The 70225-nt window shown below is 40.5% G+C and overlaps 6 protein-coding genes across 9 annotated transcripts; 4 read left to right on the forward strand and 2 right to left on the reverse strand.

Moving 5' to 3' along the window:
* The first annotated feature begins 9304 nt into the window (after positions 1 to 9304).
* On the forward strand, positions 9305 to 14381 carry LOC121997465 (mitochondrial dicarboxylate/tricarboxylate transporter DTC-like). Its single transcript, XM_042551878.1, has 6 exons — positions 9305 to 9534; positions 9669 to 9752; positions 12148 to 12209; positions 12810 to 13171; positions 13704 to 13918; positions 13995 to 14381. The coding sequence occupies exons 1-6, from the start codon at positions 9415 to 9417 to the stop codon at positions 14049 to 14051; spliced, it is 900 nt and encodes a 299-aa protein (XP_042407812.1). The 5' UTR covers positions 9305 to 9414; the 3' UTR covers positions 14052 to 14381.
* Positions 14382 to 14681: 300 nt separating this feature from the next.
* Positions 14682 to 17948, forward strand: LOC121997467 (dol-P-Man:Man(6)GlcNAc(2)-PP-Dol alpha-1,2-mannosyltransferase-like). Of its 3 annotated transcripts, XM_042551881.1 has the most exons (6): positions 14686 to 15106; positions 16625 to 16736; positions 16820 to 16958; positions 17437 to 17526; positions 17617 to 17793; positions 17903 to 17948. In XM_042551881.1, the coding sequence occupies exons 1-4, from the start codon at positions 14709 to 14711 to the stop codon at positions 17439 to 17441; spliced, it is 654 nt and encodes a 217-aa protein (XP_042407815.1). In that variant the 5' UTR covers positions 14686 to 14708; the 3' UTR covers positions 17442 to 17526; positions 17617 to 17793; positions 17903 to 17948. The 3 variants fall into 3 exon arrangements, with proteins under 3 accessions (XP_042407817.1, XP_042407815.1, XP_042407814.1); XM_042551883.1 differs by having other exon boundaries at positions 14682 to 15106; positions 16820 to 16877; positions 17617 to 17948; XM_042551880.1 differs by having other exon boundaries at positions 17617 to 17948.
* Positions 17949 to 24033: 6085 nt separating this feature from the next.
* LOC121997466 (stearoyl-[acyl-carrier-protein] 9-desaturase, chloroplastic-like) lies at positions 24034 to 26004 on the forward strand. Its single transcript, XM_042551879.1, has 3 exons — positions 24034 to 24148; positions 24743 to 25250; positions 25347 to 26004. The coding sequence occupies exons 1-3, from the start codon at positions 24045 to 24047 to the stop codon at positions 25923 to 25925; spliced, it is 1191 nt and encodes a 396-aa protein (XP_042407813.1). The 5' UTR covers positions 24034 to 24044; the 3' UTR covers positions 25926 to 26004.
* A 2603-nt stretch (positions 26005 to 28607) lies between these two features.
* LOC121997468 (ankyrin repeat and SAM domain-containing protein 6-like) lies at positions 28608 to 33061 on the forward strand. Its single transcript, XM_042551884.1, has 6 exons — positions 28608 to 28813; positions 30841 to 30905; positions 31002 to 31324; positions 31457 to 31531; positions 31612 to 31674; positions 32585 to 33061. Exons 1-6 carry the CDS (start codon positions 28707 to 28709, stop codon positions 32627 to 32629), a joined length of 678 nt encoding a protein of 225 aa, XP_042407818.1. The 5' UTR covers positions 28608 to 28706; the 3' UTR covers positions 32630 to 33061.
* A 650-nt stretch (positions 33062 to 33711) lies between these two features.
* Positions 33712 to 36127, reverse strand: LOC121994312 (cytochrome b561 and DOMON domain-containing protein At4g12980-like). Its single transcript, XM_042548390.1, has 3 exons — positions 35445 to 36127; positions 34947 to 35201; positions 33712 to 34094 (listed from the first exon to the last, which is right to left on the reverse strand). The coding sequence occupies exons 1-3, from the start codon at positions 36060 to 36062 to the stop codon at positions 33816 to 33818; spliced, it is 1152 nt and encodes a 383-aa protein (XP_042404324.1). The 5' UTR covers positions 36063 to 36127; the 3' UTR covers positions 33712 to 33815.
* A 2358-nt stretch (positions 36128 to 38485) lies between these two features.
* LOC121997469 (pentatricopeptide repeat-containing protein At1g77360, mitochondrial-like) lies at positions 38486 to 41510 on the reverse strand. Of its 2 annotated transcripts, XM_042551886.1 has the most exons (3): positions 39911 to 41510; positions 38971 to 39155; positions 38486 to 38875 (listed from the first exon to the last, which is right to left on the reverse strand). In XM_042551886.1, exon 1 carries the CDS (start codon positions 41469 to 41471, stop codon positions 39963 to 39965), a length of 1509 nt encoding a protein of 502 aa, XP_042407820.1. In that variant the 5' UTR covers positions 41472 to 41510; the 3' UTR covers positions 38486 to 38875; positions 38971 to 39155; positions 39911 to 39962. The 2 variants fall into 2 exon arrangements, with proteins under 2 accessions (XP_042407820.1, XP_042407819.1); XM_042551885.1 differs by having other exon boundaries at positions 38486 to 39155.
* Positions 41511 to 70225: the final 28715 nt, after the last annotated feature.

Raw genomic sequence — 70225 nt, forward strand, 5'->3', positions numbered from 1 at the left:
CCTCGACCGGCCGATACCGTCTATCCGTTGACCGTTTTGACTTTGACCACTTTTGATTCCTACCGTGATACCGGTGTGAGGGCCTTCATCATTACCGCATCAATTTATTTTTTTTTAAGTTTTGGACCATCACTAAGGAAGCTAAAAAGAATAATAGAGAATATATTTGGGCATAGGTATAACCTAAACTCTCTAAATAGATCAATATATTTTAATTAAAATTTATTCATCGACCTTTCTCATATTGCCATCATTTTACTTGATTAGAGTCCTCTTGGATGGGTCTAATAGCTAGCGCATAAGGTGTTACCACCATAAGGTCTGGGGTTTGAATCTCGGCAAAGTCGAAGTAATGCCTCCCTTATGTGCTAGTCACTATTCCAAAGGCTAGTAGTCGTCTGTGATTTACCTCCTCCGTGTTGACCCTGGGACGGGTTGGCGGGAGGCGCTAGGGTGAATGTATTCGCCTTTTGCCATCATTTTACTTGATTAGAGTTTCAGGGTTGATCCTGTCCGAAAGCTGAATCAACGGACGCTGGGCACGTGGCACTCTCCCCAGCGGCTGACGTAGATCTCCTGACTGTCCGCACGGACCTCCGGTAAACCTGCACAGAAGTCGGGCCGGGAAGAGGTTCCCGGCGACGACCCTCCGACGCTCAAGTCAGGTGATCCGGTAGTAAGAGTGGGCCCCCCCCTTTTCTTGCAAAGTCAACGCCAAGGGGAAGTCACCGGAACAGCCGCCCACCCAGAGGAGAGTGTGGTCCGACCGGACGGACGGCCGTAGACGGCCGGTCCGATTGGACTACCGGCCGGCCGATGGAATCGAGTACCTGGAGGGGTCCGGCCGGCTCGCACTTATAGTTGGGAGGCACCCTGTCAAATCGGGGTTCCGACGCTCAGTTAAAAAGGTCATGGACCGAGCTGACCTTTTGACCGACCGCAGTCATAAAGCACCCCTGTTTGTTAGTCTCCACAAAGCACAAGTAAACCACTGCGGATGTCCGGTCGGATGTTTAGGTATCTGTCCGCTCGGACTACAAGTTTGGAGCAAAGGAAAAGGCCAGAGGATTTCTTTCTTTGACAACCTGTAGGTTTCACGTGTGTGCCATGCTCCAAATCTTGTGACAGGGGATTCTGCTGTCCCATCGAGGGCATGCTTTGACTGTAGCGATATGGGTCAGGTAAACTTTCTGACAGCCGCGTACCTAGGAAAGGACAAGTAAGCTTTCTGACAGCCGCATACCTAGGATAGGACAGAGGACACTTATGCACCTTGGTACGCGTGCCCAAACCTTTCACAGCTCTATATAAAGAACCTCAGGTTTCATCGACAAAGGATTCGGGGTACGTACTCTGAGACTTTGGGAGCCACCTTGTTCATCGTAATTTACCTGACTTGAGCGTCGGAGGGTCGTCGCCGGGAACCCCCTTCCCGGCTCGACTTCTGTGCAGGTTAGCCGGAGCATCGCGCCACCAGTCGGAGATCTACATCATCAAGCCAGGGAGCGCCACGTGCCCAGCGTCTGTTGATTTCTGGTTCGAACAGGATCATCAGGTAAGAGAACAATGAAGAAGTGGCTCCCAGTATCAAAGAACACGTACCTTTGGTGAAGTGCAAAGCTCCTTATATAGAGCTGGGGAGGAGCTCAGGCACACATACCTAGGCAAACACGTGTCCTCAGCCCATACCCCAGTAAGGGCCTGTCAGCAAGCTTACATGACACCATACTGGTACAGTCCAAGCATGTCTTCGATGAGACAGCGGAACCCCTTGTCGTAAGACTTGGAGTATGACCGGATTATAGAGCATGCCCGCTGTCAGAAGATGTCCCTTGTCCTTTTCTCCTTACTCCCTGCTGGGCGTCCGGCCGGCCAGCACTCACCTTACGTCCGGCCGGTCATATATAGTGATCTACTTGGGAGATTTTCGGTAATGTGCTCTGTGGAGACTATTAGCAGTATTCTATCTTATGTCTTCGGCCGAGCGTGTCATCCGCTCGGCCCTACGATCCTGTTCAACGAGCGCCGGAACCCCGACTCCCGTCGGGGCGCCTTTTGCCATCAGATGGACACCGGTCGGCCGGCCGGGCGGTCGGCCCACCATTCTCCGGTCGGCATATCGATCCAACCTTTTCTAAGGTGTCCGATCGGTCCATCCTTCTCCGATCGGCCACCTGGCCTTTGACTTCCACGTGACGTTGACTCCCCAGGACGGGGGTCCCCTGTTCTTACCGCCGGATCAAGGGTTATAGTACCGTGGTAAAATATCCAGATTGTCGTCCAGGTATCTATGATTCGATTCCTAACTATAATATATTTATAAAAAAAATTCTTTTAAATAGGTCACGTAGTCACTATACATATTTCTCGATTTATTTTGATGATCGATGAAAACATTTTATGGAGCCGATGATGAAAAATTTGTTGGGTTTTTCGGGCCAGGAAAATCGCTTTTTCGCGTCGCGGAAACCCCGAAACTCCCTAGCCAACGGACCCGTGCGAAGAAAATTTTTGAAAAACATACGAGTACGAGTTTCTACCTAGATCTACATTAAGAGATTTATTACCCTTGATGTGCGCCCTTCGCATATCCCGCTCGTCCAAACGGTGTCAGATCTCGAAGTTGTCAACGTAGACAACTCTCTATACGTATCCACACGAACACGTAGATGGAAAAATCACACAAAAGGTGTGCTAGCACCTTTTGATGATTCGGCCAAGTTGAGGAGGAGAGGGAGAGGGAGAGCTAGAGGAAGGAGATGAAGTGAATGACCCTTGAATGAAAAATTCATTCCATACCATCACAATAGTGCCCCGCCACTTTCAAAAAGGTGTAACCCCCATTTCCACATTAAGTGCAATTAATGTGGAGCCATTAAAGTGAAGAATTGTAACCTCCATGAGGTGGCATCTCACTTAAGTAATCATGATGATGTGGAATCTCTTAGATCTATCTCTATAGATCTGTATCCCTAGAATGCGGTATACCTCACCTAAGTTCTTCATTGAGAAACAAGTCCCTAGCCAAGTCTTGACAGACTGTAGCAAAGGGATGTCTTTCTCAATGAGCAGTATGTCATCCACATACAATATGAGGAAGACAACTATGTCCCCTACAACCTTCTTGTAGACACAAGGTTCATCTTCGTTCTTGATGAAACCAAACTGTTTGATTGCATCATCGAATCGAAGATTCCAGCTCTGAGAAGCTTGCTTTAGTCGATAAATGGACCTATGCAGCTTGCATACTCTGCTAGTATGCTTTGAATCTACAAAACTCTCAAGTTGTGTCATGTACACATCCTCGAATAGGTTTCCATTCAGAAACGCAATTTTGACATCCATCTGCCAGATCTCGTTATCGTGGTAAGCTGCAATAGCAAGCATGATCCGAATGGACTTAAACATCGCTACTGGAGAAAATGTTTCATCATAGTCAATACCATGAATCTGCTTGAAACCTTTAGCTACCAAGCGACCCTTATAGATAAGTCCATCCATGTCAGTTTTTCTCTTAAAGACCCACTTGCACCCAATGAGTTTTACCCCTTCAGGTGGATCAACCAAAGTCCATACTTGGTTGGTGTACATGGATTCCATCTCGGATCTCATGGCTTCTTGCCATTTCTCGGAATCTAATCTCATCACAGCTTCCTGATAGGTGATAGGCTCATCATCCATGAGCACAACGTCATCATGGTCAGACAAGAGAAATGAGTATCTCTCAGGCTGACGACGTACCCTATCAGACCTGCAAAGAGGTATGTCTACTTGAACTGGTTGTTGTTCCTCAACTCTTTGTGGAACAACATCATCCACAACAGTATGTGGTTTCAGTTCAACTTCCATCGAGGCTTCAGTGCTATTGTTCGCATCTTGAACTTCTTCAAGATAGAACGTGTTCCCACTAGTCTTTCTAGAAACAAAGTTCCTTTCTAGAAAGACCCCAGTTTTTGCCACAACTACCTTGTGCTGACTGGGAATGTAGAAGTAATATCCCTTAGTTTCCTTGGGATATCCAATAAAATAGCACTTGTCAGATTTGGGTCATAACATGTCTGAGACTTGACGTCGAACGTAAGCCTCACAACCCCAAATCCTCATGAAAGACACCTAGGTATCTCTCCCAGTCCATATCCTATATGGTGTCTTTATCACGACCTTGAATGGAACTCGGTTGAGTATAAAAGCTGCCGTGTCTAAAGTATAGCCCCAAAGGTATGCCGAAAGATCTATGTGACTCATCATAGATCGTACCATATCTAATAGGGTACGATTCCTCCTTTCGGATACACCATTCCACTGTGGTGTTCCAGGAGGAGTGAGTTGGGATAGAATCCCACACTCAGCTAGGTAGTCACAAAACTCATGGCTAAGGTATTCTCCACCTCGATCTGATTGAAGTATCTTAATACTCTTGCCAAGCTGGTTCTGTACTTCATTCTTGAATTTTTTGAACTTTTCAAAGGATTCTGACTTATGTGTCATCAACTACACATAACCATATCTACTGAAGTCATCAGTAAATGTGATGAAGTACCTATAACCGCCTCTAGCAGCGACATTGAAAGGGCCACATACATCACTATGTATGAGTCCTAACAAATCAGTCGCTCTTTTGCTGTGCCCACTAAAGGGAGTCTTGGTCATCTTGCCTAGTAGGCATGACTCGCACGTCTCATAAGATTCAAAATCAAATGAGTCTAGCAAACCATCTTTATGGAGCTGGGATAAGCGCTTGTCATTTATATGACCTAAGCGACAGTGCCAGAGATAGGTTTGGTTCAGGTCATTTGACTTGAACCTCTTGGTATTTATGTTATAGATAGGGCTTTCAAGGTCTAGAATATAGAGTCCGTTTATCAGAGGTGCACTACAATAGAACATATCGTTTAAATAGACGGAACAACATTTGTTCTTTATTGTAAACGAGAAACCTTTCTTGTCCAAACAAGAAACTGATATAATGTTCTTAGTTAATGCAGGCACATAACAACAATCGACTAACTCTAGTACAAGCCGAGAGGGCAGAGATAGAAAGTAAGTCTCTACAGCAACAGCAGCAACCCGTGCTCCATTGCCTACTCGTAGGTCCACCTCACCCTTTGTCAATGCCCTGCTATTTCTCAGCGCCTGCACATCAGTACAAATGTGAGAAACACATCCAATATCTAATACTCATGATGTAGAAATAGATAGATTGACTTCTATAACATATATACCTGAAGTGGAAGTCTCACTTCGCTTCTTCTTAAGATCCTCCAAGTATACCTTGGAGTTCCTCTTCCAATGCCTTGCTTGTCCTTGATATAGGTGACAAAGATGTTCAACCATATCATAAGCACTCATCAACTCATGTTGCTTCTGAAGCTCGGAGTTCATGATCGCGAGCATAAAACAGGACACATCTAATGCGTCATCTTAATGTTTCTTATAAGCATCTTTATCAGCTCGTGTGGCAGTGGTAGGAGGTGCCTCCGGAATGCGCTGCTCCAGAACGTATAGTTTACGTTCCTGAGTGAGAACTATTCTCATATTCCTGTACCAGTCCAGGGAATTTGCTCCGTTGAGCTTGTCCTTCTTAAGGACAGAACGCAGATAGAAGATGTTCGTGTTTGACGTCATGGCAATTCTACAACAGAAAAATACAGAAAATAAATATCATATTCTTTTTAAATCATTTAATTAGGCCTTCAACTAAATGATGCTCCCACTGAATTCTATAATTCATGTGGGACAAGATCCACATCATACTAACCCTTGAGTTAGCTTTGGCTAATACGCCCAAGATTTAGTATGATCGGTAGGTAACGATTACCAATTGCATCTCTATGCAACTCTTGTTTATAGGATCATTATCCGCAGTTATATTAAAACTTGAGTTAACTTTGGCTAATACGCCCAAGAATTAATATAAATGTGATTTATGTCCTATATTTCCAACCGTTGGAAGAATACCTATAGTTGTACTCGATCTAATCGAGTTAACTAGTTACTCAATCTAATTGAGTTGTACTCACCCATGCGTTGATAGGCGGGACCAAGATTGTCCTTCCATACCCTACCAAGATAATATGTGTTGCTCTGCTTTGGCAGATTCAACAACACATGTGATCGAGGTAGTGATAGGTATCACGGCACGGTAAGCATTAGAGTTGACGTGATTTAGATCTAATCTAAACGTCGATGTTGTATCATATACTCGATATAGATCTAATCTAATCTTTAGGGTGCATCTTGTACACGATGTAGATCTAATCTAATCGTAAGGGTGCATCTTGTACACGATTTAGATCTAATCTTAATCGTTAGGCACTAATTAATTACTTAATTAAACATACATCACATACACAAGTAATTAACTAAATTTTGTGATTATGTCATGGCCCTACTACGATCTTCTCAAGCCAATGAGAAGATCGGATGGTCAACCTAAGGTCAACAACTTCTCAAGCTCCTTCCTTTGACCACCTCGTGTTGCTCGCGCCCTCCTCGTAACTCCGTCTCGAGTGGACCTTCCACCGCTTCAAAATTTACATTACAATTTTGAAACTCGAGTTACATTCGAGTTTAAATCTAATTTACAACCAGAATATAAATAGGGAGGCACGACGCGCAGGTCGCGTATCAAATACAGCACACACAAACACATGACGGCACGTAGGTCGTATTATAAATTACAACACAAATATAATCATATTGGGTCTTTTTAGGCCATGACTATCACAAAAATAATATATAATTCAAAATTATATATTTTCATAATTTTCTGTAATTTTTCATAATTTTTACAATTTTTATGAGTAAAATTTTCCGGCGGTCCCGTTTAGCGGTTTTCGGGCGCAATCGCGGAACGAATCCCCTTGCGGGGCCAGGGGCAGCACCCCTACTCGCGATCTAACCATCGCGAGGGTTCCTTTGCGATCCAACAGTGCCTTAGCCCGCTGTCCCAAAAATTTTGAGGCGAAATTATGCCGTTTTTGAAAATTCTTCTCGGTAGTCGAAGCCTACAGGTGTCGAAACACTTGTGCTTCGCTTCTACGAGAAAAATACTCATAAAAACCATTAAAAACTTAAAATTACAGAAATTCACAAAATGTTTATTTTTCATAAAAACCAAAATAAACTCGTATTCGTCTTCGCACGTGGCTCTGATACCACTGTAGGGTTTTTCGGACCGCGAAAATCCCGAAACTCCCTAGCCAACGGATCCGTGCAAAGAAAAATTTTCAGAAAAACTACGAGTACGAGTTTACCTAGATCTACACTTAGATCTACATGGAGAAAATCTTATTACCCTTGATGCGCGTCCTTTGCGTATCCCGCTCGTCCAAACGGTGCCGGATTTCGAAGTTGTCAACGTAGACAACTCTCTATACGTATCCACACGAACACGTAGATGGAAAAATCACACAAAAGGTGTGCTAGCACCTTTTGATGATTCAGCCAAGTTGAGGAGGAGAGGGAGAGGGAGAGCTAGAGGAAGGAGATGAAGTGAATGACCCTTGAATGAAAAATTCATTCCATACCATCACAATAGTGCTCGGCCACTTTCAAAAAGGTGTAACCCCCATTTCCACATTAAGTGCAATTAATGTGGAGCCATTAAAGTGAAGAATTGTAACCTCCATGAGGTGACATCTCACTTAAGTAACCATGATGATGTGTAGCATCGTCATTGATCCACATCTTGCCAACTCACTAATGATGTGGTAAAAAGTCAAGTCAAACTTAACTTTTCCTCTTCCTCTCAAGTCAAGTCAAACTTGACTTAATCTCTCTCATGGTTGGATTAGATCAACCATAACTTAAATTAGTCATGACTTAATCTCTCTCATGTTGATCTAATCCAACCATTTAATTCAAGCCAATTTAATATAATGAATCTAATTCATTTAATTAAATTGATTCAATGAGTCATAATCTAAATTAGACTCATTGAACACATGAATTAACTTGAGTCCAACTCAATTAGCCTAATTAGGATTACTCTTAATCCAATTTGATTCATCAAATGAATCTAATCCTCTTAGTTCATCATATGAACCTAATCTCCATCTAATTGTCCTTAATGTGTGACCCTATATGTTCTTATAACGTTGACAATGCCCTAAACTCATTTAGGAGCATAAGTAATGGGCGTTATCTAGCAACACATCATTACTACCCAAGTTACAAGAATGTTGAGATCCAACATCACCTTGTGACTACTAATTGTGACTCCTCACAATATATGACAAGTGCCCTTCTATCCTAGACATCTAGATTGATCAATGTGAGGCATAGACCGTGTCATCCTCTGATCAATCTAAATCTTGAACTCCAAGTAGACTCACTAAATCAAATGAGCTCAATATCTTATATTGACTCATTTGGGCATGACCATGCACTTCGTGGTCTCACTCTATCAAGAATATCGATGTCTCTCCTGTCATATAGGAGGGATAGATCTCATCTATATCACTCACATCCCTCCGCATAATTTGTTACATACCCAGTAATCGCCTTTATAATCCACCTAGTTACGGGTGACGTTTGACGAAACCAAAGTACATAACTCCTTATGTAGGGAACCATGGTGACTTCAGGTCTAAGGACTAGTAGTCATACTAATAGCCACATGAGAAAGTATATGACACTCATATAACGATCCATGATACTTTCTCATGGCGGGTCATTCAGTATACATTCTCTAATGTATACCCATGTGTCAACTTGATATCTCTATATCCATGACTTGTGAGATCAAGTCATCGAGTTGACCTACATGCTAGTCTTATTGCATTAACATTGTCCCTGAATGTTAATACTCGACTAGGAATGATTAAGAGTAGTGTTCCCTATATCATCTCACTATCGATTCAACCAATCGATTGATATAGGTAAGAACCTTCTATTCAAGGACGTTATTATACTTAGTTTATTTGGCACCAATACAAGTAAGTATAATAATCAAAAATCAAATGCCTTTATTTATATAGAACATGATACAACAAGTCCAAAATACAATCATCAAATAATTGACTTTAGGGTTCTAACTAACAAAATTAGTCAATGAAATTAATTAAAATTATCATTTTATTTTACCCGATTGTAAATATTTAGAATATTCATCGAATTTGATATAGCGTTTCTCGTTTGTAATGACATTATTTTACAGTCAATAATTGAATAGGATGAAATAATTTTTTCCTTATTTCCTTTAAAATAAACGAAGGGAATTAAACTTTTTATGCTATTTCTCACCTTTTCTCCTTTGCGTCGCGTCGCGCTTTCGTCCAAGTAAACACGGTCCCAATAAATATGATCCCTCGTTCTAGGTTTCCACGTTTTACCTGTCAAAGACTGTGTTGTGTTTAATTCTCCTCCCCTTCTGCCGCCCCGCCGTCTCTCCCGTCGATCTCTTGCGTGGCGATGGCAGAGGGAAATTCCAAACCTCAGCCCGCAGTCTGGACTACCGTGAGGCCCTTCGTCAATGGCGGCCTCTCCGGCATGCTAGCTACCTGCGTTATCCAGCCCATCGATATGGTCAAGGTAAGTCCCTCACCTGAACGCTTCTTCTTCTTCATCTAGGTATAGTTGATAAATGCTTATAAGCTGTTAGTGGATCTCAGATCTATTTTAGTCTTTAAGATCCGGGTTGGTAAGGAGATTCATATGCGTTTCAGGTGAGGATCCAACTGGGGCAGGGGTCAGCTTCCCAAGTGACGAAGAACATGCTTGCCAACGAAGGCTTTGGCTCATTTTACAAGGTCTGATTCTCTCTCTTATGCCTCCTTGTGTTCTTTCCTGGCAGGCTGTTTGTAACGGTCGTACGATGAAGCAACTAATATATAGCAGTTTTATGTTTACGTCTGAGGGTAAGACTATTTGGAGGAAATCATAAACACTATCTCGGAAAGATGTTGGTTCTTAATGCATCTGGCAACCTTGAAACTGTGATTGTCTAGTAATATTTTGTTCGTTTTCAGCAATTTCATGAGTAAATTGTTGAACTTGGTGAGCATATTGATATATAAGTAAATGTTTATCTCAAAATTGGGTAATGAACTAATAATCATTATGTGCATTGCTTCTATTGTTACAGTGAGCATTATATGACTAAATTATTCCTATTTTAGAATAGAACATAATCCTATGGTAGCAAACAGTCATTACGCTGACCCCAGGTGCCCCTTAGAGCCCGTCCCAAGTTATGTGAAGGGAGGTAAATCACAAGGTCAGTTTATAGCAAACCACCAAATGGCTAGGGGGTGGGAGGGATATAACATAATCCTAGCTCTTTGTCAGTGGACAATAAGCATTGGTAGTGATGAGTGACTAGTGAGTGGGGGCAGCAGTTATGATGTTGGGTGCTAAACATGATGACTGCAGACTTCATATGGTACCTTTGTAACAGCCTGCATGCTTCTCTTGTACCAGTGACTTGCATACAAAAAACATATATTGATATTGGTATATGCTTACTATGGTACACTAGTTGGACCCATATGTCTTTTTGTAAACAATTTCTTTCCCTGTTTCTAATCATCTCATCTTCTCCTACATGTTCTAATGAATAGTTGTCTTTTCTAATTTTTCTGACGGACAAAATTGAAGTGTTCTTGTTCATGTTATTTTAAATTAGAGAGAAAAGATAAAGTAATGGAAACATATCCAAACAAATATTCCATCAAGGTGTTTTTGCAAAATCACTTTGAAGTCTATTACTGTCCTCAAATTGCTAATTAATTCCTCTAGATCAGATAACAAGTTATTTTATAGCAATGAAATTTACTTAATGTTTGCAAAATCCATCAGTTTTATTGCTAAGTCTTCTATATTTATACAAATTTGTCATAAGTCTCTTTTTTATTTCCAAGAGTATGAAAATTTAGATTTGGTGTAGCATTTCTTACAAAAGTATATCTATTATCTGAATTCTGAAGCAATATTTAATGTATGTACATTTCACTGTTTGAAGAAGATTATGAATTTTTAGATTGAGGAATATTCTGTATGAGGTCATGAGATGTTAATTATAACACTAAGAGGGATTCAAATCAACAAATTACATAGTATCTTCATTCCTCTTCTTCTTATTCTCCACTTGTTTGCTACAAGCCACTCACAATCAAAATAGGAAGCCAATCAAGAAGCAAAATTCAAATCAATGTTAATTGACTTATTTTTACTTGAATAATTACATCTGCAGAGTGCAACAAGCAGCAATTTGTTGCTCTTTTGAGATTGGTTATTTAGACAAGCAATTCCTTGCTTTTGTGTTTGACGCGAAGTCAAATTTCCAACTGCCATTTTAATTGGTGCATGAACTACTCTTGATATCACCGCTTATGTTTTTGATTGTTTTTGGCATTGAGTCATTGGTTACAAAAATAATAAAAATCAAAAATCAAAAATCAAAGTCATCCTAACAAATGATGCAAGTCTTGCTATTATGCTACTTGTGATTTTTCGGTATATTTGGTAGAAGATATCTCATAATTCCATGTGCTACATTATTTTCATTTTGGAGGTTATGTTTGCCACATGGAGTCACAACCCTTTCAACATGCAACTCTCAATTCTTGAGGTTCTTTTAAGGTGGATATCATTTGGTGAATTCTCCTCCAACATATCTAGAGTTTGCATGGCACTTTGTGATATGTTTGAGCAAACATTCACACCATGTTCCTTTGGTCTTCCAGGGAAAGTTGTTATTCTGTGTTCTTTCTTTTTTAGTACTCCAGTGTTGACCTTATACTTGAATTATCAGTGGCATGCCACTTTTGGTTTGTGGAATGAAATGGACAATGAATCGAATGGCTATGCCTAAGAAGTGAAATAGAATAAGTATTCTTTAGTTTGATTTATATTATGGGACAAACAGAGAATTGAATTATCTCAGTTCAGAGTATCTTAAATTTTGATTTACTTAGATATTTTTTATGTAAAAAGTGACATTGCGGGATAACCAAGTACAACATATGGTCCGACTTTTTTCCCTTGTATACCCTGTATCATTACTATAGTAATCTGCTTGAATTGATTTCTTCGTAGCTTTAAACTAATCAGTTATCTTCTAAACTGCTTTACAACTTCAATTTTTGGATTGACCTTTCCATCTTTTAGATATAAGTGTTGGACTTGTGCATTGTTTTAAAACAGGGATTATCAGCTGGTTTACTTAGGCAGGCTACTTACACGACGGCAAGATTGGGTTCCTTTAGGTACATTTTTCCTTATTATTTAAGTTGATATGACATATGCATATTCAGAGTTTGCTCTTGGATTTGACCTTTTTTACTATGCCTGGAGCTTGAATAGACGAGCCCAAAATCTACAAATCTTATATGAGCACAATTACTTTAGAAGCAAATCAGATGATTGAGCTTCTCTATCGGTCATTGGTCAATTTGTTTCTCTCAGTCTAATTGTTAAGATAAATTACTGAAAATTTAAAACTACACCAAGTAACCTTTTATCTTAAGAAAACATTTTATTCAAATTAGAATTGGAACATTGTTATTCGGGGAAGTGAGACCTTTTACATATTGTAAGAAAACATTTGATTGCGAGTTGGCAACACCTCAATGGTTTTGCTCTGCATGAACAGTTACTGCGCTGTTGTTGTTTGTTTGTGAGTTTATCATCAAAACTTAGTGAATTCTCGTTGCCGAACCTACACATCTTAGCATATTCAGTTCTTCTTCTTGATCAAATTAGACTTGATAGAGGTAGGTGATCACTGATCATCAATGTGGTAATATTCTGTTGAGAATGCTATGTTCATTTTCTCAACAATTACTAACCCTTGATTCTTTATTTAGGGTATTGACAAACAAAGCTGTGGAGGCTAATGATGGCAAACCACTGCCATTGCTCCAGAAAGCAGCTATTGGTCTGACAGCTGGAGCCATTGGAGCATCTGTTGGAAGCCCAGCTGATTTGGCTCTTATCAGGATGCAAGCTGATGCAACTTTACCTGCAGCTCAGCGGCGAAATTATAAAAATGCCTTCCATGCTCTATACCGTATCGTTGCGGATGAAGGAGTCCTGGCTTTGTGGAAAGGTGCAGGCCCCACAGTTGTAAGAGCAATGTCACTTAACATGGGTATGCTTGCATCATATGACCAGAGCGTTGAACTGTTCAGGGATTCTCTTGGCTTAGGCGAAGTTAGCACTGTGGTTGGTAAGATGCTTGACTATATTGAAGCTTGTTTTTATCTTTCCACTACCTGGTTCTTGATCTTATTGATCAATTGAGTTATGATACGAGTATTTCAGCTCGAGTAAGTTTCAATCACTAAAGTGTTTTGATATTTGTTTTTCTACATCATTATTTATACGGCAAATAAAAATTATGTGTTTTACATGGGTACTAAACAGTGATTTTCCATCAGTCGTCTATATATGGTTATTGACTTTCTAGGGTTCTTAAGCGGTTGTATCAGTAGCACTTCGCATGCTGAACTTGTTTCTGAATTTGAAATTGTGGTTTAATCCTCATGGCCAAAGTGGCAGGCAGCTCATACATTCAAATATGAAAGTTAATTGCCTTGTCTCTTATGGGCTTCCTAAGAATTTTTGAAACCATTCATGTCATATGTATTTCTACATTCACAAATTTTAATAGTAGCTTTGTGAGCATCTTCTTTTGCTTGCGAAAGGAGTGTTAAAACACTTCATTTGGCAATTAATTTGTTGTTTTTGTGTGCATTCAGGTGCCAGTGCCGTCTCAGGGTTCTTTGCATCGGCTTGTAGTTTACCTTTTGACTATGTGAAGACACAAATACAGAAGATGCAGCCTGATGCCAATGGGAAGTATCCATACACTGGATCTTTGGACTGTGCCATGAAGACCTTAAAATCTGGAGGTCCTTTCAAATTCTACACTGGATTTCCCGTCTACTGTGTGCGAATCGCCCCGCACGTCATGGTAAACCTTCACCTCTTCCTCTCCATTTTCTTTTTGTGTTCTTCTCCGTTTCTTAAATGCGATGTTTCTTTTGCAGATGACGTGGATATTCCTGAATCAAATTCAGAAATTAGAGAAGTCAATCGGCTTATAGAACTCTAGTGTATCGGATCGGTACACATTTTTAACTTAAGTGCTACGGAATAATACAGCATCTATCCGTAGCTCAGTGGGCTGGTTTTGGTAAACAATGGCCTTCCATTTGCTTCATTTAGACCCATTCCTGATGTTTTCAGGGGAATATTTGATATGATCCTTAGGTCGATGCTCAAGTTGAGTTGAGCCGCTTCCATTCAACATTTTCCACTTGGTTAAATTTGATCTCAGTTCTTGTGTCGTTTTTAGTTTTTGTTTGGGTGGCTTACCAAAGTAATTATGTTGGATAATACATCCTTGACGATAATGATTGATCGGTCTTGTATTAGCCGTCATTTTTTATTTGTTTTTCCGTCAAGGTTATTATGCTCATCCGGCGTGAGCCCATCTAGATTTGATTATTATCTCATTGTAGCAAATCTGTTGATGGAATTTTAAATAAATTAAATTTCAAATATTAGCAGAAAAAAAGTAAAAGAGATCTTAAAAATTCATAATTTGGGGGAAAAAATGTTCCTTTTTAATAAAAATTTGTCTCGTAGCTTTTGCTTTTCTTCCCTGGAAAAAAGCGAGTCACGCGCGTAGCACGTTACAGGAGCCGTCAAGCCGAGTACAAGGAGACGCATCTTGTTTCTTCCTGTTGCTGAAAAGGTGAATGACATGTTCGTGTGATCCGGTCCAACTCCTTACTTTTATTCGAATATCGATTGCTTCCTCCTTGCAATCACAATTCCCTTTGTTTGAGAGTGAGAGAGAGTCTCGACCAGCGATGACCCTCTCGGTGGCGAGGCAGCGGCGGCCGCGCGCGGAGGATCAAGGCGCTTCGTCGTCATCTTCTTCTGCGTCGGATCGGTACTGGAAGGAGGAGAAGGAGAAGGAACGGGCGGGCGTGGGGTGGTTTCTTCCGTCGCTTCTCCTTGGCTTTCTTCGCCATATGAGTGCATCTTCCGATATCATCCACGACTGCGAGTCTGCGACGAGGTCTTCAATAACTGGGAACCCCTCCCTCCATCACCTCCTCTACATATCTGGATTTCAGACCTGGGAGTACAGGTACGCCCTCGCCAAAATTGTTTCTTTGAACTTTCGATTAGAGAAGATGGTGATTCGATCGGTTGTCATGAACAAAAAAATCTTCTATTTCGATTTCCGACTTGCGTGATATTGGTAAAGGGTGAAAGGTTATAATTTTGAACTAAGACTGATTTTTGTTGCATTATGTTAGTCATGTGCATTCTGAGCTTTAGTGGGGGTTCAACTTGAATCATCATCATGTAGGTAGTAAAATTGATTGGCATATGCATCCCGTGCAATGGTTATTTAAAAGTAAGGACCAGTTAAGTGTTATTGGCATTCACTTCCATAGGGATTGAACTATCTTACTCTCTGCATTTATCTATGTAAATGCATTGAACTTGAAATGAAAATATTATCATGTTCCTTCCTGGTAATATTCAAAAGTTAACTTGTTTTAATATCCATACTGATTATGGAATTTAAGCCACTTTTGACGGATGTAAATTGTGGTTAGTTTAAGTTCATGATATTGTTGATGCATAGACAATGAAAATCAAGATGTGTGACAGATCAATCCGCTCTTCAACAATATCATTGACAACTATTGACTGGTCTTGATTTTTATTGAAGACAACTATTGAACAATCCGCTCTTCCTGGTAATAAGCATTTACTTGGTGCACTTAATACTAAGATTGGGTATTTACTGCAAGGTCGAGTTTGAAGGTGAAGTGTGCATAAGATTATCATGGCAAGAGAGTCATATGGAAAATATAAGTTGGTTCAAATTATCTTGACTGGTCTCTCTTTTTTTCTTTCCTTCTTCCCCTTCTCTTGTTCAAATTATCAGTAGTTCAACAATCTTTAACATTGGTCATTATTTTTTTTGGGGAAAATTTTTTTGGCAAGCTGTTTCATTGTTTGTTGATTTTTCTGCTACGGAAGATGGACATCCTCAGAATTTAATCCGCTGAAATATAATGTTTTTGGAGGTGGGCAGAGTCACTTATATGGAACTGAAGGATTCTCATTTTACTTCAGGAACGGATTTAATAACTTCAATTTCTGTTTTGTTCTTGCATTACTTTTCATGGCATTTGTCCCTATTGTGAGGAGGAAACATGGCCCTGAACTGTTGATTGTGGTCTCTCCCATGTATATTTGGCTGACTTTCCTGTCACTACAGGCTCACAAAGAAGAAAGGTAGCGTTCATGAAGATTAATTGCTTTGTTGATCTCATAAGAAAATTGATTCTCTATAAGGCAAAAAATTTAAGAATTCCTTTGGTCTTAAACTAGTTTAGAATGATTTCGCCTGAGCCATTTTATTCTCCATTCCAATTTTCTCTCATAGTTAAACTAGATCATCTTCAAATACTTGTTCTCCTGTTCTCACATTTGTATCTAGGTTTAAAAATAATTCCTGTCCTTAGTTGTGTATGATAGTTACTGTCTTGTCTAGCATCACATACATATCTTCATCAAGATATGTAAGCAAATAATAAATGCAGATCTTAATTTAGGTCTTATGCTAGGCTAATTTGCTGTGTCACAGATTTCTCTATCCAATATATCCACTTATCTGCATCGCAGCAACTGTTGACATTGATAGTTTCCCAGGTCTTTTCCGCGACAAGTATGCAGTGGAAGACTCATTGATTGTTATGGTATGTTCTCACTTTCTTAATATGGTTCATTGTTTAAGCAAGTAACTAGAATATGCTTGATTTCTCCTTGTCTACCTACACAGATTGCGAAGGGACTAAGACCCATTTTTCTTGGCATTATATTGTGTGCATCCCATAGCCGTACGTTCTCTATACTTAATGGGTACTCTGCGCCTTTGGAAATATATAAACATTTAGACCATCACGATGTTATTGGAAATGGTAAGGTTTTTTTTTTATTATTTTGAACTAGAATTATCCTGTTAGTAGTAAATTCAATATCAAGTTCTAAGATGCAACATCTCTACTTATTTTTAAGCGTTCTTATGTACCTTTCCTAGTGTTTAGGATAAAAGGGAACAAAAAAGGAAAATAATTCTACATAATTACTACTCAAAGTGATCAAATTATCACTTCATTCTCAAATTTTGTTTTGAAAGTCCGGTTGATTATGCATATCATTAGATTGGTTGGATTATATTTTTAAACTTCATGGAATGCACGCCTTTTTGTACAGAGACTGCTTTGCATCGAAAGTGAATGACATCGTTATCCTTCTTCGTTTTTTGTGCCTTTGTACATCAAAGAAGTTCAATTTATAGATGAAGGATTTAAGGGTCTACTCCCATTTCCTTTTAATTCAAGTTTGGGAGGCATGGCAGCTGCCCCACGCTAATCCTACTTGTGACTGGATTTGCAGCTTAGAGATATCAAACACTGCACCTTCTTTGTGGAACTAGATTTACGAAGGCCATATCCAGCTCGAGGAAGCGACTTATCGACATGGGAGGTACTGCTACTTTCTTGAGTTATGCTTTTGACCAAATATCCCCATAAAAATTCATTTACGTGTTCTTAACAGAAATATTTGTGGTTTCAGACAGTTGCAGCCATACCCTTCCTGGATAGAGAGCTATCCCCTACTATGTTTCGATCATTCTTCATCCCCTATAAATGGACCCAACAGAACACTTTTGGATTGTACAAGTTGCTAAAGAAAATACCCAAGAGCGTCGAGGGGCATACTTAGCATGGGAAGATTCAGTTTGGTACACAGGTATCAACCACACTGCAGTAATTTTATTCACAACCAAACCTAAGACTTAACTTTACTCATCTTTCGCCATTGCCTCGAATTCTTACTGCCTGTTGCTCTGTTATTGTAGGTTTAGGATTCTTTGATGGTTTAATTAAGTATTCTAGCTTTCGACATGTTGGTGAAAGAACCTTTAGAGATATATATGAACTGATGGATGTTAGATCAGTTAATTTAAAAACATTAAGGGGGTGTTTGGTTTTCTCCTAGGAATCGGAATGAGAATGAGTATCATAGTATTATGGAATGGGAATGGGAATGAGTATGAGCTTGGGTATCATTCTTAAAAATGATGTTTGGTTAGTTAAATATTTTCAATCGGAATGAACCTAAATTTTCTTTTTTACCCCTACAGGAAAATAAGACAAAAAATTATATGGGAGAGAAAGTTGAATGTGAGAGAAACATATGATGAGAGAAAATGATGAGAAAGAAAGTGTGATGAGAGAGAAAGTGTGTTGGGAAAAAATGAAGAGAGAGAAAGTATGATGAGAGAAAATGAGGAGAGACTGCATGATAGGAGAGATTGAGAAAAAAAAAGTATGATAAAAGAGAAAGTGTGCTTAGAGAGAAAAAGTGATGGGAAATAATGAAGAGAAAGAAAATATTATGAGAGAAAATGAAAGAGTGAGGAGAGAGAAAGTACGATGAGAGAGAAAAAGTGATGGGAAAAAATGAAGAGAAAGTATGATGAGAAACTGAGAAGAGAGAAAGTGTGCTGAGAGAGAAAGAGTGATGGAAAAAATGAAGAGAGAGAAAATATTATGAGAGAAAATGAAAAAGTGAGGAAAGAGAAAGTATGATGAGAGAGAAAGAGTGATGGAGGAAAATGAAGAGAGAGAGAGTATGATGAGAGAAAATGAAGAGAGAGAAAGTATGATGAGAGAAAATGAGGAGAAAGAGTATGCTAAGAGAAATTGAGGAGAGAGAAAGTATGATGAAAAAATATGGAGAAAGTGTGATGGAAGAAAATGGAGAGAGAAAATGAGGAAAGAGAATGTATGATGGAGGAGAATATAGAGAAAATATGGTAGAGAATGTGTGATGAGAGAGAATGAGGAGAGAGAAACTATGCTGAGAGAGAAAGTGTGATGATAAAATAAGGAGAGAGAAAATATGATGAGAGAGAACAAGGAGAGAGAGTGTGAAATTAAAAAAAAAATTTGAACAAATATACTAAGGGTATTTTTATCTAAAACTTAATTCACATTCCTATTTCATCAAAATTTAAGGGAGGGGATGAGTTTCATCCATACCCAAATTTTTGGGTTTCATTTCAAAATTTTGATTCTATTTCCATCAACCAAACACAAGGTTTGGGAATAAATCTATTTATTTATTCTCAAACCCATAAACCAAACGCCACCTAAACTTTTTTTAACATTCGATAAAAGAAAAAAAAAACTCTTTAACATTTTTTTTTTTAAAGAAAACACTACTTCCAACAATGAAATCGAATAGGTCTTCCACTCCTTATTAATTTGGGCTTTGAATCTTAATAATTACAAAATGCTAAGTAGAAATTAATGTTTCATAGTATTAGAACCGACCTGTCATTAATTGGATGTTGCAATGGGATTTATTGTTATTTGATTCTATAATCATTAAATGTTGCAGTTAGCGAGATTTAATTTTATTATGTTAGGTAAGATGCCATGCCTCCCAACTGCTCCTCCATTTTGATTCTGTTTGCCATTCAATTTCTTGGAATTTCATTTGTAACCTCAGGCTCTATATTTTATATCATAAAACTAGTTCAACCATGCCCCACAGCAATTGGCTCCTGCTTTCTTTGTTAAGATTAAGATGCTGACATATCCATAAATTTAGATCATATTTTGAAACTCAGATCGACGATTGAACCGATGCGTCCCGAATTATTTTTAACACGTTAGAAATGATAAATCAATATAAAATTTATTTAGCCCGGAAAACACTTGTGCAAAATTTGATACTAATAAGCTCGATTAATCGATTGAATCCGCACTCACGCATTTTGTAAGACTAAAGCAAATAAAGAAAAAGAGCCTAATTCTTCGATCTTTACATCTTTCATACCATGCTTTTCTTCTATCCCCAACCCTAAATTGATCTTAAATTTAGTTCCGATCTTCTAATCCATAATCTCTAATTTTCTCTTGGCCTCTTTTACAATTTATATGTCGGATCACGATAAGAATTTGGTTAAAATTAGTTATGATTTGTTCTGAGTTCATTTTTTCACCTATGTTATATTTTGGGGCGAGCCAGGTGGTTTGAGATTGTCGTCAGTTGTACGGATTGTATGGAGCCGGAGTGACCCGTCGATTGCCAATGGTCTTTGGCCATCTAGTTTAATCCAAATTATAACTTAGATAGAAAGATAAACTCAAAGAAGATTGTAACTAGTTTTTATCATATTTTAATCGTGATCCAACATAACTAATTTTTATCATATTTTAATCGCGATCCAACACGTAAATTATGAAAGCGATAAGGAGGAAAAGAGGATATGTTCTCCCTAAATTTATTTTAATAAATGTTTTATTCATCAGTATATATATATATATATATATATATATATATATATATATATATATATATATATATATATATATATATATAAATAAAGAGCTGCAATTAATTATTTAATTAATTCCTAAATCGATTATCTTTGCATGGATCATGCAGTTGGCATGGACGTGGAAAAGAAGAAGCATTTCGATATATAATAAAAAGGAGATGATAATGATCTATTTAATTTGCTAGTCCCACCTTTTTGAATTTTCTCTTCAAATTTAGTAAAAAATATCTTTAACCTCTTCTATTTTGCTATCAATTAGCATTTTACTATTTCTATATTTAAAAAATAATATGTAATCCTCTTTTAACCAAAATTAAATGTGAAAAAATTTATAAAAGATAATTTATAAAAGAATTTATTATGATATTTTTTAGGACATAATTATTTTTTATAAATTTGTTTCATATTTGACTTTGATGAAAGAGGGTTAAATGTTATTTTTAAAATACAAAGAGATAAAATCCTACTTAATAAAAAATAGAGGAGGGTTAAAAGTATTTTTCCCAATATAAATCACTATCAACTCACTTTGCTGATGAAAGCATATACACTATCATAATCAAACTCAACCTACAAGTTCAGTGACCTCCATAAGTCTCAACTCCCTCAACCTAATTAATACTTCTCGAACTTAAATCCCATCGACTAAAACCCTAAAACGGTGTAGCTATAATTAATACTGATTAATCAGATTAAATGCATCCACATAATTTTGTTCTTAATTTCTATTCGTTAAAAAATGAATTTTCCAAAAAAAAAATCATGTTTAAATTTTATGCAAAAAGTTTTAATTGTAAGAGAGTGAGTAGGTTTATGTCACGTCCTTGCTACTGTAACTCATGACAAATAGAGTAATGGAATCCTGTACATGATAAGTAGTAGACTGGATAATTTCAGAACACTAACATGCTCATTAATTATGACAAATTAATTGAATTCCATAATGTTGGGGGCCAGCAAACAAATTCCATCAATTAATAGCGTACCAGTGGTTTGCGTTGAGTGCCAAAGTTGCGGCTAGGTAGGCCCTAAATGAATTAAATATTTTAAAATAAGTTTGATGTTTGGTATATAACATTTATAAATTACAGGATCATGTATGAAAGTTGAAAAGATTGTAGATTGGGAATGTGATTTTATGATTGATTGGATGAAAATTTTGTGTTGTCCTATCAGAAATGTTAGTGTTGGATTGGGAAGGGATCCTTAGAGTTGATCTTCTGATGTTCAGGTCAGTTTTCGATTCAGTAGAAAAATTGTAGCTAACAGTGAGCGTGTTAAATAGTAAAATATCACATACCTCTGTCTATGGATGAAGACCTTTTTTTATAGTGTCGTTGTAACATCGATGCATGCATTCCCAAGCATATATATGTTTTCTAAAGTGTCCTAGAAAAAGATAAGTCAAAAAGTATCTTTGACACATTTACTGAAAAGAGCACACAAATCTGTAACGTAACAGACTAAAAATTTCTAAAGTACTATTTGTTTATTGGACATTCTTTGTCATCGACGACACAAACTTCTAAAAGAGTATGTTAAGATACGTATATGGGTCCCGCTATAAGCCGACCAAGAGCCGCTCGGTAGGAATGTCACCATCTCGACCGTGCTAAATGGAGCTATTAGCTTGTTCTTCACTCGGTCTTATTGTTGTCGGAGTGGCGCATTATTCCTGATTGGACCTAAGATCTGATTGGCCAGGGCGGTGGACCAAGCAACTTATGGCCCTAAACCTCGGCTGCAAGTTGTGGAGGACGCCCGCTCAGATGGTCTGGTCCGCCTTTCACGTCCGACTGGCTCTTATGGCCTTGCTCAGCCGACTTTCCCCGATCTAGGGATGACAATGGGGCGGGGCGGGGGCGGGTTTGCCATTCCCATCCCCGCCCCATTCTCATTTTTTCGGGTTCGGGGATTCCCCGAACCTGAACCCACGGGGATCAAATCCCCATCCCCGCCTCATTTCCCAATTTAATTTATATTATATTAATTATTATTTAATAATTATTATTAATGATAATATTAATATTAATATCAATATTAATAATAATATTAATAATAATAATTTCAAAAATTTTAATATTAATATTAACACTATTATTAATATTTTTTAAAAAAATCATACTATTATTTATTAATAATAATAATAATATTCGGAGCGAGTTCGGGGATGGGAATAATATTCCCATACCCACCCCGAACCTGCCCCATCCCCGAAAAATCGGGATCCCCATCCCCATTTCAGATTTTCCTCACGGGGCCCAAACCCACGGGGGAAATTGCTATCTCGGCCCCGATCTATACTCCGTAGTCTTGTAGTCCACTTAGTCCTATAATTTTAACTATTTAACTTTAACATACATATCAATCGATCTTTATTGCTTTGATCTACTTTTGAGAAACCCATCTTCATCAATAAATAAATTTTTTAAATGAGCAAATAAACTTAATAATTAATTAAACAGTTTAAAAATATAAAAATTTTACTAGTTGAATTAAATCAAGTCCAACTTTAACGACTATTTCAACCATTTGTTTTTTTTTTAAAATTTGACTTGATTTAACTCTATTATTTTATTAATTATGTTTAACTTATTTACAATCCTAGAACCACATGCTTTTAGGTCAGCCTAGGCTTAAATTGAGTTGTGTCCACACCCTCGCAGGTCGAGATCAACCTAATTTGACTATAAATTTATATTAATTGGGGTAAAAATCAAATTAAGAAACACTTTTCTTTATATAATCATCAAGATGGCGCCCGTCTCTTTTTAAATGCGACAACTGTTCTCAAATACACTGTTCAATATTTTGGGTAGTTGATGAGATAGGATGCCCTTTCATACACTCATGTGATGATTTAGAAATAAAAAATGTCTTTTCTAATTTTGCTTTATTAATTATTATAAATATCATATATTTTTTAAAAAAATATTTCAAATGTTAGCTAACATTTAATAAAACAAAGATATTTTATAGCAAGTTTTCACATTATACATGACTTAATTTAAAAAAAAAAAACTAGAGAACTATTTAGTCAAAACTTACTACCAAAGCAAGATTATTAAAATGACCTTAATCATTTAATTCATTTTTCCATCTACCAAAGCTTACAATAAAATCAACTATTTCTAGGAACAAGTTGTTTTCCTCTAAATTTTAGAATAAACAGCCCTTTGAATTCTGTTTCTAAAGTTTGAACTCGAGTCTTGAGTTTCCATGGGGTTTGAGATGATGGTCAAATATAAATGTAGTACAAAAATGGTAAGAGCAAAAATAAAATTTAGTCTCTCTCCCAGTGCTCAGTGTGAGAGTAAAAAATATGATGAGCTCCTATGCAACAAGAGTTCAATTTTTTTAATCGAGGATATTATATATCCGTGGTGTTCGAATTATTCATGATATTAGATCATCTATCTATCGAAATTCATCTATGTTTTTTAAATTTAGTAACGGAGAGGTAATCTCCATGAATTAAAAAAATAATAATAAATAAAATTTAGTCCAAAATAGAAATAAAAATGCAGCCTACCAAAGTTGTTCGCCATTGATGGCGAGGCAGGGAGGACATCGTAATTTTCAATTTTACTGGGATTCGCGTGCTTAAATTCCCCGCTTCCGAGGCGGAGAATACGAAAGCAGAGCGGCCATGGCGTGTCAAGTGGCGGTGTCCCCGTCCAGGTCCTCCTTCGCCATGCTCACCGGCGTTACGGCTGGCTCTCGAAAGCTCGCTGCGGCCGCCACCGCTGGAAAGTGAGCTCTCTTGTCTTTTCGCTTCCTTTTTTTTTTCTTTTCTCCTGCTGCGCCTGCTAGTTTTTCTCTCGCCGGAGTTGGGATTGCTCTCCGGCGAGTTGGGTGCGGTTTCATGAGAATGATGTTGCCTTTTGATGCTCCCGAACTGTAGCTGGAGGAAAGGCGGAGCCTTTATGTGGTTCCGCCGCCGGCGTAAGTTCTTTCTCGCCGGCGTCGGGACTGTTTTCCGAGTCCCACTGAACTGGACTTGGTCTCTCCTCTCCTGCCGCTCCTTCCGCAGGCGGAGGTTTTCCTCTCGCTGGCGTTTCGAACTGTTTTCTGGCGATGCAACACCTTCCTTCCCGTTGACTTTCTGAATCCTCTGTTTCTTAGATTCTATAAAGATATTTGTCGTTGACCAAGAGCCGAATTTCTTCAATGGTTTAAGCATCCTTAGAGTCCATTCATTCATTTATTTATTTATTTTTTATTTCAAGTTCCGATAGACAATCAATTTCCATAGTAGAATTTGGAAATTATTTTTTTTTCCATAGTAGAATTTGGAAATTATTTTTTTTTTACTTTAAATAAATGCTTGTTTGTTTGTTTGGTTAGTCGTAGTAGGGTTGAAATCCCAGAGAAAGTCAACGTTCCTCGGCACAGACACGCGGAAGTCACGCACACCCTCCCGCCGCAGAAGCTCGAGATCTTCAAAACCCTTGAGAAATGGGCGGAATCCGACCTCCTCCCCCACCTGAAGCCCGTCGATGACTGCTGGCAGCCGCAGGACTTCCTTCCCGACCCCACCTCCGAGAGCTTCCACGACGAGGTGGCGGAGCTCCGCCGCCGCTCCCGCGACCTCCCTGACGACTACCTCGTCTGCCTCGTGGGCGACCTGGTCACAGAGGAGGCGCTCCCCACCTACCAGACCTTCCTGAACAACCTCGACGGCATCCGCGACGAGACGGGGGCCAGCCTCACGCCATGGGCCGTCTGGACCAGGGCCTGGACGGCGGAGGAGAACCGCCACGGCGATCTCCTCAACAAGTACCTGTACCTCACCGGCCGCGTCGACATGAGGAAGATCGAGAAGACGATTCAGTACCTGACGCGTGCCGGAATGGTACTCCCGAAGGAGAGAATTTTTTATTGATGCAAAATCCGCAACAATATTTCGATTTGGTTTCTGATCGGAAATTCCGGCCAATTTTTTTTGCAGGATTTCCGGACGGAGAACAGCCCGTACAGCGGTTTCATCTACACGTCGTTCCAGGAGCGGGCCACGTCCATCTCCCACGGCAACACGGCGCGGCTGGCGAAGGCGCACGGCGACGCGGAGCTGGCTCGGATCTGCGGCACCATCGCGGCGGACGAGAAGCGGCACGAGGCGGCCTACGCCAAGATCGTCGAGAAGCTGTTCGAGGTGGACCCGGACGGAACCGTCCTGGCCTTCGCTGACCGGATGAGGAAGAAGGTCTCCATGCCGGCATGCCTCATGTTCGACGGCCGCGACGGCGACCTCTTCGCGCACTTCTCGGCGGTGGCACAGCGGGTGGGCGTGTACACCGCCAAGGACTACGCCGACATTCTCCAGTTCCTCATCCGGCGGTGGAAGGTGGAGGAGCTGCCGGGGCTGTCGCCGGAGGGGAGGGCGGCGCAGGAATTCTTGTGCGGCCTGGCTCCAAAGATCAGGAGGGTGGAGGAGAGGGCGCAGGCGAAGGCCAAGTCCAAGGGCGCGGCGGCGGCGGCGCGCGGCATCGCATTTAGTTGGATCTTTGACAGGGAAGTGCAGCTCTAGTCCACCGTCATATCATTAAGCGTGTTATATTAATTGTCCAAATTTCACTTTGCCTCCTAAAGTTTATATCTTGTTCAAAATACCCTTTAATGTATTTAAATTATCAAAATTCTAGTGACGATTTAAAAAAAAAAAAAAATCTAGTTAAATCCACGCCTAAAACAACCAGCCACTCAGCAGGCCTTTATTTCACTGTGTCTTTAAACTTATGACTCCATACTAATTGATAGCGAATGTGAATCGCAATTAGTGTTGTTTGGTTGGGTAGACATGACTCAATAACTAGGTAGGCCTTAGCTCTAGATTTATTCTTTTCACACAATTATGTATCGATCTAAGCTTGTCGCTCAAGTGGTATTATGCGACGAACTACCGATGCTCAATAAATACAAATCCGTGAGACGAAGGGAAAAGACTAAGTGGTACTTAGTAAAATACACACGGAGTTAAAAAAATAAGTACGGTATATAAGACCGATGAGTATCGACATTGTTCGATCGACTGAGTCTGAACCCTATACCTAGCCTTTGTTTGAAACGTAAAATACGAATGGAACGAAAATTGGGGCATGAGGGCTTTGGCAGTTGAAAGGATTGAATTGAATGTGCAATAGGAGGGAATTTTCCTGTACTTGAACTGTAACTATCAATCAATGCATTCAACTGGCAATGTAAGTTAAATTGATGGCAACAGTTTAGATCCTCACAATAAATAACGCATTAATTGCTCATTTATTCTCTCAATTTATAGTTACCGTCTTCTGGTTGGTTCATCATCCTTAATGATCGTCTCTATCTTCTTCGTCAGTCACAGAGTGCAGCATCACATCATGGTAGTATGAACATGAGTCGTGCAAAGAATTAATTTAGATATTTAACTTTTTTTTAATTGATTAATTCTTAAAATGACCGATGTTTTTAGAATGGCTTCTCACTGGACATGTCGGTGATTCAATTAAAATCTCGCATATAAAATAAAAAGTTAATAAAGATTATAATTTAAAAAAATATAAGATATTTTTTTTAACATGACAGTAATATCATATTATTGTGAAGATATATGAATATTTTTTCAACCTCAACAAATGATATAAAAGTCATAGTCCAGACTAAATATTATGTGGGATGTCCTTGAACGAAGTTATGAAAAGATCTAAAGCAGATAAGGATGACCGGATGCTCGTTGGGAGGTCCGGAGCCGGTTAGGATGACTGGATGAGGATACTTGCGGGAAGGTCTAGAACTGGTCAGGACGACTGGATGTTTGCGGAGAAGGTCTGGAACAAGTCACAAAGATCGGATGCTTACGAGTAGAGCCGTCAATTTGGGTTGGGCCTGTCGGATTGGCCCGCCCTGCCAAACAATTTAAGCAGGTTGGGTTAGAATTTTATTAACCCAAGTCCACCGCGGGCTGACCCGCCTAGGCCCGTAACCCGCACGGGTCGGCTCGCAATGGGGTTGGGTTGATTCGCGGGTTGAGAAACACATGTAAGTTAAGTTTTATACCATTTTTTATCTTTCTTTGTTATAATTTTGAAATAAAATAGTAATTTTCATCCAACATCAGTACTCGTTTGCGTCTATTTATATTTAAAATACATGTTTATTAATACATTTGATTGATGAAATCTTTCTGAAGTAAAACGTAGAAGATATGAAATATTTTTTAAATTTTTTAAAAAAATTTTGATGGGCCCACGGGTTGGCCCGCTAAACCCGTAACCCGCCTTAGATTAGGTTGGGTTGGGAATTTCTCAATCCGCCAAGTTGACAGGTCGACCCACCTCGTCCTGCCAAATGGTTGGCCCGCCATGGTCCAGAGTTGGTCAGGATGATCAGATACTCGCGGGGAGGTCCGAAGTAGGTTAGGATGACCGGAAACTCTCAGAGTGGCTCGGAGTAGGTTAGGGTGATCGGACGCTCGTGGGGAGGCCCAAAGTAGGTCAAGAGTAACTAGATGCTCGCGGGGAGGTTCAGATCATTAGAGTAATTATGATCCTTCGTTTATGAGGAGTATTGTTGGGGATTCTATCAAAGTCTTACATGAGAAAGATTTAGAAATAATCATGAGTTTAAAAAGAGGTAAGATAACTCCATTTACATAAGATATTTTGGGTAAAATCTAAAAAATAAAATTATGAGAGTTTAGGTTTAAAATGAATAATATCGTATTATTATAAAAATATATGAATTACTTTAGACACAATAAAATGAAAAAAAATAGAATCTTAAATCCCTTAATTATTTATTAGAGGACCTTACCGTTACACAATTATCCCGAGGCAAAATCTTCCCTTTCGTACCATTAAATTTGAGCTAACATTTTTTTTTTCATAAAAAAATTAATTTCATAGAAAAAAAAAGGTTAGCCAACTTTAAGTGGGAAAGGGATGGACTTTAGGGAGCTAAATAAAATTTTTACATAGGTGATTGTACTCGTGCAATAGTATAATTAAAGAAATACAATTAAGCATTAATCAGGCTAAACATGAGCTCAAGCATGATGAATTCGCACGTGAAACCCAATAATTCATAGAGAAATGTAAAATAATAATAAAATTAATTATAAAATTGACCACGCCGACAGAGCGACGTGTCTTGTTTCATGGACCATGTCGAACGTGGCGGCCTATGACATGTTGGGCCAAGCTGGGCCGTCTGGATATCAGACGCCCCAAGCCTCTTGCTCTGATTCCGGCTCGATCCCTTCTCCTTCCCTCTGACTCGAATCCTCCCCCCTCATTTAAAACCCTAGCTCGTCGGGATCTCATCGGAGCTCCAAATGTACGCCGATCTGGTGGCCGCAGGAAGGAAGAGGTCCATCAAAGATCGCCTCAATGGTGTCTCGGCAGAGGAGCCCCGCCGGATCACGTTTCCGAACGCCAAAAGGTAAATACTTTTGGTCGAGTCCTCGTTCTCTTTTGTTGTCACCAGCGTTGCCTTTGATAGTATGTCCTTTCTATGTTAAACTCGTTAGTCATGTAGGATCTTTGATTGTGATTTTAAAATTTCGCTCTTTCTATTTGATAGAGGAGTACTTTTGCGTGGTGATTGAGAGAATCGCAAGTTGCTGTCCTTAATTTTTATAATTTGTTGAGCAAAATTTTGGCCTTCTATTGGTACAAATCCCAGTTCGGAAAGGTCATGAACCTAGCCAATAGCGACTTATTGGATCAACACGAATTGGTAGAGAGAAGAGTTGGATGGACCAGCAAAATCGAGACCCATATATGAAAAGAGTGTAAGTTCCTGCAGTTTAGGAACTCATCATTAGAAATTCTTGCAGTGTTATGTCTGGCAGAATAAAAACATCATGATTTGTGTTGAAGCATTACAATTTTGAAAATGTTTAGATTTACTTTTTTGGGGTTGTGCATCCCAAATACTCTATCCACTACCTCTATACTCTTGAGTCCAATAAAGATGCTTCAATTGAAGATGTGAAACAAACTATGCAGGAAAGAATCATAAAATTTACCCTTCAGCTCCTGGTTTTAAATCATGGATAATCAGTTCATTTCATCGCATCCCATAGTAGAAAGAATTTATGGGTCAGTTCTTCTGATAACATATACTTGGCTAATTACTATACATCAATCTCGTAGATGGAGCTTTAGAATCATTCATATGGACTCTGGGAATTACACATTTTTAGTGAAGTTATCAAAAACAGATCATGCGAGCCAATCAGATAACAAATTTTCTTGTATGATAAAAAAAGGAGAAAACTAAACATCCTTTGAAAAGCTGTGGTACATCAAGAATAAGAACAGGTTTTCCTCTTGTGTTTTTGTGGGACAACTGAACTTGCGAATGTTAAAAGTTCTGCCTCATCTATGCCTGCTTGTTTTCTTGGTTCATACTTCCATAAAATAGCAGAACTTTGACCGTTATTAAATGGGTCTCTGTTTTTGGTTGTACCCTTGTATAACATTAGGTTTGCTTTTTATTTCCTCTTGTTTTACTTTTTCCTTTTTTCTTTTATACTTTGGCCACCCTCTGAAGTTCTCTCTTTGAATTTTAGCGTATTTCATTTTGAAAAAAAAAATGAAATTGGTTGAAACTATAGGGAATTAGCATAACTTTTTGCAGCTTATAATTTTATGAAAGTGCCAATCCAATATAATTCTATTCCTGTAGTCTTTAGGATATGAAACTTTCCCAATACTCATTGGTGAGATAATACTTAGATCCCCAAATCCTTCAAACCGCATGATATGCTCACTGAACTGCAAGCAAACTAATGATAGGATGAAGGATTATCTTTGTTTATGATTATACAAAACACTCTAGGTCTAGAAGGCTACCCAATTTTCTGCTGATCCAAATTTCAGCTTCTCCTTTAAAACCTCCATTGATCTTTGAGGTTATCATGCAGAAAGGGCAGATTGAAGGATACTTAGATATGAAACTTATAAGGATCATAGACCTGTGCTTGTTTCCCTTTCTTCTCTTCCTTTTACTTTTATACTTAGATAGCAGTATATGTTTCTGTTTGTACCATACATCTTGTGTTGCAAGAGTGAGAGGAGTTGACATAATTGGATGGCGACGACTTGTCATCTTGATTCTTGGATAACCATTAATGAAATTCCTTTTAAGTATGTAAAACAAGAACTTGCAACAATCCGCCATAATGATTAGACACATGAATCTTTCAATCCTTCATAGTTAGCTTTCATTCTAGCATGACTGCTTGTCTCAGCTTGTTCCGAAGGGCATGACTTCATTGGGAGCTTGTCTTAAAATTGAAATATTAGATAATATTGAACTACAAATAATTGAATCATCTATGGTTATCACTTATCAATATGCATGATTCTTATTAGAAGCCTACTTATCTTTTGGCAAAATTGGAAACTCAAACTTAGCTTTTCCATTCTATTCTTGTGCTGATATTTGTGATTCTTATGCAGGCAATGCCAGAGCGAAGGAATACTGAGAAATGATACCTTTAAGGATAATAGATCTGCAGTTCCACGTATCATATAGTCAAAGACCTGATTTTGTGATAGATAAAAATTCTTTTATTGGTTTATTATGACACTTGCATTAACTTTGTATGACTTGAATACAGCCAAAATTGATGCTGAAGACCTTCGGCATAAGCTTCAAAGAAAAGGTTTGCAGCAGCAGACAGTTTCGGGGTCATACCTTCCTGGGAAATTGCCTGGAAGTGGAACTATGCGCCAACAGTCCATCACAAGTGAGAAATTACCTGTGACTCTTCATCAGCAGCTAATCAAATCTGAAAAGTTAGCTGGACCTTTGCGGCAACATTCTGCAAGTAGCAATTCGTTAAAAAATAAGGCAGTAGCTGGACCTGCATCAAATGAAACTCTTGCTGTAACAGAAAAGGCTCCTGTTCTAGTTTTGTCGAACAAAATCTCACTCAAAAAGGTAGTGGGTCAGTAGTGGTGCTGCTCGTAATGATTCTTTGTTAGTAGTTGTGCTGTTCTATTCTTCACTAAAACTTTTCTTTTGACTACTCATCCAATGATTATTTATACATCTTGAGTTTTCTCTCTGCAGCCTGAAGTTTCAGTTGACAGTTTCCTGCAGTCATTAGGTTTAGAGAAATATGCAATAGCATTCAAAGTTGAAGAGGTGGGCCTCCTGATTAATTTTTTTCTTCAGGAATAATGTTTTGCTAACTTATCTTTTTTTCTTAAAACATTGTATGGCAGATTGATATGACAGCTCTTAAACACATGACCGACAAGGATTTAAAGACAATAGGCCTTCCTATGGTAATTCTCTCGTTTCTATTGTTTTCATGATTTACTTGTTCCTTTAAAAAAAATACTCCATAGCAATTAGGTGATATTCCAATCGACATGGCTAAAACTTATTGTTCATTCACCAACTAGCACTCAAAATAAAGTTTGAGACCCTCAATATGAAAAGTGGAAAAGTAGGTCAGGCTTCCATGAGCCTTTGCGACCATGATGGCTAAATTTTTGTGAGCAATAGCGACATGGCTTCCCTGAGCATATGAGGGCTAGGCTTCATCAATTATAACGAGAAAGCTTTTATGAGCAACAGCAAGGACCAAGCTTTTGTGAGAGTGAGAGTGAGGGCTAGGGTCTACTTATTACACAATGAAGCTTTTGGGATGAAGTAAACCAGGGATCAGTTTAGATGGATATTCAAACCTTAATTGAGACAAGATCAATATGTTCTCAAATGACCAGCATATTCTTTAGTTAGAGAATTGAAAACCTTAAATTGGAAAGTGGAAAAGTACAAGGGAAAGAAAAAAAAGTCTGTAATGGAAAAAATGACTTGATTATTTTGAACATTAATAGTTGTATAATCTTGCTTAGAGTTTAATGGAGGAATAAAGACTCATGTACTCAATGACAATGACAGATTTCCCCCATCTTTCTCTGACATTTTTTGTATGTGAACTCAACATACCAAATCTCAAAATTCAGTTCCCATGTTTTTTCCACATAGAAGCATTCTTAGTTTCTGCGACATGAATAATTAATTACAGATTTTCCCATAACCAAAACACATGTTGAACAATAATAACTAACTGGCTCCAACTCTTTTTTTTTTAAATGCTTGGATTTAAGATTTTGAGAAAGTTGCGTGCAAATTGTGTTATCACAACTTTCTTTGTGCTTCACCTCATTCTTGTACTTGCACTTGCAGGGTCCTAGGAAAAAGATACTATTGGCTCTCAAATCCAAAACCTAAGGTTGCTAGTAACAATTTGGCGATCCCAATTGGAATTAGATCTTGTAATCTTATCAAGCCTCCAAATCATCCTCCTGGTTGCTCTAGCTGAACACATTGATAATTTATTCAGGACGATTCAATTGAATTCCACCTTGACACATTGCAAATATCCCTCTGCGGCAGCTCTTTGTCGATGGATCCTTACCATTTATGAAATCAAAAACTTGTTTACAAGCAACGTGCTTAGACTTGTAACTTAACTAGGTAAGCTTTCAGTTGTAACTCACGATTCAAGCAAGTTAGCAGTTTTCCTTGTCAGTGTTAGATTTCTGTTGTTTTGTTGTTTTCGAATATGTATGTATGTTTTTTTATCCCAATTTTAGTGGGGCACATATATAAAGGGTGCCTTATTAACATTGATGTGGGAGGATAAAACAAATTAGTTCTTAAGTTCATGATTTTCTTATTGAAAAAAGTTTAATTTGAATTTGCTAATAGATTAGATTGTTCTGGCTTTCTATTCTTGTTTGTAACTCATTTTGTTTGATCTAAAGAGAACACTAGAAAAGAGAGGAAGTAAAGTAGAAGTATTCTTGATATTTCTTTATTTGCTTAGGTGGAAAGTTAGAAGTGGTGGAATTAGGAACCAATGTGGGAGAACAAGCTGAATTAACCCCCTAGGTCATAGTTTTTTTGATTGGATTGTGTTGGCCTCTGATTCTTGAGTAGTTAGTTTTGGAAAACATTAGATAGTAAGAAGTGAAAGGATTGTCAACTTTGTTTGCTTCGAAGAAAGGGGAAAAAAAAGATATCCTCATTCAAATTGAGGCCGAAGAGGGGAAGTGACAGAAACTACAAAGGAAAGAATGTAATGAGTAAGAGAAATGAAAAACTAGAACTCCATTGACAATGAAGTAGCCGGCAGTGAGGTACTAAACCCTAAACTTAAATTTCAATTGGGCGCCAAAATGATTGCTTGGATTTCTAACCTTCAAATCACCACTAAAATCTTCTATAGAAACAACTGAAAGAAATTAAATGAATTATTATCAGAAATGATAACAATTAAAATGATCGCTTATTTACCTAAACCCAGTCAACAAAAGAATCTATATATAGGATAGGAACAAGGCCTCTCCATGAAACAGGAATGGACATAGTCAAACTAAACCTCTAAAGTCAACATTGAAAATAGCAGCTGAAGTCAAACATGAAAAGTGGGTCTCTCCTTAGGTTTCCCAGACTTCCTTTTGAGAACTATGGTCCAGGTGATGATCTCCAAGATCAAGGCCACGCCCCCCAAAATACAGATTGCCACAATGTACCCTGTCCTCCATTTTTGCTCAACTGCTAATATGTCCATGCCTTTGAAAATATTGACGATGCTCAGGATGATTACACTATATCCAATGGAGTGATGGTAGATGTTCCAGTATAATCTATATTTGTGATCCTTGTTTGGTCTCAGAAATAGTGCAAAAACCTGAAAAACACACAAGTTAGAGTTGTAAGGTGGTTACAGGGAAAGAATCTAAAATGCATAGCTAAATTGATCTTGACATTCACCAAGGAAGGAGATCTTCTTGCAGAATTCGTTCCGATCGGCTGAGCTAATCCTTGTTGTTTGCAAACAATAGGGATTAACTCAATGATGGATCTTGCGACTTTTAAGGGGCATTTATATGTGTTTTTTTTTTTCAAATCGTGCAAAAAAAAAAAAAAAAAAAATCAGTTAACAAATGTGTATCTTGAAACTTTGTGAGCATGGAATCTCTTGATGCATTCACTTTTGTTGCAAAGTTAGTTTTGCAACCAAAGGCTGTTTAAGCTTGAACGAAAATAGATGGTTGGTTTATGCACTCATTTTCTTAAAGAGGATAAACTGAGACTGAAAGGAAGAATAATGTAGAAAGATGGAAAGGTGGAGAGGAGAGATGAGTTATCTTATTAAAGAGGCTTTTTCATTCAAAGAAATAGGTCCTTTGAATGAAAACACAAAGTGCAATGACATGCTTTTTCTATTCCTTCAAACAACAAGTCAAAGTTCTCTAAATATTTACTTTACACAAAGGAAAACAAGAATATATTTATTTCTTCGTTCAAGGGGTAAACTCCAAACAAATAGAGGCTACATAGAAAAAAGACTATGGTGAAATGTGATCAATCTTTTTCCTATTTCTTCAAACTCAACAACTAAAAGATAACAAATCTTTTTAAAAAATAAAAAAAAAAACAACTAAAAGATAACTTATAGATATTTCATTCACCAAAGTTAAAAATATGTGCCAAAATTCAATTGATTTGAGAAGGAAAAAGAATGGGAGTTGTGACTTACTTGTAAAGTGCAAAAAGTGAAGAGGGTGATGCCAATGTTCCTGTGATTGGTGTGCACAATGCCCTTGGATTTGTTTCCAAGGACAAGACCAGTTGCCCAGCCAGCAACACCAATGACATAGCCAAGCGTCTGGCAGGAAATATGGAGGTAAAACCATGCAGGGTCTGCGGACTTGAATGTCTTCAGATATCTGGCAAATATTTGACCCAGTGGAAGCAAAACACCCCAACTGACAGCACAAAGAATTCCATGGGTCTGCAAAGTATGGAAATCACAATCAAATCGGTGATCAAAGGTTTATAAATAACTAAAAAGATTGTGAAAGACCTGTTTTCTATCATTGATCAGCAGATCCTTGACAGAAATTCTCGTGCAGATTGTAAAAGAATGAAGAAATCATTGGGTAAAGGTGTTCGGTCTAAAAGGAAGTTATTTTTAATAGCAGAGAGGAGTTTTTGAGTAAATAAAGGAGATGGAGATCCCTAAAATCTCACTCACATTTTTGTTTCTAGATGCTGAAGACCCGGCGCCGGAAATTCCTCCGCTGAGGAGATCCACCGTCCCCATCGACTCCAAATTCTCCGGCTTGAAATCGTGCTTCTGGGGCACGCCATCCACGACCTCCGCCCCCACCTGCCACACCTGCTTCACCACCGTCGTCCCCTCTGGCAGCTTCATCTTCCCGAACATCCGCATGGCGCCACCGGTGAACTCCGCCGCCAGATCCGACGTCTCGTACGCGATCGGACCCTCGGAGACAGGTCCGTACCCGGTGACGTTGTAGGTCTTCACCCCCATCGCGCCGTCGGGCTGGCGGAAGGCGATAAGAGCCTGGCACCCGATCATTCCGCCGCCTGACGGGTTAATCGCCCACGACACCCACCCCGACTGACTCGGAGGCGGAGCCACGAAGGCGAAGGAGAGGCTTCCGAATCCTTTCCCTCCCTCGTATGTCCAGTGCAGCGAGGAGGAGAGGCGAGGGAGGTCGCTGCAGGCGGCGTAGACCCGGTTCGACGGGAAGGACATCGAGGAGCACGATCCCGCGGCGTTGCCTCTGACGACGCCAGAGAAAAGGAGTACAGCGAGAAGAATAAGGAGGGCAGCTCGAGCCGCCATGGATGGCACGAAAAAACAGAGCGCTTTTTTTCCCTACGTCGTCTGTTTTTTTCCGGCGAGGGTGTTAATGCAATAAAAAGGGAATCGAAGGGGTTGCATTCTATACATGGAAGGTTTCCTGAACGAAGACCGAATATGGAAATAATAATTTATTTAGGGGTTGGATCGCTAAAAAAGGAAGTGACAACTCCCGGTTAACGAGAAAAGAGCGGGAGAAGGAAACAACGAAGAGCGGTAGGTTGTTCCCCGGAGTGAGTTTCATACAAAATTATGTGACACGTGTAATACGTCTATTGGTGACGATGCAACGGAAAGAAGAATTCTGCAACAGTGTCCCGTGGAGCGAGTTTAATCCAAAATAATGTGACACGTGTTAGCTGTCTATTGGAGAGGAATATGCGAGGGAAGGAAGAGTGTTGTAACCGCGTCGCGAGTTTAATTCAAAAATAGTAACTCACGTTTCCCTGGGTCGCCACGTGTTCAAAGCGGTGTCCTTAAGTCGTAACCTAAATTGGCTCTAAACTATATTTAAATAAATTTTAAAATTATTAATTTATATCATATACCTTTTTCACAAAATATTTTTGACATAAATGGCTCAAGCCATATTTTGTAAGTAAATTAAATTAACGTAAATACTTTTCTAATTAACATGTAGCTAGAATATTACTTTTAAAATTATTAAAAAATATATAATTTTAGCCTGGCATATATTCAAATATGATATGTAGAACTTGTGTCATACCAAAAAAAAAAACTATGGAACTCGACTTTAATGCACTTTCCAAATTGCCAATTTTTTTTAGTACTATTGTAAATGTTTGAATTAATTGATAATTATTGGCTAATATATTGAAACAATTATCTATAATTATGATTCAAATCATGTTATTCATTCTTAGTAAATAAGTTAAGAAATTAGTTAAAGAAGAAATTTATAATAGCCAAAACCCAAAAGCATCTCTAACAATCAAGTGGAGGAGTTTAGGGATAACAATGGGCATTCAAAAGGAACATTCTCATTTGTGGCCATTAAGATGGTGAGCATTTACAGCCATAAAATCACGTCCGCTCGACGGTGAACATGCAATTAGGTGATCGTGAAATTTGAGCTAGGTGCGATGATGCAACTTCTACTACTAACCTCCCTTTGTTATACTAGATCATTCACTACATCTGTAAGGTTACAATTTATATTTATTATAGCAAAAGATGATAACACTTATCCTAGATAGTCCAATATTATTGTCCCTCCCGTTAGATATATACAAGTAGATAAATTATAAGAGATATTTTATACTAATACAGCGTACTTTATATGGAGAAGATAATTAATCATATAAAAGGAAGTATATTAATAACTAAGGGCCTATGTTAAAGAAACATGGTGAGAAGAGGGACACAACAACAACAAAAAAATAGGCACAGTTTGTTCCTCTTTGACTCTAGTTAATCTTCCATTTTTTTACATGAATGAGCATTAATATTATCATAATTATAAACTTATACGAGAAAAATTTTGAGGATTGACTTGCAATTCAACATCTTGACGGATGACATGAGCCATAGAATGAAAAAATTAGTCTAGAACACAAAATAGCCGGCAATAGAAAGGGATGCCGCTATTGCCATGGTAGTCGTTGCTTTGTTTGACGAGGCATCAGCTCCGTTCTTTGTGGATTCACTCTCTGGTTGAGTTGCAGTCGTCCCAAGTGGAGCCCCAACACCTCCGGCATCACTATCAGTGACATCATCGCTCTCGGGAGCATTTGCATCGGCCGGGAGAGGTGATTTCGCAATCGGAGTTAGGACATTGGGCACAGAGTTAGTGTCGTTCGATGAAGAATTGGTTGAATCTGCTGAGGCAACGACGACAACTACAACCAAGGCGAGGCCAAGAACAAAGAGTGCCCGAGGACGTGCCATGGCCGAGTTATTTAACCAAATTTGAGATGCTGTTATAGGTGGAATAGAGACTTATTGAAGATGGATAAAAGTTAAGAGTGCATATATATAAGGAAACAACGAAGAATAGTTAAAAGAATATTGATCTTAAGATCAATTGTTATCGTAGTGGATCATATTCTTTTACGGCATCACTATGAGCGAAAAGAAGTGGGCATCACTCATCGTTTTCGAATTTTAAGGAGAGCCTCATGTATCTTTTGTTTAATATTAATTTAGCAAAAAAAAAAAATGCAAATCACTTTTTTTCCTCTCTATTTGTTTTGGTTGTGATTAGATGATATAATCTTGTTATTGTTAACTTGGAATGTTTTATATTCATCTAAACAATCACGTCCTTAAAACTTACAAAGTATGATTGATTGAATCATGAACAATGAAGGATGTTCTGAATATATAAAAGAAAAAAAATATAAGAGAAAATGGATCACAAAAGGCACTTTTAACATTTTCCATGAGATTTTTTTTTAAAAAAAATGCAATAATTTTCCTACATTTAGAACTTGTTCTCTCCAACAATATGATATTTTGGGAAAAAATGATATTTTGGAAGGAACATGATCCTACAAATTCTTACATTTGGAACTTGTTCTCTCCTACAATGCTTGAAATTCATGGGGATTGCTCCACCAAAGTGGGAACTTGCTTTGCTCGTGTGGCCAGTTGAATTTGTCTCTGGTTCAGTTGAGGTTGTTCCAAGAGGAGCTCCAGCACTTCCGACATTGCTATCAGTGATATCGATACCTGTGGGCGCTTCAGCATCCGTGGGAAGAGATGGTACAAATCTAGTGCCAATAGATGAGGAAGCAACCTAGGCAAATTTGCAACTGACACAACAGCCACAGTTACTGCAAAAAAGCCATGTTGGTGTAATTCCCATTGAGGCAAGGTAGAAATCTAAAAGTAGAGACAAATGTATAGGGAAAGAAAGCAGTCATCAAACATCTTTTCTCGTAGAACCATGTCGTCCAACCATTGAAGCATCGACTTCTATTTTCTTGGACTACAACTTTAAGAATATTGTGTTGCGTAAAAAGTGAGCATCAGACTGGCTCCTATTTCTTGCATTTGAAGGAGAGCACTAGATATCTCCTTTAAGGTTGGCTGCGAAAGAAAGTAGATATATGTCTACAACAACAGAATTGTGAAAACAAAAGTTAGGTTAAGTGCAACTCCAAAAATCAAGAAGAGATATGTTATGAAGAAATGGAAGATATATGTAATAGTTATCTAAATTTAGCATGGGGTCACAATTTTACGATATATTGCCTATCGGTTTGAGAGCCATAAGACTAGCAACAGACTGAGAACTATTGGATTGCTAGAAGAGTAAAATACAACAAGGAGAAAAAAAAATGCAAACTTTGAGTTTCCCCATCAACTTGTTCCAAAGATAATGTATTAGCTAAGAATTAGAAACAAGAATCCCAAGCCTCCCGATTTTGGCACAAACCAACTTTTTCTTGAGTTGCCTACCTTAAAAAGCCACAGAACATAAAGAACCACCCTAGTCTCCAATTTCATTGCTTCCCTCAAGTAACCATTTCAGCAAGACACCAATGCTAATAGTAGGAATTAGAAAGAAATTGTGTGAAGGTGATACGAGTAATCTACTAAGAGCATGGCATAACAAATTCTAAATTGTGAGAAAAATAGTTGTTCACAATGCTCACAAACAGTCAAACATGGTAATGTTAATTAATAAATCAAGCATTATTTGTTAAGTGTTTGGTTGATGAAAAGTGTGTGATATAAGCTTAGACTTAGCTCTACTGATCAGTTTATTGTAGAACTAAAACTCAAGTGTTATGGTTTTCAGAATTTGCTCACTTAATAACTGTAAAAAATCATATTTAGGTTTAGAACAACTTAATGTTTCATACCTTTGTGGAAATATCCACATGAATGAGTGACATCATTAAGGCCTACAAGCTCTCAATCATATAGAGGTTCTTCGATAAGAACATTCATCTTTGCCACAAGAAATTCAAGGACATCTTTCCTGCCTTCCTTCAGCAACAAGTGCCTCAATTTTCCAAATGTTGTACCCGGCGGTCTGATTCCCTTTTCCATCATATCTTCTAACATAACACAAGCACGGCTGATTTCACCCCTCTCACAAAGGCCATTGATTAGCACTGCAAAGGTGTGCATGGTAGGGAGAAATTGCTTCTTCTCCATGTATTTCCACACCTTCAGAGCAGTCTCCAACATATTGTTGTCACAGAACATCTTTATTATCATAGTATAAGTGTCCGAGTCTGGATCACAGCATTTAATCATACGGCGGAAGACCTTATATGCTTCGTCGTTTCTACCATTTGAAATCAAGCCATTTAGTATGATATTGAATGTTCTAGAGACAGGAGCAATGGATTTGTCCTCCATGTCCCCAACCACCCTGAAAGCATTTCCAAATTTGTTGGCCTTGCAAAATGCACTGATCAGCGCATTGTACACAACCACATCAGGCTTAATGCCATTTCTCTCCATCTCCAAGAATGTATCGACTGCGTCTTCGATCCTTCTCTCTACGCCATACGTGTGCACCAAAACACTGTAAATGAAAGGCGTGGGAACGCAGCCTCTACGGCCCATGTCTCGAACAACGTCAACTGCCTCCTCTATGTGCCCTGCCTTGCACAGGGCATCGACAATGATGCCATATGTGACAATGTCCGGCTCGCATCCTTGATCGACCATTTCTCGGAAAACCTCCCGCATCTTGGACAGATTGGGCGCCCTTCCCCACCCTTCGAGCAGGATGCTGTAGGTCTTGGCGTCGGGCTGGAACCGGTTACACATTCTGTCGAACACCTTCTGGGCCTCACGGACGTTCTTGGACTTGCAGAGCGCGGAGAGGAGTCCGGTGAGGGCGGCTAGGTTGGGCGCGACGCCGTACTTCTCCATGACGTCGAAGGTGTAGAGGGCCTTGTCGACCTTGTGTGCACGGGCGTACTTGCGCATGATAATGCAGAAGGTCTCGACGTTGAGGGAGGCGTCGGCGCGCATGGCGGCGACCAGCTCCCACATGAGTTTGTACTGGCGGATCTTGGCAAGGGCGGAGACGGTGGAGTGATAGGCGCGAACGGTGTGGGCGAAGCCGCGGTCCTGGCGGCGGGCCCAGTCGAAGAAGCGGTAGGCGAGCATGCCGGCGTTCTGGAGTCGCAGGAGTACCTGTTCGGAGACTTCGGGGGATGCGCGGATGCCGCTGGCATCGAGGGCTTGCTCGATACCGGCGTTGGGGCAGGAAAGCATGATCTTGCACAGCTTTTGGCAGGGATTGACGGTCTCCGGCGCCAGCATTAAGGCTCTCTCTGAGCTGTAGGCTCTTATTTTTCCTACAGAACTCGTCGTCCCTGTAGCCGGCGGCGGCGGCGGCGGCGCGTTGATGGTCTTCCAGAAAGCAGAGCCTTTGGCGGAAGAAGGGATTCGAGGTTTCATTTCTGCGACGATCGCATATGCCTAACCAGCCCACTTTTATATATCTAAATTTTCTGCTGCGGCATCCGCATTTTTCAATTTTCTTTTATTTTTTAAAACAGTCATGCCAAATAAGATTTTAATTTAGGGTGGGATTAGACTATTAGGTAAAAACAAAATTAATCGAATTATTTTTTTTTTCAAATGTGCATGAAATGTGCGACCTAAATATTATTTCTCTCTGTGTATAATATTTTGCTACATTGGACGCCAGTGTTCTGAGATGCCTGCGCACCAGACGTAATATTAGTGTTTTTATTTTATTTTATTAATTTTAAACTCCCGACTATTATGTCAATCAGAGTAGGGGTGTCAAAAATGAACCCGACCCGACGACCCAACCCGAGTCGACCCGAAAAAAATCGGGTTCGGGTTGGGCATTTTCGGGTTCGGGTCGGGTTCGGGTTGGAGGGTTGGAGAGTAAAAAAATTTCGGGTTGGGTCGGGTTGGGTTCGGGTTGACCCGGGTTGGCTTAAATATAGGGTTTTGTGGGTTTTTTTAGAGTTAAATCAAATTTTATTTTAAAAATTTAGATGTTTTTATGTATATTAATATCATGTTTGTATGATAATGATGGAATATTGAGATAAAAGTGAAGAATTATAGGGAAAATAGCCCAAAAAAGTCGTTTTGAATCGGATTTTCGGGTTATATGGGTCGGGTTCGGGTTGATCGGGTTGGTCGGGTTCGGGTTCGGGTTGAGGTGTTTTGGGTTGAACTCGGGTTCGGGTCGGGTTCGGGTTGGGTTAAAAAAAAAAAAAAAAAAACTCAACCCGACCCAACCCGACCCGACCCACCCGAATTGACACCCCTAAATCAGAGTTCGTCTTTCAAATTTAAAGACTAAATTATAATATTAAACATAAAAAAAAATTCAAAATAATTTTTTTTTTAAAGTGTTCACAGGATGTGCCGCGTAAGGAGTGTGGTATATCAAAACTCATATATATAACAATGTTATAAGGGAGATGTTGCCAGTGATTAACATATAAAGAAAATATTTATTTTAATTTTTATCGAGATTCGAACTTTAGATTTTATGATGACAATATCTTATATGCTAATCATTAGATCGTCTCGAAGGAACATCCACATGTTAACACATGCACACATATGTGATGAATTTTGATATCATGAACTACATTCTGTGTATGTCGCTAATGGACAATTGGATTTCTGGGATACTCAGATGTAATCTAAACACCCCATACATTTAATCATCCATGAGTGATATGCATAAGATAGCTCGAAGGATAACTCCTCTGTATATATGGTTATAATAGATATTGGAGAAAATATGAAAGGGTGTTCCTTATTCCTCCTCTTCTTGACATTATTATTATTATTATTATTAAACTAAAAAAACAACAGACTTTATAATTGCTCCATGACTACTGTAATATTTTAAAATAAATTTAATGTAATCTATAATATTACTTCACTTTTATAAAATGATATTATCAATTTTATTAAAATTATTTAATTATCAAACTTAGGGGGTGTTTGGTTCTTTCCTAGGAATAGGAATCGGAATGAGAATCAATGTATTGTGGAATGAGAATGGGTATGAGTATGAATATCACTCTTAAAAACAATGTTTGGTTAGTTGCATTTTTTCTATCGGAATAAATCAAAATTTCCTTTTTTATCCTTAAAGGAAAATAAGAGAAAAAATTAGATGTGAGAGAAAGATGGATGTGAGAGAAAAATATGATGAAAGAGAATGATGAGAGAGAAAGTGTGATGATAAAGAATGAAGAGAGAGAAAGTGTGATGAGAGAAAATGAGAAAAGAGACTGTGATAGGAAAGAGCATGATGAGAGAGAAAATATGATGTGATAGAAAGTATGATGGGAGAGGATGAAGAGAGAGAAAATATAATGAGAAATAATGAAGAGAGAGTGTGTGATGAGAGAGATTAAGGAGAGAGAAAGTATGATGAGAGAGAAAACATGATGAGAAAAAAAGAGAACAGTGAGTGTGATGGGAGAGATTGAGGAGAGAAAGTATGATGAGGGAAAAATATAATGAGAGAGAAAGTGTGTTGAGGAAAAAAAGGAGGGAGTGTGACAAGAGAGATTGAGGAAAGAGAAAGTGTGATGAGAGAGAAAGTGTGATGAGAAAAAAAGAGAGTGTGATGGGAGAGATTGAAGAGAGAGAAAGTATGATGAAAAAAAAGAAGGAAGAGAGTGCGATGGAAGAGCTTGAGGAGAGAGAAAGTATGATGAGAGAGAAAGTGTAATGAGAAAAAAAGAAAGAGAGTGTGATAGGAGAGATTAAGGAGAGAGAAAGTGTGTGATAAAATGCTGAGAGAGAAAATATGATGAGAGAGAACAAGGAGAGAGAAGTAATATGAAAATAAATAAATAAATATATTTTGATATTAAAGGAGAAAATTTTAGTTTTAGGTCAAGGGTATTTTTGGAATAAGGGAATATTTTGATTGATGAAAATAGGATAATGACTCATTGAAGGGGAGGTACATGAGAATGAGTTATTACCCAATTTCAAGGATTCATTCCCTTATTTGTATTCCTATTCTTATAATCCAAACATTAACAATGGCAATCAATGATTCTCATTCTCATTCCCCACTCTTATTCCCCTAAACAAAACGCCCCCTTACTTAACTATTTGGAAAATATAACAACTTCTTAATAGTCTATATTTAATTGAATTTAAACCGATAAGAATATACACTATACATAGCATAACCAAAAGGTCGAGAAAATTTACTCAAAAGTAGATAAACTAAATAGTGACAGAGCATTCAAGTTGTCACTTAAGTATCAACAGATTGATCTCTAATTATGGTAAATTTATAAAAAAATTTCTTCTAAATAGGGTGTACAACCAAAAGATGTTGGATTTTTTCGCCGCCCGACGCCCGCTGCGAGTGCTTCCCGATTTATCCTGGTGGTAGGTAAGAAAATTCTGTGTGACCAAACTGGTCACTCTAGGACTAGTCAATGAGACTAACTGAGTTTATCATTATTTTTTATTTAATTAAATTTAAATAATTTTGATCATATTAATTAAAAAAATTAATATAAAAGTATTTCATGTATAATTTATGATCCTGTCCAGAAGTCGATGGGATGAAATGCTAAGGATGTGACGCTCCTGATGACTGCCTATAGACTTTGCTCTGATCTACAGCACAGATTACATTAGTGCCGAGCCAGGGAAGGGGTCTCGGCGTTGGCCCTCCGACGCTTAAGTCAGTCGCCGACGATGTAGAAAGAGGAGTAACAAGAACAGACACTGTAGAGCAAGTAGTGGCTTGCATTGCGTATCTCCGTTGATGGTTGGACTCCCCTTTATATAGAGCTCTTGTAACACACGTGCATCCTTCCCAAGGTGAGCATGCTTCCCAAAGTTTTCCCTGAAAAGACTTGTCAGTAAAGTATCCCTAACACAGTACCTTAACAAGCCGAGCATATCTCTGAAGTGACAGTGGTAACTTCTGCCGTACGATCTTCTATCTGATAATGTCGCCTGTCAGCGACACTAACTCCCAAAAGGATATCGAGGGATGACACTGTGGATCCGTCATTAGGCCGAGCGGCATAAAAGCGGGCATGCCGCTCGGCCTGTACTTAGCAGACCGAGTACACCCGCCCGCTCGGCAAGTACCCCACTGCACCTGTGTCTCATCCGCTCGGCCGATACTTTGCTGCGTCTGTCCCGAATCCTGTCGCTCGACACACCTTCCGCGTATCTTTGGCATCTACTCCTTTATTGAGCGTTGATTGATCGGCGCGTTGCCGAGCCATATGTGATGTCGGATAGGGCACCCTTTCTCCCGGTCGGACGGCCCACTCACTCGACCAACTGATGATATCTAAGCGTTGACCGCCTTGACTTTGACCTCCACCGTGACAACGATCCTCCACAGGGTGGGCCCCTCCTTATCACCGCATCAATTTATTTTGACAAAAATAAAAAAAACGTCTTGGTTGTTCAAATGCCAACTTTCCTTTTTATTAAAAAGACACCCTTTTCCAGTACTCAACCCTTCTACCTTTTATCTCCCGTTTATATCTTCCATCTAAATTCTAAATCAATCGGATGTGTTATAGTAGCTACAAAACTATAACTACTATACATATTGTAGCAACTACGATTCTGTATCTGTTACAATGTGAATATTATGTAAACAAATCAAATCTGCGTTATAGCAAGGAGGAGTCCTAACTAAAAATTAGGCAAGTGGAAGTCCCGGTGAGTGAAGTCGGACCCTAGTGAGTGAAGCTAAGTGGTGGAAGTCCTGGTGAGTGAAGTTGGGCCCTAGTGAGTGAAGTTAGGTAGTGGAAGTCCCAGTGAGTGAAGTTGGGCTCTAGTGAGTGAAGCTAGGTGGTGGAAGTCCGGGTGAGTGAAGCTAGGCCCTAGTGAGTGAAGCTAGGTGGTGGAAGTCCCGGTGAGTGAAATGAGGCCCTAGTGAGGTAGTGGAAGTCCCGATGAGTGAAGTGAGATCCTAGTTAGTGAAGCTAGGTGGAGGAAGTCCTGTTGAGTGAAGCCAGGCAATGGAAGCCCTAGTGAGTGAAATTATGTAACCCTAGGGAGGTAACCCTAGGTAATATGTGACTAACTGGTTTTCGGTCGACCGCGTGTGGTCGACCGGACCAATGAATCTTGAATTCTGTTAACACTATTTTACCTTGTCATTTTATCTATTGTGCAAACTCAGTGTTGCAGGAAAGTTCAGCTAGGTCGACGGGCTAACCAGATGTTTGACAAATGGTAAGTGAAGGTAAGTCACTGGAGGAGAGTGACTGGTGAGGGCGGGTCTTGTTTGAGGAGACAATAGGCATCAATCTAATTTAGGTCCATTTCAGAAACCTAAATTGAGATCCTGACTAGATTCTGATCTCAGGAAGACAGGATCTTACTAATAAATCTTTATAAAATATCATGAATATATTTTTCTAACTCTATGTTGTAGAGAAAAATATAGATCTTCAAATTCTGCACGCGTAGCAACTGACAAAGCTTGATTTTGAGTTCGGATTTAAAAGGTATGACCTTCAAAAGATTGTTGTGTTGAACCAGTAGTTGGAGGCGCCTTCAAGCAATGGAAGGCGCCTTGATCTTGCTTTGAAGGCGCCTTGAAGTACTTTGAAGGCGTCTTCCAGTAGATAAAACTTGTAGTTTGTAGATTTTATCATCATCTAAGATAGGGGGATAATATTTGCTTGTGGAGGCACCTTGGAGGAGGTTAAAGGTGCCTTCCACAATCTATATAAGCCTTGTTTGTGCATGATTCAAGACACAACTCACATACAAGATTCTACGCATCCGATTGAGGTTCCGACTACTCCAGCCTACTGCTATGACTCTGCTACGACGCTGTTGTGTCCGACTACTGCCAAAGAACTGATCGACACCGAGCCTAAGCTGATAATCTTCAAAGGTGTTGGGTAATGAATTGTAATTTGTGTATTTAAATATTTGCAATAAGATAAGTGCAGGGTGTTGCACTTGGTCCGTCTTTTTGTACTCGATTCCCTTTTCCAGAGGTACTGGAAAAGATATTTTAGTGGATTGCTCATTGATAGGTCCACGAGACCTGGGTCTTAGAGTAGGAGTCACCAAAGGCTTCGAACCAAGTAAAATCGAACGTGTGTTGTTTTACTTGCTTTTCTATTTCCTTCTTTTCTCGTAGTTTTCCACTGCGTACTAAGTTATAAAAATGAAAAAGACCAGTTTTTCAAAAACCATGCGATTATCCCCCCTCTCACGTGCGTATCGATCCAACAAATGGTATCAGAGCAGGTGTTGGTGCAACCTTAGGTCAAGGTTGACCTGGGTGACCCGACTCGAGTTGACCTGACTCGAGGTATATTTTGATGTTTGACAAGAATAGAGAAGTTATATTTTGATGTTTGACAAGAATAGGAACTTGGAGGATTGTGGGTGCAACCTTTGGTCAAGGTTGACCTGACTTGAGTTGACCTGATTCGGGAAAAGTCCAAGTATGGAGACTTGACACGGAAAGGTCCAAGCAGGGAGCTTGGCATGAGAAAAGTCTAAGTATGGAGACTTGGCACAGAAAGGTCCAAGCAGGGAGCTTGGCACGGGAAAAGTCCAAGTATGGAGACTTGGCACGGAAAAGTCCAAGCAGGGAGCTTGGCACGGGAAAAGTCCAAGTATGGAAGCTTGGCATGGGAGGTCAGAGAGGGCTCGGTAGCTCGTTCTCCGGACTAAGTCAGAGAGGGCTCGGTAGCTCGTTCTCTGGACCGGACGTGGAAGTCGGAGAGGGCTCGATAGCTCGTTCTCTGGACTAGGTCAGAGAGGGCTCGGTAGCTCGTTCTCTGGACCAGACGTGGAAGTCGGAGAGGGCTCGGTAGCTTGTTTTCCGGACTAGGTCAGAGAGGGCTCAGTAGCTCGTTATCTAGATCAGGAAGCTTTAGGTTTAAGGCTGGGAAATTGGATCAGTCTGCTGACCGATCCAGTGATACTATGGGTATCTGGATCGGTCTGCTGACCGATCCAGTGATACATTGATTCTCACTGTGGGTCATCTGATCGGTCTGGTGATCGATCAGTAAACAAACAGATTGGGAGAAGGAATAGGAGGGATCGATCGGTGGACCACATGTAGCCTGATCGGTCCACGCCGAGCCGTTGTGACAACCTCTGTGAGAGTTGGGATCGGTCTGGGACCGATCAGATACCGATCGGTCTGCATGACCGATCCGGACCGATCGATCAGGGTGGAGCCTGATCGGTCCAGGCCTAGTCGTTGAGACACAACGGCTAGATTTCTGTCTTCTTCGCAGGTTCAAGTTATATAACGAGGTGGAGGGCCTCTACAGGGAAGAACTTCTTCTTCCTCCTTGCGATCTGAGCTTTGCTGAGCTCTCCATTACTGAAGCTTCGTGTGAGCTTCCCTCGGCTGGGTCTCCAACTGATCAGTTGCTGCTGTGGTTGGCATCCGTGAAGTTGCTGCTTCATCAACAGTCGACGAGAAGGCAAGCAAACTAGTGTTTTTACATTCATATTGTTCTTGACTTCTTGCTGTATTTCTTGTACTCTGATCTTGCTGTTGCAAGAGAAATTGTGGCGAGGTTTCTCCACCCAGAAGGAGTTTTCATTAGCCGATTTTCCGGGGTTTCATCCACCGACGGATTGATAGGATTCGTCCACCTTACGGACACGCCAAGGAGTAGGAGTATCATCTCCGAACCTCGTTATATCGTCGCGTTTGAGGTTTGATATTCTCCCGTTTCGTTTCTATCTTTTATTTCCGCTGCGCTAACTCAAATTGTAGGAAGAAACGAGAATTTGGGGTCGGCTATTCACACCCCCCCTCTCTAGCCGCATCCGAAGATCCTAACAAGTGGTATCAGAGCGAGGTCGCTCTTCGTCGGATTAACACTCGGGGGAGCACGAGCTAGAGAATGGATCAACTTGGAGAAGACGTCACGATTCCACCTTTCTACGATCGCGACGACTTCGCGTATTGGAAGGTAAGAATGAAGTATTTTCTTATGACTAACCTAGTATATTGGAATTGTGTACAAGTAGGTTTTATTCCTCCGGTGGATAAAGAAGGAGAACCTCTCGAGAAGAAGAAGTGGACGAAGGAACAAATCCACCAATCCATAATCAACGACGAGGTAACGAAAATCTTTGAATTTTCATTACCTAATGATGTCTTGTGTAAGATAGGTAGATACAACAATGCCAAGGAGTTGTGGAACAACTTGGCTAAGTTTCATGAGGAGAGCTCCAATTCAAGTCATGAAGAGGAGTCAAGTGAGCCAAGTAGCTCACATCATGGAGGTATGGAATTAGAAGTTGAGGGCTGCTCAACATCTAAGGAAGAAGAGGAGGAGAGTTCTTCTTCAAGACTAGAGCAAGAAGAAGAAGCCTCTACCTCCGGAAGGGATGAAGGAGAGAGTTTATATCCATCCTCAACCCTAGGTAACTCAAGCAACTTAATTTCAAGTAAATTACATATACCGTGCTTTGAGTGTAGGGAATATGAGCATTACAAAAGTAAATGTCCAAAGTGGATTAGGAAGACTCCACCGGCACCAAAAGTCAAGGAAGCCGGAGTCCCGATACGCAAGGGCAAGGAGCACGTGGTGTGCTTCCAATGCAAGCAAAGGGGACATTATAGGAGTCAATGTCCAAGGGGGAGGCAACCTCACAAGGACAAGAGACCAAGCACATATATAGGGGGAGCTAAAGCAAACCCTAAGGTATCCTTTAAGGCACATTCTTGCAATACTAATAAGACACACGCTAGTAGTTTTATTGCAATTGTCAATAGTGATAAACATGATAACCATAGAAACCGATACATGTGCTTAGGTGCCAAACATGTTAGCCTAGATAAGGACAATGCTAGAAATGCCAACCCTAGAGTTAACTCATCTAAGGTTAAGGAAAACCTAGATAGGAATCTCAAAACAACTAGACATATGCCTAGGAATACCTCAAAGAAAAATGGAAAATTAAAGCTTGAGGTATTAAAGAAGGAAAATCAAGTCTTGAGGTCAAGACTTGACACTTTAAAAAAGGCTCTTAAGAATTTGGAGAAGTCAATTCTAGGGTCTAAGGGTCAAAAATCAAAGCCCAAGGACATGAGAGGTTTGGGTCACAAACCTAAGTCTCAAGTGGTCAAGCCCACTTACCATAATGTTCCATTCGATTATGGAACAAGACCTAGGGCTAAGAAGACCATCACCAAGGTCACAAGGGGAGTCACCCCTAGAGTTGATCTTGATGAGTCCCAAATGACCAAGGCCTCAAAGCCTAGGAGGGTCATTAGGAGGGTTGCTAGGGAAGTCATCCCTAGTGAATATTTAGTGAACCCAATGAGCTTGATCCGGCAGTAAGAATGGGGGACCCCATTTGGCAGAGTCAACGCCACGTGGAGGTCGAAAGGTAAAAGGCCAACCAGAAGCTTGGCCGAGCTGATTATGATGGTGACGACCGGCTGAAGATTCCGAGCGGAAGCGATACACCCTGGCGGGGAGTCGGGGTTCCGACGCTCATGATGAACAGTATAGTAGTGCCGAGCGGATGGCCCGCTCGGCCGAAAGAATAAAGTATCAACACTGCGAACAGTCCCGAGCACGCGACCAGGAAGCTCCCGAGCGGATCAGCACATCCGACCGGTCAGACGTGAGGAAACCGCCGACCGGTCGGACGCTCGGCATGGAGACAAGGACAGAAATATCCTCTGACAGCAGGTGATACGCAGGATCTTAGGGCATGGGCTCACTGTCCCATCAGAGACGTGCTCGGACTGTAGCAGTAAGGGGTCAAGCAAGCTCATCTGACAAGCCCATACTAAGGTATGGCACAGAACACGTGTGCACCTCGGTATAAGTGCACATGCCTCTTCACAGCCCTATATAAGGGTCCTCACCCTTCGCCGGAGGTACGCTCTCTCGCAGGTTGGAGCCTCATATCCGCTGTCTGCTTGCCTGACTTGAGCGTCGGAGGGTCGTCGCCGGGGACCCCTCCCCGGCCCGACTTCTGTGCAGGTTCGCCGGAGGTCGGTGCAGCTGGTCGGAGATAGAGGAGAGCGCCACGTGCCCAGCGTCCGTCGATTCAGCGACTCGGACAGGATCAAATTGGCGCCGTCTGTGGGAACGCGTCTGTATCCGAGCGGAATAGATGGACGAGGCTGGATGACCATACACCGTGATGCTCCCCCAGGAGAAACTCGACGCTCCAAGAGAGGCAAGAGCAGCTAAGCTCGTGGAGCAACAGAGACAAAAGGCTCAAGCTGAGCGGATATCCGAGCGACCCAGGAGGACCGAACGGAGAAACATTAGAAATAGGAGCAAAATAAGGGTCCAATCGGCCCTCAGGTGGGAGCAACTCCTGCCCCGATATCGGTCCGACAAAGGGGTCTTCATCAGGCGAGGCAACTGGCCAATAAGTTTCGACAAGTATAACGTATGCTCCTCACTCCACGGGTATTCGGGAGTTGAGAAATTGGGTCATAGTCGTGCCGATCGATAGGTCAGTTCTTTCAATTACCTGTTGCTTATAGATTGGTAGTTTAAGAACTCCCGTGCCGAGCCAAAGGCTCGATAGGAAGACCCCGTGCCGCTCGGCCGGGAGCATATTAACCGAGCCCAAAGGCTCGATAGAAAGACCCCGTGCCGCTCGGCCGGGAGCATATTAACCGAGCCCAAAGGCTCGATAGGAAGACCCCGTGCTGCTCGGCCGGGAGTATAGAAACCAAGTCAAAGGCTCGATGGGATAAATCCTGTGCCGCTCGGCCGGGAGCATATTAACCAAGCCCCAAGCTCGATGGGAAGACCCCGTGTCGCTCGGCCGGGGGTGTATTAGCCGAGCCAAAGGCTCGATGGGAAGCCCGTGCCGCTCGGCCGGGGGTGTATTAACCGAGCCCCAAGCTCGATGGGAAGACCCCGTGCCGCTCGGCCGGGGGTGTATTAGCCGAGCCAAAGGCTCGATGGGAAGCCTGTGCCGCTCGGCCGGGAGCATATTAACCGAGCCCCAAGCTCGATGGGAAGACCCCGTGTCGCTCGGCCGGGGGTGTATTAGCCGAGCCAAAGGCTCGATGGGAAGCCCATGCCGCTCGGTCGGGAGTATGTTAGTCAAGCCAGGCTCGATGGGAAGACCCCGGACCGTTCGGCCGGAGGTGTATTGATCGAGCCGCACGCTCAAGGATCGAAGGCCCCGAGCCATTCGGCCGGAGGTATATTGAACGAGCTGCACGCTTGGAAAAATCGAAGGCCCCGTACCGTTCGGACGGAGGTAAATTATCCGAGCCAAAATGCTCGACGAAGCAGACCCTGAGCCGTTCGACCAGGAGTACGTTCTCCAAGCTGGGTGAAAGGTGCGCTAAATATAAATTTATATACTTTTTGGTCGCCTATGTACTTGCGATGCAGGAAGCAAAAAGATGAAAACACATTGAGTATTCTCCGCTGAGCGGCTTACCGTTCGGCAGGGGCATATGGATTATCCGAGCCAAGCGCCCGAATAGCGAAGGCCTCCTAGCCGATTAGATTCGCAAGCCAATGACCCGTGCTGTTCGGCCGGGCATAAAAACTGTTCAAGCGCGAGATAAGTTATGAAGGCCAAGGTCGCTCGACCTGGTAAGGAGTTTGCCTTGAAGGCCGTCTAGCCCAGACGTTAAACCGTAGAGCCGCGCCGACCGGCTATAAATATCCGCGCCGACGAGCTCCGTCGTTAAAGATCGAGAGACGAGCCGGCGTCTATAAACCCTCCGAGCGGAAGACCGTCTAGCCCAGACGTTAAACCGTAGAGCCGCACCGACCGACTATAAATATCCGCGCCGATGAGCTCCGTCGTTAAAGATCGAGAGACGAGCCGGCGTCTATAAACCCTCCGAGCGGAAGACCGTCTAGCCCAAACGTTAAACCGTAGAGCCGCGCCGATTGGCTATAAATATCCGCGCTGACGAGCTCCGTCGTTAAAGATCGAGAGACGAGCCGGCGTCTATAAACCCTCCGAGCGGAAGACCGTCTAGCCCAGACGTTAAACCGTAGAGCCGCGCCGACCGGCTATAAATATCCGCGCCGACGAGCTTCGTCGTTAAAGATCGAGAGACGAGCCGGCGTCTATAAACCCTCCGAGCGGAAGACCGTCTAGCCCAGACGTTAAACCGTAGAGCCGCGCCGTCCGGCTATAAATATCCGCGCTGACGAGCTCCGTCGTTAAAGATCGAGAGCCGCGCCGTCCGACTATAAATATTTGCACCGTCGAGCTCCGACGTTAAATATCGAGAGACGAGCCGGCGTCTATAAATGATCCGAGCGGACGAACCGACGAGCTCCGTCGTTAAAAATCGAGAGACGAGCCGGCGTCTATAAATAATCCGAGCGGACGAATAGACGAGCTCCGTCGTTAAAGATCGAGAGCCGCGTCGTCCGACTATAAATATTCGCGCCGTCGAGCTCCGACGTTAAATATCGAGAGACGAGCCGGCGTCTATAAATGATCCGAGCGGACGAACCGACGAGCTCCGTCGTTAAAGATCGAGAGCCGCGCCGTCCGGCTATAAATATCCGTGCCGTCGAGCTCCAACGTTAAACATCGAGAGACGCGTCGGCGTCTATAAATAATCCGAGCGGAATATCGTCGACACTGCAATTATCCGTATTCTCCGCCGATATTGTTAGACCGACGCTAAGTTCCGCTCAGACTCGAGGTATAAAGGTTCTGATCGGCTTATAACGAGCGATTCTTGCTAGCAACACAGAATGATATTCGGCCGAATGGAAGGGCTGGGGAAAACACTTACAAGAATGCACCTCGAATGCCAAAGGTGTGATAGTAGACGAGCGGGCAGCACAAGTATTAGCAAGGGGACAGTGCAAAAAGATAGAGTACACGAAAGGAAAGCATTTCATTGAAATTAAAACCTTAGGCCGAGTGGCCTAAGTACAAAAAGATTCATGTTCAGCCGAGCGGTGAAATTACAAGAATTACTCGATGTAGTCGTAGAGGTCCCTCGGAATGTTGCTCAGGAGCTCCACCTGATCGCCGGCTGGAATATTGGTGGACTCCGGAAGAAGGCCCTTCGACTTCAGATAGGTCATAGTGGCCGTAATGGCCAAGTCAAAAGCTGAGTACATCCACTCGCAAATTTTCTCCGAGAACTCGGGCAATCGGATATGGCTTTGTCGGAGAGTGGCAACTCGGCTCGGCTCGGCATCCTGGTATTCTTTGAAGGTCGCCTGGGAGCTTATGAGGGCCTCATTCAGATGCTCAATCTTCTCCGCATCGGCCGAGTGGCCTGCCTTCTCCCGGTCGAGCTGCTCCATCAGCTCCTTTATCTTCAACTCCAGGCCCCGGGCCTCCACGTTTTTCTTCTCCAGATCGGAGATGGCTGTGTTCTTCCGAGTGGTGGCCAGAGTTATCTTTGTGTCAAGCGACTTGACTTGTCGCTCGGACTCGGCTAGGGCGTGGGCCTGGTCAGCTGTTTTCTTCTGCTCAGCAGCCAGCAGAGTTTGAGCTTTCTTCATCTCTTTTTGCAGCTCGGAGTAGGAAGGGCCTTGGGAGCCACTCGGACCGCCTGCCGCCTGCAGTTGCCTTATCTCCTCGTCCGCCATAGCCAGGCGGCTGGAAACTGCTATCTCTTCCACCCATCTCTGAAGCAAGAAGGCGCAGTTGTTAAAAGCCGAGCGGAAATATTCAGGCAAAACTTCAAAAAACAAAAAAAAAAACAACAAACTTACCCCCGTAGCCGCTTGCATGTGGCTGTTGGCTAAGTTCCGGAGGGGGATCATTGCTACGCGCGCTCGAGCGTCGGCCCACATCTCGGCGAGGGGCCCTTTCAAAGTAATGGTGTGCTCGGGCACGGTTGGCCGGTCAGCTTCTGGTAGCAACTCTTCAGTTGGAAGATGAAGAGTAACCCATATTGTGCGGTCGTGACCAGGGATCGCCCGACCGAGATCAGAAGCTGGCGCAGAAAATCGCGAATGGATGGTCGAGCGTTGGACTGAACGACGAGCAGGGGGGAGAGTGTCGATCGGAGTGGCCTCAACCGGAGCAGTCAGCTCGTCCCAGTCAGAAGGCGTCCGGTCGGACGAAATGGTCTCGGGCACAGGCGCCTTGCCTTTAGCAGTCACGGCGGCCCGGTCGGAGGGTTGGACCGCGGAGGTAGCCGAGCGCAGCGGAGTCTCCACCCGACGCCTCTTTTGCAGTGGTTGTTCCTCCTCCCGAACGGACCCTTCCTCAGGGGCCGTTGGTTCCCTGGAGGGGGTAGCTCCGCTGGCCACCTGCTGTTGAGAGGCCTGAGCGGTCGATTCAGCCTGGGTGCCGCTCTCTCCTTCGTGAGAACCGACCGGCTGAATACCCCGCGCCTCCATTTCCTTGGCCGCCGCGGCCTCCAGCGCCGCTTCCTTTCTCTTCAGAACGCCGGCCATCACCGAGTCCATGACGATGTTAGCTGCATGAAAAGAAGAAGAAATCAGTTAGCAATTAAAGCAAATGCCCAAGCAAAATTCTTACCGAAGCCGGTCGGAAGTGGGGTCCGTATAGGACTCAGCCCAAAAATGTACATCACTCCCTCGTGAAGAAGTTTGTTGATGTCAAGCCGCAGACCGGCTAGTACATTTGCGGCATGAAGATAATCCGGTCGGGTCTTGAATTTCTTCAACTCGGGAGTAGGAGGTAGACTGACCTGCCACTGGGTCGGAAAGTTTGGCTGACTGGGCATGCGGAGGTAGAAATAATAGTCCTTCCAATGTTTATTGGAAGTGGGTAGTTTATTGAAGAAGACCAGACCGGGCCGAGCTTGGAACATTAAGGTGCCCGACTCGGCTTGCTTAGGGTAATAGAAATAAAAGAAGACCTCCGGTCGGAGGGGAATGTTGTGAATCTTAAACAAAACGACAACACCGCAGAGGAGACGGAAGGTATTTGGTACTAAACTTCCGAGCGGCACGCCAAAATAATTACAGACGTCTACTATAAAAGGATGCACGGGGAACCGCAGACCGACGGTAAATTGGTCGCGAAAGACACAGAAACCGCCGCGCGGCGGTCTGTGTGGCCGAGCGACGGGACCAGCTAGGCGATTTCGAAATCCTCGGGGATTTCGAAATTGTCAGCCAAAATATCAAAATCCCGTTGTTCGAAACGGGACCGCATGGTAGTATACCATGGGCCTAGGGATTGTTCTTCGGGATGAGAAGAACTGGCCATGATCCGGAGAAATCAAAAAAGAAGTTTCAAAGACGAAGAAAAGGAGTTTCAAAGACTGGAGCTAGGGGAAGAAATGCGAATTAGATACCAGAAAGGAAGAAGGAAAGATCTAAAACCTTACTGAGGGGAGAGGGATCGAGGAAAGGCGCCGAAGAGCGTCAGAGGGCAGAAACAAGATCGCCGGAGCTCCAAAGCGCAGAGGGCAACAGTAGAGGTAACGAAGGCGAGTGAAGGTGAGAAGGAAACGAAGAATTTATAGGGTGAGGGCCGGGCGGCCTCCACCGTCGGATCCAGGTCACGGGAATCAAAGCATGCATCTAGCCATTTATTTCGAATTGCTTCGATCACATCAAAATATCATGCCACCGCCTCCGTACTCTGATGGCATTGCTCCACGTGGCAGTCAATCATTCGGAGCATTTAATGAAGGTATAATCAACCTTGATGTCGAAGATTGGCGCAGAACGCGAGGAGATCCGGTGAACGCCATCATTCATTCATTCAAGGATATCTCTACGGCTAACCGGGTGGAGAGTATTAGCATGGAAGAGCCGTTCGGCTAGACTCACAGTCCAGTCAGTCGGACTTAATCGCCTCCTTCGACTAGACTTGAAGGGGAGGCAAGTGATCCGGCAGTAAGAATGGGGGACCCCATTTGGCAGAGTCAACGCCACGTGGAGGTCGAAAGGTAAAAGGCCAACCAGAAGCTTGGCTGAGCCGATTATGATGGTGACGACCGGCTGAAGATTCCGAGCGGAAGCGATACACCCCGGCGGGGAGTCGGGCTTCCGACGCTCATGATGAACAGTATAGTAGTGCCGAGCGGATGGCCCGCTCGGCCGAAAGAATAATGTATCAACACTGCGAACAGTCCCGAGCACGCGACCAGGAAGCTCCCGAGCGGATCAGCACATCCGACCGGTCGGACGTGAGGAAACCGCCGACCGGTCGGACGCTCGGCATGGAGACAAGGACAGAAACATCCTCTGACAGCAGGTGATACGCAGGATCTTAGGGCATGGGCTCACTGTCCCATCAGAGACGTGCTCGAACTGTAGCAGTAAGGGGTCAAGCAAGCTCATCTGACAAGCTCATACTAAGGTATGGCACAGAACACGTGTGCACCTCGGTATGAGTGCACATGCCTCTTCACAGCCCTATATAAGGGTCCTCACCCTTCGCCGGAGGTACGCTCTCTCGCAGGTTGGAGCCTCATATCCGCTGTCTGCTTGCCTGACTTGAGCGTCGGAGGGTCGTCACCGGGGACCCCTCCCCGGCCCGACTTCTGTGCAGGTTCGCCGGAGGTCGGTGCAGCTGGTCGGAGATAGAGGAGAGCGCCATGTGCCCAGCGTCCGTCGATTCAGCGACTCGGACAGGATCAGAGCTCAAATAGGTATTGGGTTCCTAGGAGCGTGATCCCTTCACGCTAGATGGTTTAGGGTGTGCCAACCTTAATTGGATAGGTAGTTAACCTACTCATGGCAAAAGGTGACATTTTAGGAATTTTCAAGATGTAATCAAGACTTGAAAATGAAATTAAAAATAACTCTTAAGGTGATTAGGATGTGCCAACCACATTTGAGGAGTTTTCTAGGATCAATCTAATTGGCACATAGTGATCTAAAAATATTTAGTATATGATTTTAGGTCTATTACACTTAGGAATATAGAATTTATGGTAAAATGATCAAAATTATCAAAAATGGCAACTAAGACTAGAATTAGGTATTTTCTATACCTTTATATGTTATTTGTCATACATTGTTTGTCATATGCCATGTCATGACATCATATTTATTTTATTATCATTTGAAATGTCATGATAATGCTTAGGTTAGTTATATGTCATGCCTTATTTAAGTTTCATACTTGATGACATGACATCATGCCATTGGCACATGTTTCCACTTATGATATTATTTTATGCCATGTCATCATCTCTTGCATTTATGATCAATTAATTTGATTTAAGGATAGAAACACAATTTGATATGGAGATCAAATTGTTGTTTAGAAAATGCATGAGAACTTAGCTTAAGATGACCTAAACCCATATCTCACATCAAAATTGACTTGGATGTGTTTGATACACCTTAGATGTGTGTGAGATATTAGGATTATGAGTTAGGATCAAGGTGCATAGTTCTTGTACCTAGATGAGCCTAATTCGAATTTGAGGATCACAGGGAAAACTTGTGTACAAGTCATGTACATTTAGCCCTAAGATTGTGGTCCTAAATTAAATGGTTTAAGATCATTTCAAAATTGATTTGAAAAACCTTGATGAAGCTTTTCTAGTGATAGCATTCATCATTGAGCAAGTTGATACAAAGATGGATTAACCTTGAGCTATTTCAAAGTCTTTCGAACTTTGTATCAAGATTAAAAAATGGGAGTTATTTTCAGATAAAACTATTTTTCCATGATAATATATGTTATGAGGAATGTATCCTCAAAATTTTACAATTTTTGGAATTTTTTGTAATTTTTTAGGGGTTTCTGAATTTCGGGAGAAAAATCAGAAATTCTTATCAGAGAATTGTGGACCGATCAAAGAAGATTCTGATCGGTCCAGGGAGGTCTGGATCGGTCACTGGACCGATCCAGGGCAGTGTGGATCGGTCTGGTGACCGATCCAGTGGAGTCCTGATCGGTCTGGTGACCGATCAGAGCGTGCCAAAATGCTGATTTTCGACTGTTGTCTGAAATTTCAGCTATGGAAGTTGGTGTTTTAGTTTTCTAAAGGGTTGAAACTCTCCAAGACATTGTTGGTGCAATGGTCAAGGAGGAGTTGACCTTTAGGGGGAGTTTTACCTATTGGTCAAGGGGGAATTTTTACTCGTCAAGATTTCTGAGGATGAGTGATATGAGATTATCACTGAGTTGATTGTTGATTTTAGTATCAAGAGGGAAATTAAGGGTTTCAATGAAAGGTATGAGACTTTCATTAGAAAGAAACTCTTGACCTTGATTCACTCCTTTTTGATGTGTGTCAAAAAGGGGGAGAATGTCCAGAGAATGTTCAAGGAAGAACATTGGAGTTTGGGGAGAATGTTCAGAGAATGTTCAAGGAAGAACATTGGAGAACTATTGGAAAACCTAAGTTAGGTTATCGGGTTAACCTAACTTGATTATGGTTTTTGTCAAACATCAAAAAGGGGGAGATTGTTGGTGCAACCTTAGGTCAAGGTTGACCTGGGTGACCCGACTCGAGTTGACCTGACTCGAGGTATATTTTGATATTTGACAAGAATAGAGAAGTTATATTTTGATGTTTGACAAGAATAGGAACTTGGGGGATTGTGGGTGCAACCTTTGGTCAAGGTTGACCTGGTTGACCCGACTTGAGTTGACCTGATTCGGGAAAAGTCCAAGTATGGAGACTTGGCACGGAAAGGTCCAAGCAGGGAGCTTGGCACGGGAAAAGTCCAAGTATGGAGACTTGGCACGGAAAGGTCCAAGCAGGGAGCTTGGCACGGGAAAAGTCCAAGTATGGAGACTTGGAACGGAAAAGTCCAAGCAGGGAGCTTGGCATGGGAAAAGTCCAAGTATGGAAGCTTGGCATAGAAGGTCAGAGAGGGCTCGGTAGCTCGTTCTCCAGACTAGGTCAGAGAGGGCTCGGTAGCTCGTTCTCTGGACCGGACATGGAAGTCAGAGAGGGCTCGGTAGCTCGTTCTCCGGACTAGGTCAGAGAGGGCTCGGTAGCTCGTTCTCTGGACCAGACGTGGAAGTCGGAGAGGGCTCGGTAGCTCATTCTCAGGACTAGGTCAGAGAGGGCTTGGTAGCTCGTTCTCTAGATCAGGAAGGCTTTAGGTTTAAGGCTGGGAAATTGGATCGGTCTGCTGACCGATCCAGTGATACTATGGGTATTTGGATCGGTCTGCTGACCGATCTAGTGATACACTGATTCTCACTGTGGGTCATCTGATCGGTCTGATGACCGATCAGTAACAAACAGATTGGGAGAAGAAATAGGAGGGATCGGTCTGTGGACCGATCCACCTATGGCCTGATCGGTCCACAGACCGATCAGGGATCGGCATCAACTCTCTGTAAGAGTTGGGATCGGTATGGGGACCGATCAGCATAGGCCCTGATCGGTCCCATGACCGATCAAACCCATCCTGGACCGATCAGGGTGGAGCCTGATCGGTCCAGGCCTAGCCGTTGAGACACAACGGCTAGATTTTTGTCTTCTTCGCAGGTTCAAGTTATATAACGAGGCGGAGGGCCTCTACAGGGAAGAACTTCTTCTTCCTCCTTGCGATCTGAGCTTTGCTGAGCTCTCGATTACTGAAGCTTCGTGTGAGCTTCCCTCGGCTGGGTCTCCAACTGATCAGTTGCTGCTGTGGTTGGCATCCGTGAAGTTGCTGCTTCATCAACAGTCGACGAGAAGGCAAGCAAACTAGTGTTTTTACATTCATATTGTTCTTAGCTTCTTGCTGTATTTCTTATACTCTGATCTTGCTGTTGCAAGAGAAATTGTGGCGAGATTTCTCCACCCAGAAGGAGTTTTCATTAGCCGATTTTCCGGGGTTTCATCCACTGATGGATTGATAGGATTCGTCCACCTTACGGACACGCCAAGGAGTAGAAGTATCATCTCCGAACCTTGTTATATCGTCGCGTTTGATGTTTGATATTCTCCCGTTTCGTTTCTATCTTTTATTTCCGCTGCGCTAACTCAAATTGTAGGAAGAAACGAGAATTTGGGGTCGGCTATTCACACCCCCTCTCTACCCGCATCCGAAGATCCTAACAGCAGGTACCGCTCTGAATTGGTGTAACCATCAATCAAGCAAAGAGGGTCCTTTTTAAAAGAAAAATTATATACGCCTTTCATTTTTTTCCCTCCATTTTTTTTTTGAAAAATTCACTTTAATTTTTTCACTACTTATTAGAATTGACGAAATAACCTTTCTGATAAAATTTGTCACAATATTTTATTTTATTATTTTATCATTATTTTTTTTTAAATTGGTAAAACACCCTTATTTTCTTTCTCCTCCTACATTACATGTCACGCCCCGGGGGAGTCCCTGTCCGAAGAAATTTCGGCAGCACCTCCCCTGTACGGGTGACAATCTGAAAGTTATACAATACCCTCAAGGCCACATATACATCGGTCAACACGGCCGAAACAATAATAATAATATAAGGCAATCACTCACGCAGTTAATAATTAACCAACTAGAATAGTGATAAGAAGACTAAAAAACAACCTTACTCAACTACACCCATAAAGCTCAAAACATATTTCCTACTCCACTACACCCATAAAGCACAAATCCGACGATAAAATCAACTTACCTCTTCTTCCATCTAGGCAGGCATGTAGTAAAACAAATTCAAATAAAACTCATCGACAATATCCATAAAGTAAACTGATACATGTCCAAATTATCAAAACAGCACAAGTCTAAACATAGTCTAAACAAGAAAAAAAAACTAAAAGATCCACACACGTTCTCGTGGACTGCAGGGGACTAGCGATGGGAACTCTCCGGACAGCATCAACCTGAAAATAACAACGGAGGAGGGTGTGAGTCCAACACTTAGCGGGTATCAACTGATATGCATAATAAAGAAAATAACAACCAACACTAATCATGCGTACAGTCTCCTGATACAAGAAGGATAAATGCAACTGAATAAAGCAGGAGAACACTGTACTAACCAGGACCAAGGTATAAGTACAACAGGGTCGTCAGACTGAGAGTGTCATAAATCCTGTATGCATGTCAATCATATGCATCCATATAAATGCAACAAGTAAATGCAGCAAACACAAGCAATAGATGCATCATGCATATGATGCAAATGTCATGGTCACCCCTGACGCCAGTCAACCATCTCACACACAATGGTGAGATCGAGTGGGTAGGGCTATAACAACCGTGCACTCTGCGATCACTGCTCCTGATGAGTGACCGAGTGGACGGGATACTGTCGGAGTACACCTATCCTCCTATCCCAAATCATAAATGGGGGAGCTCAATTCTCTCATCTCCCGGTACACGATGACAGGGAGGAATCTCTGCCGGCTACCATGCTGCTCACACTACCCATGAACGGACCAACGGAGCCAAACAGAGTCCAACCGCCTGTCGGCTACCACACTGCTACACTAAACCAGCGGAGCCAAACAGAGCAGAACCGTCTGCCGGCTACCACACTGAGTAACCAGACCAACGGAGCTAAACAGCAGAATTGCCACACACCTGTCTGATATACCACTAACCCATGAGTGGTGGTGTGTACAGATACATGTAACTGGCGATGTGCTCGACAATAATGGAGCAAACTATCGCACAACATGTAATCATGCAAGATGATGCATGACACTAAACATGACAATATCCTAAACCGCATAGCAATATCCATATATAAATATAAAATGTGTACCATAGGACAATGAATCAAATCAAAGGTACACAGATCAAATAAGGTATCAAAAACCCTAGGTCCTGAACATAATATATAATATGATTGTATCACTACCCCTATAATCATGTATAATCAGATAAGTACTAACATGATGTGCATAGCAAATAAACAAACAAGCATGTAACAGATCGGGTAGTGATCAACCGAAGCAAATGAGAAACACAATTATTGCTATTTGTTAAAAACATTACTATGCATATCAAATGACATAAAGTCAAAGTACCCGCCTCCAATCGAAAGTCCAAACTGATCTAAATACGACGTCGAGATACTCGTCTCGTGTCAAGGTCCTGTGATATCAATATTTAGTTTAGTTAATTCTATCATACATCCATTAACTAAACTAAATCCTAATCCATTGATCAATTAGGGTTAACTTCATTAACCCTAATCATTCCACCTTCTAATTAGGACTTACTATAATATAATCCATCACAGATTAAATACAAAAACTCATCTAAATCCATACTTACCCAAATCCAGGATGTATCACTATTAATCCAAGGTCGAAGAATTCCCTGTTGACACGGCTGAAAACCTTGCTGCCGGAAACCAGAAACAATTAGGAATTCTATCTCCAATTTACCTAAATCCACATCTCTGGTTGAAGTGTACAAAAGTCTGTACCTAATTTCCTCTTCTCTGATGGTGGCAGTAAGCAAAATAGAGACTGGTAGTGGCACTAGATCAAAGTGGGTGGCTCGGCAGTGGAGAACTGGGGTTGATCAAGAGAGGGCTTGATACTCCCTCTTCCGGCCAAAACTTGCTGACAAAAAAAAAACGACGGCAAATCTGAGATCTCCACGGCGAGAGGCGACAACAGAGGAGAGGAAGCTTCTGTGGGCGTCGACGCCGTCGTGTGGGGAAAAAAACGACAAGGAAACTAGGGCACAGCGGCGATCGGGCAGTGCTCGGGTGTCACTGAAGAGGAGGCGTCGACAGGAGATCTAGAGCACAGAGAAGGTGGCCTTCTACCGGATCTAGGGCAGAGGCACCGAGGCATCTGCCGGTGGCGGCGCCGTCGAGTGGAGAAGGCGCGAGGAAAGCAGAGAAGAAGTAGCGGCGCTATGAAGAGGAGAAGAAGAAGAGACGGTGAGGAATAGTGGGGATCGGGAGAAGTAGGAGGAGAAGGGGAATCAGCATAGATGGTTTGGGGAGAAACGGCTCGGCACGAGGTGGTTAGGGCACGGCGTGAGAGGAGGCTCGTCGCCGAGCACACGGGGAGGAAGGGAAACAGGAGGGACACGACACAGTAATGGGAGAAAAAAAATAAATAGGTAATAGGAAAAGAAATAAAAATAAAACTTTTCCTCTTTAAAACGGGGTAGTCTAAACAGGTTTTTCCGGGCCCCGTTTTTATCTCCGTAAACTCGTCCATACGAGCTCCAAAAAATTCTCGAAAATTTTCCAAAAATCCCAAAAAATTCCCCTTATTATTATTCGCCATTTTTTCGGTAGTTTACATTACTTATCCCAAGACAAAAAAGTCTTAGAAATTAGTTCTTGCCTATATCTGTCTTGCAAGATCTTCTCACATCGATGACTCAAGGCAAAGGACGAAGTGTTCATGAACCACCTCCATATGAGATATACATGAGACACGAATTCAATCTATGAAGGATGTAGATGAAAAGCTTAATATTTATGAACGACTTTCATGGCGGCATGGCACTGAGACGATCAACCCAGAACTCGGAAGCAAACCAAAAGGTAATAAAGTTAGTTTCAAATTTATTACCTAACAGAGTTACATGCATAATAGGAAAGGTCAAGGATACTCATGAGCTTTGGACCCAGTTTATCAAGCTTCATGAGGAGCCGTTAGAGCTAGAGGATCAAGTTGAACTAGAGCTTGGATCTGAGTCTGAATCCCTAGAGTCATCCTCAGAATCAGATCAAACCAACTTTATGACTTTAATGACACAAGAGGAGGTAGAAGGATCTGAATCAAAGTTAGAACAAAAGTAATAATTTGAATATGAGATGACAATGGACAAGGAGGAAAATTCTAACAAGGATTCCAAAGGTAATGTTAGGGTTCAATCAAAGTCCCACATTGGAAAGATTTAGTAAAGATCATTCAATTAAAAGGATGCATGATATCTTCATTGGAATGAGGTCTTTTGGGTAGAGCCTAAGAGCAAAGTCATGAGGGTCTAGGCCCAAAGTGGACAATATCATGTCATTGTGGAGATATGTGGACATCCTTTGGGCACAACAAATGGTATCAAAGTCATGGTCCAAACCAGATGCCATGTGGGGTAGCCTTGAATGAAGTTGAGGGTGGGCCCGGAGCAGGTCAGGATGACTGGATGCTTGCGGGGAGACCTGGAGCATGTTAAGGTGACCGGATACTTACAGGGAGGCGAGTAGGTCAGGGTGATCGGATACTCATAGGGAGGCCCGAAGCAAGTCAAGATGACCGGATGTTCACGGATAGGCCCGAAGCAGGTCAAGATTGACCGGATCCAGCTACTTACGGGAAGGCCCGAAACATATCAAGATGACTGGATGCTTGTGGGAAAGGCCCCAAAGGAGGTCAGGGTGACCGGATACTCGCAAGGAGGCTTGGAGCAGGTCAGGATGACTGGATGCTTGTGAGGCAGTCTGGAGCAGGTCAGGATGACCGGATGTTCGCGGGGAGGCCCTGAGTAGGTCAAGGTGACCGAGTGTGGATGCTTGCGGGGAGGCCCAGAGTAAGTTAGGGTGACCAAATGCTCGCGGGGAGGCCCGGACCATAAGAGTAATTGTGATCCTTTGTTTGAGGGGATGATTGTTGGGGTTCAATCAAAGTCCCACATTGGAAAGATTTGGTAAAGATCATGCTGTTAAAAGGATGCATGATATCTCCATTTGCATGAGACATTTTGGGGAGAGTCCAAGAGTAAAGCCATGAGGGCCTAGGCCCAAAGTGAGCAATATCATGTCATTGTAGAAATATGTGGACATCTTTTTGCACAACAGGTAAATTTGTAAATTCAAAATTCAAATATCATTTAATATGTTTTAAATGCAGTGGAAGAGGGCATTACAAAAGTAAGTGCTCCACCTATAAGACTCGAACCACGCAACCGGAGGTAAAGGAGAAGTCGACACCTAAAGATAAAAAAAGGGAAGGAGCATATCTAATGCTTCAATTGCAAAAAGATGGGTCACTACAAACCTCAATGTCCAGAAAGAAGACTCATGGATCCAAGGGAGAAAATGTTAGTAAGTTTACAGTACATGACAATCCAATTTTTCTACACATATTAGTAAATTAGATAATCATCATTGCTCTAGTTTGGATTTACCTCAACAATTAGATATGCACGCTCAACCAAATAAATTAACTAATAAAAAATTAAACAATAATTTAGAAAACAATTCTTTAATTTGTAAAATTTCATATTCAAGGTTTACGAAATTAGAAAAATAAATCAATCTTTTGAAAAATAAAATTCATAAACAAGAAAAGATAATTAAATCATTAAATCTAGACTTGAATTACAAGTCTAAACCAAATCTAAATAATAAAAAAAATACTAAGATATAATCAAGTATATTTTGATTATGAAATTAATCAACAAATGTAATAACAAACTGAATCTAAATCAGATTTAACTCAGTTAAAATATTTAACCTAAACATTTTAAAGAAAATCTTAGAAGGACAATCAATAATTCAGGGGAGATTGCAAATTAGTTGACACCTCTAAAATAATAACTTACCCCGCAGGGTAATTAGGATTAGATTAAAAAGGGACAAAAGTTTAACTTGACCTACGGTACTGGTAAAGTTTTAGATGATAGAAGGTTAGGGAAGCTCTGTCTATGCATGTCTAGGAAGATATGACTTCGACTTGGTGCATTTGACTTAGTGGAAATAATTGAAGCTACCCCTTACGGATCCTAACTAGTTAGACCAAGATTTTGTACTAAGTTCAGTGGATGAGACTATTTGGAAAACCTCGAAGGCATGATTACTCTAATGATGTCCAAGTGATTCACCATAGCCCAGAAGTTTATCCAAAGAATTTTTGTTTGTTGAACGTAAAACAAAATCTGAATCTAACACAAGATTAAACCAAACTCTGAATTTGAACTTAACTCATCTCACAAAATTATAGGATTCTCTAATTGAAAATGTATATTGGGTGAGATAACTATGAACTTAAATTCAAATCAAAATTAAATCCGAATTAATTTTGTTAAAAAACAAAACAAAACAAAAATCTAACTTAACATTAATATTAAATTAAGTGTAATAATTAAAAATATTAAAAAAATTTATTTAAACTTAAAAAAATTATTTTAACTTAAAAAATTATTTTAACTTAAAAAATTATTTTAACTTAAAAAATTATTTTAACTTTAAAATTATTTTAAAAACTATTTTAACTTAAAAAAATATTTTGAAAATTTATTTTAACTTAAAAAAACTATCTTAAAAACTATTTTAACTTAAAAATTATTTTAAAATTTATCTTAACTTAAAAATTATGTAAAAAAGTATTTTAACTAAAAATTATTTTAAAAATTTATTTTAACTAAAAATTATTTTAACTTAATAATTATTTTAAAATTTATATTAAATTAAAAATTATTTTAACTTAAACAATTATTTTAAAAATTATTTTAAATTAAAAAATCATTTTAACTAAAAAAATTATTTTACCTTAAAAATTATTTTAACTTAAAAATTATTTTTTAAAAAAATCATTTAAAAAAACTTTTAAAAATTATTTTAAAAATAATTTAGAAACTATTTAAAAATTATTTTAAAAAATCATTTAAAAATTATTTTAAAAAATCATTTAAAAATTATTTAAAAAATAATTTAACAAAATCCTATAAAAAATTATTTAAAATCATTTAGAAACTATTTAAAAATCATTTTAAAAATTGTTTAAAAAGTTATTTTAAAATCATTTGAAAAATCCTTTTAAAAATGATTTAAAAAATTATTTTAAAATAATCCATTCAAAAATTATTTAAAATCATTTAAAAACCATTTGTAAAAATTATTTAAAAATCATTTTAAAGATTGTTTAAAAATTATTTTAAAAATTATTTAAAAATCCTTTAATTTTTTTTTTAAATCATTTAAAAATTATCTTTATTTTAAAAAATAATTAATTTTTTTATAAAAAAATTGGTTTAAAATCCTTTTAAAAATCTAGTCACTTGCCTTAAAACTTAAAACTTATTTTTCTATTTAAAACAAAAAAATTAATTTTTTTAAATTCAAAAATTAATTGTATTTGAAATTCAATAATTATTCATCTTAGTTATTTTTTTTTAGTTAGCCCTAATTTAATAATTCATTCATTAATAAAAACTTTAATCATTCTAGTCAATTAATCAAACTTAATTACTATTATAATTTATTCAACTTAATTGCTTTCAATAATAAATTCAATATTTACTATTAATCCAAACATAATTATAACTTATTTATTGATTAAATTATATTAACTTATAGTTAATCTGAATTAATTAGAAATTAAGCTATTAAATCAATCTTAACATAATAACTAATCAATTAATTTGCTCTAAAAATAATTTAACTAAATCATTTAATAAAAAAATATTATAAATTTAACTTAAATGTAACACAAGATTAATCTGAAATTCTATTTCAACATTTAAACTATTTAAGTAATTTTGAAAATATGTGTTAAAGCATCTCTCTAAACACTTAATATTACCATGTTTGAAAATTTAGAATGGTTGAGATGCTAGGAAAAGGAAATTAAGTCAACTACTATTGATTATATATATCTCAAAGGCATGTAGTTAGTGTCTAAATCCTTCAAAGTCAACCGTAAACTTCTGGACCCCTAGACACCTAGGTAGAATTTCTTATGGCCAACAAGGATAACCAGGGTATGTTAGATTGAGGGGAGAAGTTTTTGAGAAATATGTTTGCAAAATCTTTTGAAAAATTACTTTTGTAAAAATATTTGAAAAATCTATAAATACACTTGAATATTTTGAAAAACCTTCTCAAACTTTATTTGAAAAATATTCTTAAAATATTTTCAAAACTATTTTTTTAATCATTTTGAAAACTATTTTATAAATTACTTTCCAAACTCATTTTATACAAAAAAAAAAACTCCATGCTTTTCAAAAATTATTTTGAATTATTATTTTTTTCTTAACATATTTTGAAAAATTATTTTGTTACTTAGTGAACATTTTAAAACTTAAGTTGACAAGTTCTTCTCAAAAGGTTTTATTACACAATCACTTTCAAATTTATTTTTTTTTGGTGTATTAGAAAATATTTTGAAAACTCACCTTCAAACTTTGTGTTCTTTTAATTTAGATCAACTCCTTAGACACATAGGAAGTTTTACTTGTGGTTAACAAGAATTTCTAAGAATGTGTCAAGTTAAGGGGGAACCCTGATTGAAAGATTAAAAGTAATTTTAAAAATTCATTTAAAAATTAGTTTTGTAAATCTTTAAAACTAAGTTTGAAAAATTATTTATATAATCTTTTACAAAATACTCTTTGCTTTACAAATTTTTGTGAAACCACCTTGAAAAATATTTTGAAAATGCACTATAAAAAGTTTACTTAAACTTTCAAAAGTTATTAATTGTGAAAACTTATTTTTGACACTTAGAAAATTTGTTTAAAATTATTTTGACAAAATTACTTAGAAGTTTTTTCAAAAGCTTTAATTCAAACAATTCTCTTTAACAGTTTTATAAAGTTTTTCTTGCAAAACTTTAAAAAAAAAGTTTTACTTAAGTTTTCTTTGATGTTTAATTAGAAAATTTTCTTTTCTCAACCATTTTAAAATATATGTTGAAAGATATTTTTGCAAACACTTTGGAAAGTTTTTAGCATATTGTTGGTGCAAAACCTAAGTTATCTTAAGTTAGAAAAGTTAAAACATTTGTAACCTCTCAAACTTTTTAGAAAAGTTAAAACATTTCTTGTAAAATACCAGAAAATAGAGAATAATAATAAGGGAATTTTCCGGAATTTTTGAAAATTTTCGGAAATTTTTTTGGAGCTCGTACGGACGAGTTAACGGGGATAAAAACAGGGACCCGAAAAAGCCTGTTTAGGTTATTCCATTTAAGTGAGGAATACATTTCCTTTTTCTTTTATTTTCTTTATTCGTTTTTCCCTTCTCTGCCTCGCCGAAACCCGTGTGTCGACTCCTCCTCTGCGCGCACCCGAGCCCGTCGGTTTGCCCTAACCGCCGGCCCCGGCGGTTTCTTCCTCGCCGGCGCTTGATCAAGAGCCGAACCCCTCTCCTCTCTGCGCCTTCTCCACCCGACAGCACCGCCGGGTGCTCTTCCTCCTCGCTGAGCGACGCGCCGCCGCCACCCCAGCCGACGGCCGGCTGCCTTTCCAATGCCGACGCCGCTGCCCTCTCTGGACCGGAGCAGCGCCAGCCATGCCCTAGATTGGGTTGTGCCGACGTCGTGCCCTAGCCGAGCCCTGCCGACGTCGTGCCCTAGCTTGAAGCTGACGACCACGGTTCAATCTCTCCGGCAGCCATTGTGTTGCATTCCTGAGCCCTAGCACCGACGGCCACGACACCATTTCTCCTCTGCCCTACTTCTGCCTTAGCACCAGCAGCTATCTCCTTCT

This window comes from Zingiber officinale, chromosome 6A, assembly GCF_018446385.1.
Source record: "Zingiber officinale cultivar Zhangliang chromosome 6A, Zo_v1.1, whole genome shotgun sequence".
Lineage (NCBI taxonomy): Eukaryota > Viridiplantae > Streptophyta > Magnoliopsida > Zingiberales > Zingiberaceae > Zingiber > Zingiber officinale.

Bases quoted from the DNA above. Each gene is read 5' to 3' on its own strand.
- LOC121997469 (XM_042551886.1), bottom strand. From the start codon at position 41,471: ATGAAACCTCGAATCCCTTCTTCCGCCAAAGGCTCTGCTTTCTGGAAG.
- LOC121997468 (XM_042551884.1), top strand. From the start codon at position 28,707: ATGTACGCCGATCTGGTGGCCGCAGGAAGGAAGAGGTCCATCAAAGAT. The intron at 28,814-30,840 runs GTAAATACTTTT...ATTCTTATGCAG, and splicing joins ACGTTTCCGAACGCCAAAAG to GCAATGCCAGAGCGAAGGAA. The intron at 31,325-31,456 runs GTAGTGGGTCAG...TTCTCTCTGCAG, and splicing joins ACAAAATCTCACTCAAAAAG to CCTGAAGTTTCAGTTGACAG.
- LOC121997465 (XM_042551878.1), top strand. From the start codon at position 9,415: ATGGCAGAGGGAAATTCCAAACCTCAGCCCGCAGTCTGGACTACCGTG. The intron at 9,535-9,668 runs GTAAGTCCCTCA...TATGCGTTTCAG, and splicing joins AGCCCATCGATATGGTCAAG to GTGAGGATCCAACTGGGGCA. The intron at 13,172-13,703 runs GTAAGATGCTTG...GTGTGCATTCAG, and splicing joins CGAAGTTAGCACTGTGGTTG to GTGCCAGTGCCGTCTCAGGG.
- LOC121994312 (XM_042548390.1), bottom strand. From the start codon at position 36,062: ATGGCGGCTCGAGCTGCCCTCCTTATTCTTCTCGCTGTACTCCTTTTC. The intron at 35,202-35,444 runs GTGAGTGAGATT...CATACTTTGCAG, and splicing joins CAGCATCTAGAAACAAAAAT to ACCCATGGAATTCTTTGTGC. The intron at 34,095-34,946 runs GTAAGTCACAAC...TGTGTTTTTCAG, and splicing joins TCACTTTTTGCACTTTACAA to GTTTTTGCACTATTTCTGAG.
- LOC121997466 (XM_042551879.1), top strand. From the start codon at position 24,045: ATGGCGTGTCAAGTGGCGGTGTCCCCGTCCAGGTCCTCCTTCGCCATG. The intron at 24,149-24,742 runs GTGAGCTCTCTT...TTGTTTGGTTAG, and splicing joins GCGGCCGCCACCGCTGGAAA to TCGTAGTAGGGTTGAAATCC. The intron at 25,251-25,346 runs GTACTCCCGAAG...TTTTTTTTGCAG, and splicing joins ACCTGACGCGTGCCGGAATG to GATTTCCGGACGGAGAACAG.
- LOC121997467 (XM_042551880.1), top strand. From the start codon at position 14,709: ATGACATGTTCGTGTGATCCGGTCCAACTCCTTACTTTTATTCGAATA. The intron at 15,107-16,624 runs GTACGCCCTCGC...GCTGTGTCACAG, and splicing joins TTTCAGACCTGGGAGTACAG to ATTTCTCTATCCAATATATC. The intron at 16,737-16,819 runs GTATGTTCTCAC...CTACCTACACAG, and splicing joins AAGACTCATTGATTGTTATG to ATTGCGAAGGGACTAAGACC.